This window comes from Triticum urartu, chromosome 6 (assembly GCF_003073215.2).
Source record: "Triticum urartu cultivar G1812 chromosome 6, Tu2.1, whole genome shotgun sequence".
Classification (NCBI taxonomy): Eukaryota; Viridiplantae; Streptophyta; class Magnoliopsida; order Poales; family Poaceae; genus Triticum; species Triticum urartu.
This window is the reverse complement of record NC_053027.1, coordinates 529,587,255-529,659,343: the sequence shown is the minus strand read 5'-3', so window position 1 is coordinate 529,659,343 and position 72,089 is coordinate 529,587,255. Positions and strand designations below refer to the sequence as shown.

General features: G+C 46.4%; 1 protein-coding gene across 1 annotated transcript; it reads right to left on the bottom strand.

The window, feature by feature from the left end:
* Positions 1 to 49,629: 49,629 nt before the first annotated feature.
* Positions 49,630 to 51,074, bottom strand: LOC125512681. The gene is made up of 2 exons (XM_048677772.1): positions 50,969 to 51,074; positions 49,630 to 50,861 (listed from the first exon to the last, which is right to left on the bottom strand). The coding sequence occupies exon 2, from the start codon at positions 50,575 to 50,577 to the stop codon at positions 49,693 to 49,695; it is 885 nt and encodes a 294-aa protein (XP_048533729.1). The 5' UTR covers positions 50,578 to 50,861; positions 50,969 to 51,074; the 3' UTR covers positions 49,630 to 49,692.
* Positions 51,075 to 72,089: the final 21,015 nt, after the last annotated feature.

Sequence of the window (72,089 nt, the reverse complement as noted above, 5' to 3'; positions counted from 1 at the left end):
ACCATGGGCTAATATTTACTGTAGTGACACTGGGCCTCCTACGGGCCATAGAAACTATGGGCCTTCTACGGGCCGTATAAACAGTGGGCCTTCTATGGGTCGTAGAAGCAGTGGGCCTTCTACGGGTCGTAGAAACAATGGGCCTTCTATGGGTCGTATCATCAATGGGCCTTCTACGGGCCGTATCATCAATGGGCCTTATACGGGCCGTATGATCTATTGGCCAAACATGGGCCAAACATACCGCATTCTGGCCGTAAACGGGCTAGAGTTGGAATCGTCTGTTCATGGGCCGACCATAACGGGCCATTGTTAATAGGCCGTATTTGATGACGCTATGAAAACGTCCCAACGTATTAACAGACCACAAACGGGCCGACTGTAACCACGGGCTGAATTTGGCCCACAAGCAGAAAATGATAGTAACGGGCCGTAAGTAAACGAATGCTGGAAATGAGCCCAAGAATAAATGGGCTCTGAGAAGGCCGAAAGACTACATGGGCTGGAGACGGCCCAACGGAATAACGGGCCGTTAATGGGTATAAAGTGATACACTGTTCATTACGGGCCAGTTTCACCACGGGCCGTTAATGGGTGTAAAGTGATACACTGTTCATTACGGGCCAGTTTCACCACGAGCCGTTAATAGGCCAAGAGTTACATAGGGCCTCATATGGGCCGAAAAACGTCACGGGCCATACATGGGCCAGAAGTGAAAACAGGCTGGAATCATATTGGATGGCCCAGATGACGCTACTAGGCCTAATTCGGATAGGGTGTAACGGGCCTTGGGTTAGCGGGCTGTAAATGGGCTATATGCGAACAGGCCGTTAACAGGCTTTCCATGGGCCGGCCCGCCACCTTTTGACCAAGTCAAACGGGCCGTCCTTTTCACAGGAATGGGCCTTTGTTGGGCCGTGCCACGTGTCGACGTATCATAGGCGCCTATCTGACCCACGTGACTCGGGTATTTGCTTGAAATATTAACTTCAACTCCTGGAACATCTCATATGCTCCATGACATTCAAAACGTCTTTGAAGTCCCGATTCTAAGCCATTAAGCATGGTGCACTAAACTATCAAGTAGTCATCATATTGAGCCAGCCAAACGTTCATAATGTCTGCATCTGCTCCAGCAATAGGTCCGTCACCTAGTGGTGCATCAAGGACATAATTCTTCTGTGCAGCAATGAGGATAAACCTCAGATCATGGATCCAATCCGCATCATTGCTACTAACATCTTTCAACACAATTTTCTCTAGGAACATATCAAAATAAACACAGGGAAGCAACAACGCGAGCTATTGATCTACAACATGATTTGAAAAATACTACCAGGACTAAGTTCATGATAAATTTAAGTTCAATTAATCATATTACTTAAGAACTCCCACTTAGATAGACATCCCTCTAATCCTCTAAGTGATCACGTGATCCAAATCAACTAAACCATGTCCGATCATCACGTGAGATGGAGCAGTTTCATTGGTGAACATCACTATGTTGATCATATCTACTATATGATTCACGCTCGACCTTTCGGTCTCCGTGTTCCGAGGCCATATCTGTATATGCTTGGCTCGTCAAGTATAACCTGAGTATTCCGCGTGTGCAATTGTTTTGCACCCGTTGTATTTGAACGTAGAGCCTATCACACCCGATCATCACGTGGTGTCTCAGCACGAAGAACTTTCGCAATGGTGCATACTCAGGGAGAACACTTCTTGATAATTAGTGAGAGATCATCTTAAAATGCTACCGTCAAACTAAGCAAAAATAAGATGTATAAAAGATAAACATCATATGCAATCAAAATATGTGACATGATATGGCCATCATCATCTTGCTTCTTTGATCTCCATCTCCAAAGTACTGTCATGATCTATATCGTCACCGGCATGACACCATGATCTCCATCATCTTGATCTATATCAATGTGTCATCACGTGGTCGTCTCGCCAACAATTGCTCTTGCAACTATTGCTATCGCATAGCGATAAAGTAAAGCAATTATTGGATGCTTGCATCTTATGCAATAGAGAGACAACCATAAGGGTTTTGCCAGTTGCTGATAACTTCAACAAAACATGATCATCTCATACAACAACTTATATCTCATCACGTCTTGACCATATCACATCACAACATGCCCTGCAAAAACAAGTTAGACATCCTCTACTTTGTTGTTGCAAGTTTTACGTGGCTGCTACGGGCTTAGCAAGAACCGTTCTTACCTACGCATCAAAAACCACAACGATAGTTTGTCAAGTTGGTGTTGTTTTAACCTTCGCAAGGACCGGGCATAGCCACACTCTGTTCAACTAAAGTTGGAGAAACTGACACCCGCCAGCCACCTGTGTGCAAAGCATGTCGGTAGAACCAGTCTCGCCTAAGCGTACGCGTAATGTCGGTCCGGGCCGCTTCATCCAACAATACCGCCGAACCAAAGTGTGACATGCTGTTAAGCAGTATGACTTATATCGCCCACAACTCACTTGTGTTCTACTCGTGCATATTACATCAACGCATAAAACCTAGGCTCGGATGCCACTGTTGGAGAACGTAGTAATTTCAAAAAATTTCCTACGCACACGCAAGATCATGGTGATGCATAGCAACGAGAGGGGAGAGTGTGATCTACGTACCCTTGTAGACCGATAGCGGAAGCGTTACCACAACGCGGTTGATGTAGTCGTACGTCTTCACGATCCGACCGATCCAAGCACCGTTACTCCGGCACCTCCGAGTTCTTGGCACACGTTCAGCTCGATGACGCTCCCCGGGCTCCGATCCAGCAAAGCTTCGGGGAGGAGTTCCGTCAGCACGACGGCGTGGTGACGATCTTGATATTCAACTGTCGCAGGGCTTCGCCTAAGCACCGCTACAATATGACCGAGGTGGAATATGGTGGAGGGGGGCACCGCACACGGCTAAGGAACGATCACGAAGATCAACTTATGTGTCTATGGGGTGCCCCTGCCCCCGTATATAAAGGAGTGGAGGAGGGGAGGGCCGGCCCTCTCTATGGCGCGCCCTAGGGGAGTCCTACTCCCACCGGGAGTAGGATTCCCCCTTTCCTAGTCCAACTAGGAGTCCTTCCATGTAGTAGGAGTAGGAGACAAGGAAGGGGAAGGGAGAAGGGAAGGAAGGAGGGGGCGCAGCCCCTCCCCCTAGTCCAATTCGGACTAGGCCTTGGGGGGGCACGTGGCCTGCCCTAGGAAGCCCCTCTCTCTTTCCCGTATGGCCCAATAAGGCCCAATACTTCTCCCCCCGTATTCCCGTAACTCTCCGGTACTCCAAAAAATACCCGAATCACTCGGAACCTTTCCGATGTCCGAATATAGTCGTCCAATATATCGATCTTTATGTCTCGACCATTTCGAGACTCCTCGTCATGTCCCCGATCCCATCCGGGACTCCGAACTCCTTCGGTACATCAAAACTCATAAACTCATAATATAACTGTCATCGAAACCTTAAGCGTGCGGACCCTACGGTTCGAGAACAATGTAGACATGACCGAGACACGTCTCCGGTCAATAACCAATAGCGGGACCTGGATGCCCATATTGGCTCTTACATATTCTACGAAGATCTTTATCGGTCAGACCGCATAACAACATACGTTGTTCCCTTTGTCATCGGTATGTTACTTGCCCGAGATTCGATCGTCGGTATCCAATACCTAGTTCAATCTCGTTACCGGCAAGTCTCTTTACTCGTTCCGTAATACATCATCCCGCAACTAACTCATTAGTTGAAATGCTTGCAAGGCTTAAGTGATGTGTATTACCGAGAGGGCCCAGAGATACCTCTCTGACAATCGGAGTGACAAATCCTAATCTCGAAATACGCCAACCCAACAAGTACCTTCGGAGACACCTGTAGAGCACCTTTATAATCACCCAGTTACATTGTGACGTTTGGTAGCACACAAACTGTTCCTCCGGTAAACGGGAGTTGCATAATCTCATAGTCATAGGAACATGTATAAGTCATGAAGAAAGCAATAGCAACAAACTAAATGATCAAGTGCTAAGCTAACGGAATGGGTCAAGTCAATCAGATCATTCATATAATGATGTGATCCCATTAATCAAATAACAACTCTTTGTCTATGGTTAGAAAACATAACCATCTTTGATTAATGAGCTAGTCAAGTAGAGGCATACTAGTGACACTCTGTTTGTCTATGTATTCACACATGTATTATGTTTCCGGTTAATACAATTCTAGCATGAATAATAAACATTTATCATGATATAAGGAAATAAATAATAACTTTATTATTGCCTCTAGGGCATATTTCCTTCATAACCATGGGCTAATATTTACTGTAGTGACACTGGGCCTCCTACGGGCCATAGAAACTGTGGGCCTTCTATGGGCCGTATAAACAGTGGGCCTTCTACGGGCCATAGAAGCAGTGGGCCTTCTACGGGCCGTAGAAACAATGGGCCTTCTATGGGTCGTATCATCAATGGGCCTTCTACGGGCCGTATCATTAATGGGCCTTATACGGGCCGTATGATCTATTGGCCAAACATGGGCCAAACATACCGCATTCTGGCCGTAAACGGGCTAGAGTTGGAATCGTCCGTTCATGGGCCGACCATAACGGGCCATCGTTAATAGGCCGTATTTGATGACGCTATGAAAATGGCCCAACGTATTAACGGACCACAAACGGGCCGACTGTAACCACGGGCTGAATTTGGCCCACAAGCAGAAAATGATAGTAACGGGCCGTAAGTAAACGAATGCTGGAAATGAGCCCAAGAATAAATGGGCTCTGAGAAGGCCGAAAGACTACATGGGCTGGAGACGGCCCAACGGAATAACGGGCCGTTAATGGGTATAAAGTGATACACTGTTCATTACGGGCCAGTTTCACCACGGGCCGTTAATGGGTGTAAAGTGATACACTGTTCATTACGGGCCAGTTTCACCACGAGCCATTAATAGGCCAAGAGTTACATAGGGCCTCATATGGGCCGAAAGACGTCACGGGCCATACATGGGCCAGAAGTGAAAACAGGCTGGAATCATATTGGATGGCCCAGATGACGCTACTGGGCCTAATTCGGATAGGGTGTAACGGGCCTTGGGTTAGCGGGCTGTAAATGGGCTATATGCGAACATGCCGTTAACAGGCTTTCCATGGGCCGGCCCACCACCTTTTGACCAAGTCAAACAGGCCGTCCTTTTCACAGGAATGGGCCTCTGTTGGGCCGTGCCACGTGTCGACGTATCATAGGCGCCTATCTGACCCACTGATGAGCTGACATGTGTTTCGTCCGGCCAATAAGAATTTTACACGTGGAAATTTCCCATTGGTCGTGGCTGTTAACGGGTTATCGGATCCAAAACCCGACCCGATAGCTTAATGGTGTTCCATTATAGTGGATGCCACGTGTCGGTCACCCTTGACGAAAGCACTTCTGTGACGCGCGATTTATCGTCATGGAAGTGGACACTTCCGTGATGATAATTTTGGTAATGTCATGGAACACTTCTACGACAGCACAGGTATGACTATCTTGATTCTGTCATAAATTTGTCATGGATGTACATGCATGACAAAAAACGTGACCTACTGTGACAAACACGTATCATCACGGAAGTGTATTTTTTTTGTAGTGTCAGGAGGTGTATAAGTTCTAATATTGCTTTTACGAACCACGGTTGAAGCTTTAGCATGATCCTTTATTCTAACAGGGAAAGGTGGTTTCTCAACATAAGAAGTAGGAACAATAGGATCATTATAAGTGACAGTCTTTTCTTCAACTTTTATTGGTGCAGCTACTTTTACTTCTATGGGAGGATGATATTTAAACCACTTCTCCTTAGGGAGATCAACATAAGTAGCAAAAGATTCACAGAAAGAAGCTACTATCTTAGAGTCAAGTCCATATTTAGTGCTAAACTTACGGAAAATATCGGTATCCATAAAAGATTTAACACAATAAAACTTAGGTGTCATACCTGACTCCTTACCTTCGTCGAGATCCCAATCTTCAGAGTTGCATTTAATTCTATCCAATAAATACCAATTAAATCCCATAGTCTTCATCATAAAAGAGCCAGCACAAGAAGTATCGAGCATGGTGCGATTATTTTCAGAAAGCCGAGCATAAATTTTTTGAATAATTGTTTATCTTGGGAGCTCATGATTGGGGCATGAATATAACATTGATTTAAGCCTCCCCCAAGCTTGAGCGATGCTTTTTCCTTCACGAGGCCAAAAATTATATATATAATTGCGATCATGATGAACAAGATGCATAGGGTAATACTTTTGATGAAATTCCAATTTCAATCTTCTATTGTTCCATGATCTCGTATCATCACATATCCTATACCATGTCAATGCGTCTCCCTTCAAAGATAAAGGGAAGTACTTCTTCTTAGCAACATCATCGGGTATACCTGCAAGCTTAAATAATCCACAAACTTCATCCACATATATTAAGTGCTCATCAGGATGCTTTGTTCCATCTCCTGTAAAAGGATTAGCTAACAGTTTTTCTACCATACCCGAAGGAAATTCAAAAGGAATTTCATTTTCAATAGGTTCAGTAGGTTGAGGAGCAACTCTTTGCTCTACTGGTCGGGGTGAAGATACCCTGAACAAGCCCCTCAGAGGATTACTTTCCATAGTAACAAGTGACACTAAATTTTAGCACACTATATAAATTTTTTCCTTACCAAATTCCACCTACCAAAGGCGCTTCACTCCCCGGCAACGGCGCCAGAAAAGAGTCTTGATGACCCACAAGTATAGGGGATCTATCATAGTCCTTTCGATAAGTAAGAGTGTCGAACCCAACGAGGAGCAGAAGGAAATGATAAGCGGTTTTCAGCAAAGTATTCTCTGCAAGTACTGAAATAAGTGGTAACAGATAGTTTTGTGATAAGATAATTTGTAACGAGCAACAAGTAACAAAAGTAAATAAAGTGCAGCAAGGTGGCCCAATCCTTTTTGTAGCAAAGGACAAGCCTGGACAAACTCTTATATAAGGAAAAGCGCTCCCGAGGACACATGGGAATATCGTCAAGCTAGTTTTCATCACGTTCATATGATTCGCGTTCGGTACTTTGATAATTTGATATGTGGGTGGACCGGTGCTTTGGTGTTGTTCTTACTTGAACAAGCATGCCACTATGATTAACCTCTATTGCAAGCATCCGCAACTACAACAAAAGTATTAAGGTAAACCTAACCATAGCATGAAACATGTGGATCCAAATCAGCCCCTTACGAAGCAACGCATAAACTAGGGTTTAAGCTTCTGTCACTCTAGCAACCCATCATCTACTTATTACTTCCCAATGCCTTCCTCTAGGCCCAAATAATGGTGAAGTGTTATGTAGTCGACGTTCACATAACACCACTAGAGGCTAGACAACATACATCTCATCAAAATATCGAACGAATACCAAATTCACATGACTACTAACAGCAAGACTTCTCCCTTGTCCTCAGGAACAAACGTAACTACTCACAAAGCATATTCATGTTCATAATCAGAGGGGTAATAATATGCATAAAGGATCTGAACATATGATCTTCCACCAAATAAACCAACTAGCATCAACTACAAGGAGTAATCAACACTACTAGCAACCTACTAGCACCAATCCTAGACTTGGAGACAAGAATTGGATACAAGAGATGAACTAGGGTTTTGAGATGAGATGGTGCTGGTGAAGATGTTGATGGAGATTGCCCTCTCCTGATGAGAGGAGCGTTGGTGATGACGATGACGATGATTTCCCCCTCCCGGAGGGAAGTGTCCCCGGCAGAACAGCTCTGCCGGAGCCCTAGATTGGTTCCGCCAAGGTTCCGCCTCGTGGCAGCGGAGTCTCGTCCCGAAAGGTTGCTTCTTATTTTTTTCTTGACGAAAGACTTCATATAGCAGAAGATGGGAATCGGAGAGCCACCAGGGGGCCCACGAGGTAGGGGGAGCGCCCTAGGGGGGGCGCCCCCCACCCTCGTGGACAGGGTGTGGGCTCCCTGGTCTTCATCTTTGGCGAGGACTTTTTATTATTTATTATAAGGTATTCCGTGGAGTTTCAGGACTTTTGGAGTTGTGCAGAATAGGTCTCTAATATTTGCTCCTTTTCCAGCCCAGAATTCCAGCTGTCGGCATTCTCCCTCCTTATATAAACCTTGTAAAATAAGAGAGAATAGCCATAAGTATTGTGACATAATGTAAAATAATAGCCCATAATGCAATAAATATCGATAAAAGTATGATGCAAAATGGACGTATCAAATTGTCCTAGGAAATTATTAACAAGACTGGTAGTCGTCATTGCAATTTCATATGAGGGAGAGGCATAAGCTAACATACTTTATCTACTTGGATCATATGCACTTATGATTGGAACTCTAGCAAGCATCCGCAACTACTAAAGATCATTAAGGTAAAACCCAACCATAGCATTAAAGCATCAAGTCCTCTTTATTCCCATACGCAACAACCCCCTTACTCGGGTTTGTGTTTCAGTCACTCACCAACCCACTATAAGCGAATCATGAACGTATTGCAACACCCTACAGCGGGAATCCCTCACGCTTGCGCGACACGGAGGGCACCATAGGACAGCACAAAAATAAAACATACAACTCGTACCAATCTAGATCATCAATCAACCCAAAGACAAAGGATATCTACTCAAAACATCATAGGATGGCAACACATCATTGGATCATAATATGTGGCATAAGGCACCATGTTCAAGTAGGGATTACAGCAGGGTGCGGGAAAGTGGACCGCGTAAAATAGATGAGGATGGTGATGATGATGGTGATGTTGATGAAGACGATCACCGCGACAATGATTCCCCTCCCGATGGCACTCCGGCGCCACCGAGAGAGAGGAGGAGAGGTTCCCCCCTTGTGATTCCTCCTCCATGGCCTCCCCCCTAGATGGGGAGAGGTTCTCCCTCTGGTCCTTGGCCTTCATGGCGATGATGGCCCCTCCGGGATCCTCCTCCATGGCCTCCAGTGATGATGGCCCCCTCCGGCAGGGTGCCAGAGAGGGCCTAGATTGATTTCTCGTGGCTACAGAGGCTTACGGCGGCGGAACTTTTGATCTAGGTTAATTTCCGGGGGTTTCTGTATTTATAGGAATTTTTGGCGTTGGTTTCACGTCAAGGGGGTCTCCGAGTCGTCCATGAGGCAGGGGCCCACGCCCAGGGGGGTGGGCGCGCCCCCCACCCTTGTGGACAGCCCGGGACTCTTCTGGCCCAACTCTTTTGCTCCAGGGGCTTCTTTTGGTCCACAAAAATCAACAAAAATTGGCACATCAATTGGACTCCGTTTGATATTCCTTATCTGTAAAACTCAAAAACAAGGAAAAACAGAAACTGGCACTGGGCTCTAGGTTAATAGGTTAGTCCCAAAAATCATATAAAATAGCATATAAATGCATATAAAACATCTAAGATGGATAATATAATAGAATGAATACTTCATAAATTAAGATACGTTGGAGACATATCATTTAGCAATAGTGATGATCAACTATACTATTCACTTATCATGAACAATTAATTCTCAAGATGCAGAAAGCTTGTTTACAATAGTTTGTGTTTTAAAATTTGTCATCTTGAAACATCACACTACCAAATGATAGGAAAGATCACAGGAAATAGGACTGCCATGATCAAGTATACATAAGCATAAAAAAGATCAAACAAGCTCATTGTGCATTTTCTTTTTCAATGTGATACACAATAAGCATAAGTAACCACTAGGAAATAACTTGCTATCTATAGGCCCTATTATCGGCAACAATAACATTGGGCAAGGAAGAATAGTATATTTCCAATGCAATCTGTTAGACAACATTATGTGGGGGTTGCATGAGTATTATGTGGGGGTTGCATGATCTGTCGTTTTAAAATGCTTCCTAAAAGTACAAGACTGGAAGAATGCAAAAGGTGCATCATCTATGGTATGTTTAGCGTTTCTATTTGAACTGGAATAGGATTACACAAGTGTATTCAATTCAACAAGTAGTCTGAACCGTTGCATAAAAGGAACTGCTGGTGCTGGCAAACCACACCTCATTCTAATAATGTTCACAAGTGTATAATAAGGTTGATAGCAACGGTCAGATTGAACAACGTACATCATTCAGGGTCTGGTTTGCAAGGTATTGTTTATACACTGCTGCCTCTTATGACCAGTGAGTTGACACATGGATGATGTTATGTAGCCCATGCCGAGCGGGCTGCGCACCTCCTGGATGAATACCTTGGCCTCTATCTTTGCTGCTGCTGCTGCACAAGAAGAAGATGAGACGTGTGCTAGGAAGGAAGGAATGGATCCAGAAAAAACAAAGGAGCAGCAGGTAGCTGACCTTTGTGCCCTTGACGCTGGAGCTCGATGGACCTGAGCTTGGTGGTGACCAATCAATAGCCGCTGCACAAGGAGAGAGAGAGAGAGAGAGAGAGAGGAAAACAGAGGTTAATCACGGGTACCTTGGCAAATGGGTAATATTACAATTTCTTTTAACATTAGTGTCGTTGCCATCATAAGTTCAGGTATGCATAAATTCTGAACATTACATATGGTACAATTCAGTAGAAATGTTCTCTGAACAGTCCATATCATATCTTGGCCACTGTAATATTCTCGAGAGACCAAAGGGTAATACTCGAAGGTATATCAGAATAAAGGTTGGACTGGTGTATTGATCTACAGAAGGCATGCACTTTAACTTGACTGAGAAAGGGAATCAAAGAAGAACAACCTGGTCGGAACCACGGTTGCAAAGGACCAAATCACAGTTACAAGTTCAAATTATACCAAGGGAATAATTATTATTACGAGAAGCTTCCATGACAGGATCTACATCATTTCCATGGGCATGAACACAAAGTTTAAGGTCGACTCCCACTTCTTCAACGCATAACCTTTCATTTACTTGTCACCTTTGATGAAGTTGTAGAGTTAGAATTTTATCTAGCGAAACAATAGAAGAGTATGACTCGTGAAAACTTTCGGGTTCATACGGTTTAGGGAAGGCATAGGTTCAACCCATCGGGGCATCTTAAGAACATATACCACAAGCTTCAAGGGCAAACAACACAAGCTCGAAAGCAGAGCATGGTTGGCCAAGTCAGAGAATACAATTTACCAAAGGTATTATGTATCAGGGGAAGAACACTCAAGGTGTTTGAATATGAAGGACACTATCAAATAATAATTCAACAAAGGATTTGGTGCTCCACAACGGAGCTAATGTGAGTATCGGTACTCAATCAGAAGAAGAAAGAATGGAAAGGCATCGGATTATAGAAACAGTTGAATAATCAACGCTTAAATACAAAGGAATTATGATTTCCAGCTTACTGTATCAGAATCAGATGTTCTGATCAAATATGTGTAAGTTGAATAGAGTTAGAGGAACAACCGATAAAAACTTGATTGGCTGAAAACTAGCTCATATTCGGAACGACCTCTCGGTCGTAAAGATAAATTCTAAGGGTCAACTAATGATTGCATGCATTTGCACACATTGAATCATTAGGCTTAAAATGGCAATGACAATTGATGTCAACGAAGACTACTAGACATCTGGAATTAACCATAATGCAAGCAGGCAAGAATTTCAAGAGCAATAGGCTGTACATGATTTTTGGAAGATCGAAAAGCATTATGAAAATTTTGTGAAACACATGAACAACTGGGGATGAACAAATCCTCGATAAGTGTGAGGAATTATTCGTAGGTGAATTCATGCGGAAAGGAGCTACAAGGTAGTTGGCACAAAGGGTTTTCAAAATATTGGAGAGTATCTCAGGGTCACTTCTGCGAAAGGTCTTATAGGTGACCTCAAATCACTGCAGGCAAGGCCAGGCACCCACCACAACTAATTTTGAAAGAAAGCAGCAACGGGTGACAAAGCGCACCCGCCAGTGCTACTAGTGTAGTAGTGGCGGGTGATCCCCCGCAATTGCCACAGATGGCCTCACAAAAAAAGATCCTGGTGAAACCTGGCACTGGCGGGCTTTGCCGGGCACTTGCCACTGGTATATCGTATTACAGTGGCGGTCATGGAATACGCCCGCCACCGACATAGTGGGATGATCCTCTTAAATTTAATATTTTCCATATCCAGATGCTTGCAGTGGTGGGCAACAGAGGTACTCGCCACTGCTGCAATGCAGTCGGCAGTGCAAATAACAAAAGGTTTGGAGCGGCGGGCACGGCGTAGTGCCCGCCATAGATGCTTATTGCCTTTTCTTGCCAAAAATTCAGTTAATGCCGCGAAAATAGCAAACCATCTCCAAAAGTTGTCAAATTTTAGCACGGGGCTTTTGATGGGGTATATTACACATCGCAAAAATATGTTTAAAAATTGAGTTTTGTGTGTCAAGTACCTCACACTTGGCGGGAGAGTGTCCTGTTTGCACACGATGTGCATCAGATTTTGGTCGTAACGATCTCTAATTTTTATGACACCCTAAAGGTGTTCAATGGAGACGACATGGAAGTTTCAAACATTTCCAACATCATTAGCATAGCAGCAAACCAACTCCAAAAGTTGTCAAATTGTAGCACAGGGCTTATGATGGCGTATATTACACAAAATTTCAAGTCTAAAATATGTTAGAAAATTAAGTTCTATGTGTCAGGTGGTCGTTTTGAAACCCTATACACCTGGCGGGAGAATGTCCTGTTTGCACACGATGTGCATCAGGTTTTGGTCGTAACAATCTCAAATTCTTATCACACCATATAGGTGTTCAAAGACGGCCTGGTAAGTTTCAAACGTTTAAAACATCATTAGCACGGTCAAAGTTTGTTTTGCATTTTTTACTTGCCAAAAATTCAGTTAATGCCGCGAAAATTGCAAACCAACTCCAAAAGTTGTCAAATTGTAGCACGGGGCTTATGATGGCGTATATTACACATGAAAAAATTTCAAGTCTAAAATATGTTTGAAAATTAAGTTCTATGTGTCATGTGGTCGTTTTGAAACCCTATACACCTAGCGGGAGAATGTCCTGTTTGCACACGATGTGCATCAGGTTTTGGTCATAACGATCTCAAATTCTTATCACACCCTATAGGTGTTCAAAGACGGCCTGGTAAGTTTCAAACGTTTAAAACATCGTTAGCACGGTCAAAGTTTGTTTTGCATTTTTTACTTGCCGAAAATTCAGTTAATGCCGCGAAAATTGCAAACCAACTTCAAAAGTTGTCAAACTGTAGCACGGGGCATATATTACACATGGAAAAAAATTCAAGTCTAAAAATGTCAAAGTGTGATGTCGTATTTGTACACAATGAATATTTGTAAAAGTAGATTTTACATACGTAGGCTTTTAGCTGGCAGGTGGCCCTAGCCGCCCGCCGTAGCTAATGTTAGCAGTGGCGGGTGCCTCGTACTTCCCACTGTGTGTTAACTGAAAACACGTGCCCCACCCGCGCATTCTATAGAAACTTACCTAATATGTTCCCCTTTTCTCCCCCTCTTGCGCGCTCATCCACCGCAACCGCCGCCGGACGCAGCACACCTCTCGCTACTCTCACGCGCTTCGGTCCGTCGTCGCGCGCTTCTCTCTACTGTCGCGTGGTCCGGTCCGCAGCCGTCGCCAGTGCTCGTACTCCGCCAGCACAATTGAAGGAAATATGCCCTAGAGGCAATAATAAAGTTATTATTTATTTCCTTATAATCATGATAAATGTTTATTATTCATGCTAGAATTGTATTAACCGGAAACATAATACATGTGTGAATACATAGACAAACAAAGTGTCACTAGTATGCCTCTACTTGACCAGCTCGTTAATCAAAGATGGTTATGTTTCCTAACCATGAACAATGAGTTGTTATTTGATTAACGGGATCACATCATTAAGAGAATGATCTGATTGACATGACCCATTCCATTAGCTTAGCACCCGATCGTTTAAGTATGTTGCTATTGCTTTCTTCATGACTTATACATGTTCCTATAACTATGAGATTATGCAACTCCCATTTACCGGAGGAACACTTTGGGTACTACCAAACGTCACAACGTAACTGGGTGATTATAAAGGAGTACTACAGGTGTCTCCAAAGGTACATGTTGGGTTGGCGTATTTCGAGATTAGGTTTTGTCACTCCGATTGTCGGAGAGGTATCTCTGGGCCCTCTCGGTAATGCACATCACTTAAGCCTTGCAAGCATTACAACTAAATGAGTTAGTTGTGGGATGATGTATCACAGAACGAGTAAAGAGACTTGCCAGTAACGAGATTGAACTAGGTATTGGAATACCGACGATCGAATCTCGGGCAAGTAACATACCGATGACAAAGGGAACAACGTATGTTGTTATGCGGTCTGACCGATAAAGATCTTCGTAGAATATGTAGGAGCCAATATGGGCATCCAGGTCCCGCTATTGGTTATTGACCGGAGACGTGTCTCGGTCATGTCTACATTGTTCTCGAACCCGTAGGGTCCGCACGCTTAAGGTTACGATGACAGTTATATTATGATTTTATGCATTTTGATATACCGAAGGTTGTTCGGAGTCTCGGATGTGATCACGGACATGACGAGGAGTCTCGAAATGGGCGAGACATAAAGATTGATATATTGGAAGCCTATGTTTGGATATCGGAAGTGTTCCGGGTGAAATCGGGATTTTACCGGAGTACCGGGAGGTTACCGGAACCCCCCGGGAGCTATATGGGCCTTAGTGGGCTTTAGTGGAAAGGAGAAAGGAGCAGCCCAAGGTGGCCGCGCGCCTCCCCCCTCCCCTAGTCCTATTAGGACTAGGAGAGGTGGCCGGCCCCCCTCTCTCTCTTTCCCCCCTCAAGGAGTCCTATTCCAACTAGGATTGGGGGGGGGAATCCTACTCCCAGAGGGAGTAGGACTCTCCTGGCGCGCCACCCTTGGCCGGCCAGCCTCCCCCCTCTAGTCCTTTATATACGGAGGCAGGGGCGCCCCAGAAACACACAAGTTGATCCACGTGATCTATTCCTTAGCCGTGTGCGGTGCCCCCAGCCACCATAGTCCTCAATAATACTATAGCGGAGTTTAGGCGAAGCCCTGCTGTTGTAGTACATCAAGATCGTCACCACGCTGTCATGCTGACGGAACTCTTCCCCAACACTTTGCTGGATCGGAGTCCGGGGATCTTCATCGAGATGAACGTGTGCTCGAACTCGGAGGTGCCGTAGTTTCGGTGCTTGATCGGTTGGATCGTGAAGATGTACGACTACTTCCTCTACGTCATGTCAACGCTTCCGCAGTCGGTCTGCGTGGGTACGTAGACAACACTCTCCCCTCTCGTTGCTATGCATCACATGATCTTGCGTGTGCGTAGGAATTTTTTTGAAATTACTACGAAACCCAACAGTGGCATCCGAGCCTAGGTTTTATATGTTGATGTTATATGCACGAGTAGAACACAAGTGAGTTGTGGGCGATATAAGTCATACTACCTACCAGCATGTCATACTTTGGTTCGGCGGCATTGTTGGACGAGACGACCCGGACCAACATTACGCGTACGCTTACGCGAGACCGGTTCCCCCGACGTGCTTTGCACATAGGTGGCTTGCGGGCGACTGTCTCTCCAACTTTAGTTGAACCAAGTATGGCTACGCCCGGTCCTTGCGAAGGTTAAAACGGAGTCTATTTGACAAACTATCGTTGTGGTTTTGATGCGTAGGTGAGATTGGTTCTTTCTTAAGCCCGTAGCAGCCACGTAAAACTTGCAACAACAAAGTAGAGGACGTCTAACTTGTTTTTGCAGGGCATGTTGTGATGAGATATGGTCAAGGCATGATGCTGAATTTTATTGTATGAGATGATCATGTTTTGTAACCGAGTTATCGGCAACCGGCAGGAGCCATATGGTTGTCGTTTTATTGTATGCAATGCAATCGCGATGTAATGCTTTACTTTTATCACTAAGCGGTAGCGATAGTCATAGAAGCACAAGCTTGGCGAGACGACAACGATGCTACAATGGAGATCAAGGTGTCACGCCGGTGACGATGGTGATCACGACGGTGCTTCGGAGATGGAGATCACAAGCACAAGATGATGATGGCCATATCATATCACTTATATTGATTGCATGTGATGTTTATCCTTTTATGCATCTTATCTTGCTTTGATTGACGGTAGCATTATAAGATGATCTCTCACTAAATTATCAAGAAGTGTTCTCCCTGAGTATGCACCGTTGCGAAAGTTCTTCGTGCTGAGACACCACGTGATGATCGGGTGTGATAGGTTCTACGTTCAAATACAACGGGTGCAAAACAGTTGCACACGCGGAATACTCAGGTTATACTTGACGAGCCAAGCATATACAGATATGGCCTCGGAACACGGAGACCGAAAGGTCGAGCGTGAATCATATAGTAGATATGATCAACATAATGATGTTCACCATTGAAAACTACTCCATCTCACGTGATGATCGGTTATGGTTTAGTTGATTTGCGTAATCACTTAGAGGATTAGAGGGATGTCTATCTAAGTGGGAGTTCTTTAATTAATTTGATTAACTGAACTTAAATTTATCATGAAACTTAGTACCTGATTAGTATCTTGCTTGTTTATGTTTGATTGTAGATAGATGGCTCGTGCTGTTGTTCCGTTGAATTTTAATGCGTTCCTTGAGAAAGCAAAGTTGAAAGATGATGGTAGCAATTACACGGACTGGGTCCGTAACTTGAGGATTATCCTCATTGCTGCACAGAAGAATTACGTCCTGGAAGCACCGCTGGGTGCCAGGCCTGCTGCAGGAGCAACGCCGGATGTTATGAACGTCTGGCAGAGCAAAGCTGATGACTACTCGATAGTTCAGTGTGCCATGCTTTACGGCTTAGAATCGGGACTTCAACGACGTTTTGAACGTCATGGAGCATATGAGATGTTCCAGGAGTTGAAGTTAATATTTGAAGCAAATGTCCGGATTGAGAGATATGAAGTCTCCAATAAGTTCTATAGCTGCAAGATGGAGGAGAACAGTTCTGTCAGTGAGCATATACTTAAAATGTCTGGGTATAATAATCACTTGATTCAATTGGGAGTTAATCTTCCAGATGATTGCGTCATTGACAGAATTCTTCAATCACTGCCACCAAGCTACAAGAGCTTCGTGATGAACTATAATATGCAAGGGATGAACAAGACTATTCCCGAGCTCTTCGCGATGCTGAAAGCTGCGGAGGTAGAAATCAAGAAGGAGCATCAAGTGTTGATGGTCAACAAGACCACTAGTTTCAAGAAAAAGGGCAAAGGGAAGAAGAAGGGGAACTTCAAAAAAGAACGGCAAGCAAGTTGCTACTCAAGAGAAGAAACCCAAACCTGGACCTAAGCCTGAAACTGAGTGCTTCTATTGCAAGCAGACTGGTCACTGGAAGCGGAACTGCCCCAAGTATTTGGCGGATAAGAAGGATGGCAAGGTGAACAAAGGTATATGTGATATACATGTTATTGATGTGTACCTTACTAATGCTCGCAGTAGCACCTGGGTATTTGATACTGGTTCTGTTGCTAATATTTGCAACTCGAAACAGGGACTACTGATCAAGCGAAGATTGGTTAAGGACGAGGTGACGATGCACGTGGGAAACGGTTCCAAAGTCGATGTGATCGCAGTCGGCACGCTACCTCTACATCTACCTTCGGGATTAGTATTAGACCTAAATAATTGTTATTTGGTGCCAGCGTTAAGCATGAACATTATATCTGGATCTTGTTTGATGCGAGACGGTTATTCATTTAAATCAGAGAATAATGGTTGTTCTATTTATATGAGTAATATCTTTTATGGTCATGCACCCTTGAAGAGTGGTCTATTCTTGTTGAATCTCGATAGTAGTAACACACATATTCATAATGTTGAAGCCAAAAGATGCAGAGTTGATAATGAGAGTGCAACTTATTTGTGGCACTGCCGTTTAGGTCATATCGGTGTAAAGCGCATGAAGAAACTCCATTCTGATGGACTTCTGGAACCACTTGATTATGAATCACTTGGTACTTGCGAACCGTGCCTCATGGACAAGATGACCAAAACGCCGTTCTCCGGTACTATGGAGAGAGCAACAGATTTGTTGGAAATCATACATACAGATGTATATGGTCCGATGAATATTGAGGCTCGTGGCGGATATCGTTATTTTCTCACCTTCACAGATGACTTAAGAAGATATGGGTATATCTACTTGATGAAACACAAGTCTGAAACATTTGAAAAGTTCAAAGAATTTCAGAGTGAAGTTGAAAATCATCGTAACAAGAAAATAAAGTTTCTACGATCTGATCATGGAGGAGAATATTTGAGTTACGAGTTTGGTGTACATTTGAAAAATTGTGGAATAGTTTCGCAACTCACGCCACCCGGAACACCACAGCGTAATGGTGTGTCCGAACGTCGTAATCGTACTTTACTAGATATGGTGCGATCTATGATGTCTCTTACTGATTTATCGCTATCGTTTTGGGGATACGCTCTAGAGACGGCCGCATTCACGTTAAATAGGGCACCATCAAAATCCGTTGAGACGACGCCTTATGAACTATGGTTTGGCAAGAAACCAAAGTTGTCGTTTCTGAAAGTTTGGGGCTGCGATGCTTATGTGAAAAAGCTTCAACCTGATAAGCTCGAACCCAAATCGGAGAAATGTGTCTTCATAGGATATCCAAAGGAAACTATTGGATACACCTTCTATCACAGATCCGAAGGCAAGACTTTTGTTGCTAAATTCAGAAACTTTCTGGAGAAGGAGTTTCTCTCGAAAGAAGTGAGTGAGAGGAAAGTAGAACTTGACGAGGTAACTATACCTGCTCCCTTACTGGAAAGTAGTACATCACAGAAAACTGTTTCAGTGACACCTATACCAGTTAGTGAGGAAGCTAATGATAATGATCATGAAACTTCAGATCAAGATACTACTAAACCTCGTAGATCAACCAGAGTAAGATCCGCGCCAGAGTGGTACGGTAATCCCGTTCTGGAAGTCATGATGCTAGATCATGATGAACCTACGAACTATGAAGAAGCAATGGTGAGCCCAGATTCCGCAAAGTGGCTTGAAGCCATGAAATCTGAGATGGGATCCATGTATGAGAACAAAGTATGGACTTTGGTTGACTTGCCCGATGATCGGCAAGCAATTGAGAATAAATGGATCTTCAAGAAGAAGACTGACGCCGACGGTAATATTACTGTCTACAAAGCTCGACTTGTCGCATAAGGGTTTCGGCAAGTTTAAGGGATTGACTACGATGAGACCTTCTCACCCGTAGCGATGCTTAATTCTGTCCGAATCATGTTAGAAATTGCCGCATTTTATGATTATGAAATTTGGCAGATGGATGTCAAAACTGCATTCCTGAATGGATTTCTGGAAGAAGAATTGTATATGATGCAACCAGAAGGTTTTGTCGATCCAAAGGGAGCTAACAAAGTGTGCAAGCTCCAGCGATCCATTTATGGACTGGTGCAAGCCTCTCGGAGTTGGAATAAATGTTTTGATAGTGTGATCAAAGCATTTGGTTTTATACAGACTTTTGGAGAAGCCTGTATTTACAAGAAAGTGAGTGGGAGCTCTGTAGCATTTCTGATATTATATGTGGATGACATATTATTAATTGGAAATGATATAGAATTTCTGGATAGCATAAAGGGATATTTGAATAAGAGTTTTTCAATGAAAGACCTCGGTGAAGCTGCTTACATATTAGGCATAAAGATCTATAGAGATAGATCAAGACGCTTAATTGGACTTTCACAAACAACATACCTTGACAAAGTTTTGAAGAAGTTCAAAATGGATCAAGCAAAGAAAGGATTCTTGCCTGTGTTACAAGGTGTGAAATTGAGTAAGACTCAATGCCCGACCACTGCAGAAGATAGACAGAATATGAAAGATGTTCCCTATGCATCAGCGATAGGATCTATCATGTATGCAATGCTGTGTACCAGACCTGATGTGTGCCTTGCTATAAGTCTAGCAGGGAGGTACCAAAGTAATCCAGGAGTGGATCACTGGACAGCGGTCAAGAACATCCTGAAATACCTGAAAAGGACTAAGGATATGTTTCTCGTATATGGAGGTGACAAAGAGCTCATCGTAAAAGGTTACGTTGATGCAAGCTTTGACACTGATCTGGACGATTCTAAATCGCAAACCGGATACGTGTTTACATTAAATGGTGGAGCTGTCAGTTGGTGCAGTTCTAAACAAAGCGTCGTAGCGGGATCCACATGTGAAGCAGAGTACATAGCTGCTTCGGAAGCAGCGAACGAAGGAGTCTGGATGAAGGAGTTCATATCCGATCTAGGTGTCATACCTAGTGCATCGGGTCCAATGAAAATCTTTTGTGACAATACTGGTGCAATTGCCTTGGCAAAGGAATCCAGATTTCACAAGAGAACCAAGCACATCAAGGGACGCTTCAATTCCATCCGGGATCTAGTCCAGGTGGGAGACATAGAGATTTGCAAAATACATACGGATTTGAATGTTGCAGACCCGTTGACTAAGCCTCTTCCACGAGCAAAACATGATCAGCACCAAGGCTCCATGGGTGTTAGAATCATTACGGTGTAATCTAGATTATTGACTCTAGTGCAAGTGGGAGACTGAAGGAAATATGCCCTAGAGGCAATAATAAAGTTATTATTTATTTCCTTATAATCATGATAAATGTTTATTATTCATGCTAGAATTGTATTAACCGGAAACATAATACATGTGTGAATACATAGACAAACAAAGTGTCACTAGTATGCCTCTACTTGACTAGCTCATTAATCAAAGATGGTTATGTTTCCTAACCATGAACAATGAGTTGTTATTTGATTAACGGGATCACATCATTAAGAGAATGATCTGATTGACATGACCCATTCCATTAGCTTAGCACCCGATCGTTTAGTATGTTGCTATTGCTTTCTTCATGACTTATACATGTTCCTATAACTATGAGATTATGCAACTCCCGTTTACCGGAGGAACACTTTGGGTACTACCAAACGTCACAACGTAACTGGGTGATTATAAAGGAGTTACTACAGGTGTCTCCAAAGGTACATGTTGGGTTGGCGTATTTCGAGATTAGGTTTTGTCACTCCGATTGTCGGAGAGGTATCTCTGGGCCCTCTCGGTAATGCACATCACTTAAGCCTTGCAAGCATTACAACTAAATGAGTTAGTTGCGGGATGATGTATTACAGAACGAGTAAAGAGACTTGCCGGTAACGAGATTGAACTAGGTATTGGAATACCGACGATCGAATCTCGGGCAAGTAACATACCGATGACAAAGGGAACAACGTATGTTGTTATGCGGTCTGACCGATAAAGATCTTCGTAGAATATGTAGGAGCCAATATGGGCATCCAGGTCCGCTATTGGTTATTGACCGGAGACGTGTCTCGGTCATGTCTACATTGTTCTCGAACCCGTAGGGTCCGCACGCTTAAGGTTACGATGACAGTTATATTATGAGTTTATGCATTTTGATATACCGAAGGTTGTTCGGAGTCCCGGATGTGATCACGGACATGACGAGGAGTCTCGAAATGGTCGAGACATAAAGATTGATATATTGGAAGCCTATGTTTGGATATCGGAAGTGTTCCGGGTGAAATCGGGATTTTACCGGAGTACCGGGAGGTTACCGGAACCCCCCGGGAGCTATATGGGCCTTAGTGGGCTTTAGTGGAAAGGAGAAAGGAGCAGCCCAAGGTGGCCGCGCGCCTCCCCCCTCCCCTAGTCCTATTAGGACTAGGAGAGGTGGCCGGCCCCCCTCTCTCTCTTTCCCCCCTCAAGGAGTCCTATTCCAACTAGGATTGGGGGGGGGGAATCCTACTCCCAGAGGGAGTAGGACTCTCCTGGCGCGCCACCCTTGGCCGGCCAGCCTCCCCCCTCTAGTCCTTTATATACGGAGGCAGGGGCGCCCCAGAAACACACAAGTTGATCCACGTGATCTATTCCTTAGCCGTGTGCGGTGCCCCCAGCCACCATAGTCCTCGATAATACTGTAGCGGAGTTTAGGCGAAGCCCTGCTGCTGTAGTACATCAAGATCGTCACCACGCCGTCGTGCTGACGGAACTCTTCCCCGACACTTTGCTGGATCGGAGTCCGGGGATCGTCATCGAGCTGAACGTGTGCTCGAACTCGGAGGTGCCGTAGTTTCGGTGCTTGATCGGTTGGATCGTGAAGATGTACGACTACTTCCTCTACGTCGTGTCAACGCTTCCGCAGTCGGTCTGCGTGGGTACGTAGACAACACTCTCCCCTCTCGTTGCTATGCATCACATGATCTTGCGTGTGCGTAGGAAATTTTTTGAAATTACTACGAAACCCAACATACAACAACTATAGTTTTTTTCCCCGTTGGATCCCGTGGGCCGGCACCTTGACAACCTCGCGGTTGTCGCAACGAACCCGACCGTCTCGTCAACACAGTCATCGGCGTCGCAAAAAATTCTGATTCACGTATGTGTCAAGGTATAATTTCACTACATTTCACATATATATATATATATATATATATATATTCTCCTATTATAGATGATTGTAACGTGTTTGATGAAATGCCACACAAAGGATTTAGATCATAGATGTTCTTAGATGTACATGTACAAACACGTGGATGGGGTGGTGTCATTCGATGTAGAATCAGATGGCTGTGTTTGATTTCTAGGACTTAATATAAGTGCCAGTGTTTAGATGAAACGTTGATTCGTTTCCGTTTCGTCAAATTTCTGGTACTCAATATGCCCTACTTTTAGCAAAGGTTATGCCGAATTTTTCAATTGCCATTTTTTTCTATGTTCAATCATAACTTTTTTTACTATATTGCAGTTGGACAAATGGATCCCAACGCTAGAACATCATCTCAGAAGGAACCTCGGTAGACCAATCCTGATGTCGAGATGAGCGCCCAGACGTGGATGATTCGGACATCCCTGACGTTGAGATGGGCAGCTACAAACAGGTAGAACCGACCATCGAGGTAGGGGACACGAGCCACACTGATGGAACTTCATCCAGCAAGGCCGCACAAAGGAGAGCAACCGAAAGGCAAGGGATCCAAACAAGCTTCACCAAGGTAAAATTGCAATGACCATAGTTGGCCCGAGTGGCGAGCCTGTCACCCCAGAGGATGCAGCAAAAAGGTATAGCAAAATGCTAGGTTGCATCTTGCGAAAAAACGTCCTGATTAGTAGCAAGGATGGTAACATCCAAAAATTTCCAAATTTTGGAATGTTAATAATAAGATATTATTGAGTGAATTGGCTATGATTTTCATGGGAAATTAAAACCTTTGATTCTTGTTTCAAATATTTCACCCAATTGCTTTCTTTTTGGACACCTACGAAATATTTTGAACCGCAAATAAAAATGGAGTGAGAATAAAATGAATTTCTCAATGTGGTGGATAAACATTCATTTGAAGTTCCTTGAATTTTGGGGTTCCATTAGAAATTGGATCTCATTTGAATTTTAATGCCATTTAAATATTTCCAACAAATTTAATGAGAGGAGATAATGTGACTTTCCAAATATGTTGGAAAATATTTAGTACTGCAATTATCATTTCGTGAATTTGCAGAACTCTAAACTGAATTTTTGATTTTATTTCATTATGTCCATAAGTGTGAAGGGTAAGTTGTGAACAAACTTCATTTTATTAAATTCGGAGACTAATTTTTCTTGACTCTAAATAATATCGGCACTAATGTAACATTTTTATTATTTGTTTTTAAGTAACTTTTTGTGCACGTACTTATGTACGTAATTATATTCAATCCTAATTCTAAAGTATCTAGCTTGACCCAATATATTTCTCTGTTCAAAATCTCAGACAGGCGCGAAGACAGCAGCACAGTACAGCCCAACCTTGTTTGTATTTTTTTTTCTTTCCTTGTCTTTTTCCTTTGGCCAATTCTTCCACGAAGGCCCATGTCTTTTCAGCCCAACCGATCTTCCTCCTCCCATCGTTCCTTACAGGAACATGACAGCGGCTGCAACCATGGACGCCTCCACCTCTTCCTCTCCTCATCTTCCCTTCCCCCGCACCCAGTAACCAGAATCGGTTCCCTCTCCTCCTCGACCCCTCCATCCCTTAGTGTGCCATCAATCGAAGTGTAGTGGTCATTAGAGAACTGAACCGCACCATTATGACCCTTCATCTGCCTCGAATTCGACATCCCCGAGCCCTATAAAAAGCACCCCGCGAAGCCCCTCTCCAGCCTCGTCCGAGCCCTTCTTCTTTTGGGAAGCTATCTCCCTCCCCATCCCGATCAATTGCTCGTCGGAGTTCAGCAGCTCCGGCGGCCGCCCCCACGCCGCCACGGGAATAGACCGGAGCCGGGACATTGCCCACGGAACTATACGTCGTCGACATCTTTGCCGTCCTCCTTCTACTTGACGTCAGGGAGTTTCTTCCACAACTCCGGCGACCTTCTCCCCAACTCCGGCGACCACTCCGGTGAGCTCCTCTCTAAATCGTAATTCTTTCTTTTCAGAAAAATATCAAACTTCGGAAATTCCATATCTCCCAAACCGTATGTCCGATTTTGACAAATAAGGATATCCCGGATTCATTGAAACCTCTAATTTTTTATGAAATTAATAAAAATCCTACTTTTGGGCAAATTAAAATTTAGTTTTGATTTAAATGTTAAGATGAGTATTTTACTATATCTTTTTTATTTTGTAATTCATATAAAAATGTTTTTTATATAATGGAAGTTGGACCTTACGACCTGACCTTTCTGTTAGAACTCATTGCATGAATTTTCAGCAATGTTTAGTTGAAGTTTTAAATCAACATCTTAGTTTGACCTTCTTTGATGAATCGTTTAATACTTTGTTAAATTAGAATTTGGACTATAGGGTTAAATCTCTTAGATGATTCCCTAGAAACCCTCTCTGGTCATTTGAAACATCACAAAATTTGGAGTTACAAGATTAAGAATTTAATTTCTCTTATCCTTGGAACTTATGCCATACCATTTCCATTTTAACACAAGTCAAATATTTCGATCCGAACCCATTATAGACTTTGTTGTCGTAGAACCCGGTCTCACAACCTTCAAACCAAATCCCTCACTTAGTATCAATATTAACCAATCCTAGAATATGACTGTCATATTTTCTTCATAGACTACATCTGATCCTATATCAACCCTAACCATGCCCTAGAAAATTATGATAGTGGCAACCGAATAATTTGTGTTGTTATTTGTATCTTCATTTGGATTTTTATTGTATGTTGAATGCTTGCTTGATCCATTGTTATGTGAATGTGGATATGCCGAGTGGCTTACTTGAGTTATTTATCGCGTTAGATTACGACGAGTGCGAAGGTGAATTCTACGAGGAGGTAGAACCTACTGCAAAACCGAAGGCAAGTTGCAAATTGATCATGCTCTGGCCTATGTTTTCATATTATGCATAATCCTTTGTATTTTAATGCTATGCATGTTTTATAAAAATTTTACAAAGTATTATTACTAGCTAGAGCCATAGGTTCAAGACTTGCAACCATGCTTGCACAAAATGGGTGGGATGAAAACTAAAATTGTTTTGAACCTCTAAACTTGCCTCCTTTGGGGCATGTTTTGTGAAAACTTTTGGAAAACAAAACTATATACTATTTTACTTCTACTCCCTGGGCGGAATGGTATTGACGGGAGCGTCTACAAGTGATTGCGCCCATCAGGGTCTTGCAGTGATTGCGCCCATCAGGGTCTTGCAGTGAATGCGCCCGACTGGGGTCTTGCACACAGGTTTTTGGTGGGGATTGCCGTCCAGGGGACTGAGATCTTCCTTCCAAGTACAGTTTGATGTAGCTTCCAGTACAGCCGCATGCTACTATGGGCTCTGGCTTAGCTTAGTACTAATGGGAAACCCTACCCCAGGACCGCCATCGGAGAGAGGCCTTCGTGCCGAAGTTGCGGGCGGTTTGGTGGTATAGGGGGCTGTTACGGAAAGGCTTCGTCACAACCTCCTCCTAGTCGTACACCCAAGTGTGTAACGATAAACGGGGTTGGTTGTGTCCTGTGGGGAACATGTACGACCTCTGCAGAGGGTTAAACTTAATCGATTAGCCGTGCCCCCGGTTACGGGCAAATTTGAGCAACTGAAGACTTGGACTGAAGAAGAATCTCCCCTCTCTTTTCTAAAAAGCTGTTTTAAGGGTTAAAGTTGAGGAATGAGCACAGTAAATGTGTTTCTCTTCAACCTTATGTATGTTTTAAAACTATTTTGGAGAATGAGCACTGGTGCGTATATCCAAGTGTCTCACGCCTATCTTTTATACTAAAAAAATATTTCTACTTCAAACAAAGTTTACAAAATTTAGTATAGTAGAAAATTGGCTTTATGCAAAGGAACCATCCACAAATACTTACCCTGCATATATAATCTGTTATACTCTTCTTTGCAACTTGCGAGTACATTCCACGTACTCATCTACACATGTCATGTGTAGATCTCGACAGATTAAGAGACGATAGGGTTATGGTCTACACTCAACGAGGCCAGTGGCGTTGATGGAGCCTAACTTAGCGACTACGTATAATTCCGTTGTATTATCTGCCAGCTTGAGTTGTGGCTAAGGTATGATTTATATATATATATATATATATATATATATATCTGGATCTACCGTTGTAGTAGAATGATGTATGTCTTACTAATATTCATTTTTGTTATTGTGTCTGCTAGCTATGATCTAGGGATAGCACAGTAAGCACAGAGACTTGAATTTTACCAAATCCGAGTCGTTACAAAATGGTATCAGAGCATACATTGACTTTAGGACGTGACCCTAGAAATGGCTTAGAAATAGGAAGAACTTGATAGGAACAACTTATATTTTCAGTAGTAATAATAGCATTCTCGTATCCTCTTGTTTTCTTACTAAGTTCTCGCCTTCTTTCAAAAACTTAGATGGCAACCTCAGACTCCAATGACCTTGAAACTGAAGTTTACATCATGAAAAGGTTATTTCATGGAAATGATGGTAAAACAAAGGTGTCTCCAATACTGGTTTACATCCAAGAAGCTAAAGAAGGACTGAAGACACTCAAGACCAAGATGGTTGTGAAGATTACCACCATAAAGGAATATCCTACTTGAATCCAAGCCCACCATGAGATTTGTAAAATAAACGAAAGAGTGCGATTAGTGTGCCCGACCATGCCAACTCATGTGGATGAAGGTACCATAGGAATTGTTTGTTTGAAATCTATGAGTGAATTTGGAGTTTTATTGGAGTTCTTCGCCATTGATTTGATGTTGTTGTCATTTGAGTTGTATGATTTAAAATCTTGCGTTATTAGGATACGAATTCCGTAGGTATGTACTATTTAATTCAACCTTGAGAGGTGCAAGTTACGGATGATTAGTAGGATACCTTCAAACGGGTGAAGCATCACACACTGAAGACTTCCAAGAACTGAAGGATTGAAGACTTCAGGACGAAACCGTAGTAAACGAGCCTGTTATAAACGCTAAGAACATTGAGATATGAGTTGGTTGTTGATTGTGGCGTGTGTGTGTCCATCTCTTTTCCTTCCTAAGCTCTATCTCACCTAGACCAAAACCTTAAACCATAGACGAACCAACCACTAAATGTTTCCTTGTGGAAACAACCACATTTCTTCGAAGGAGATACATACCTTGTTGTTTTGAACTCTACCTTTCCTTTCACCTGCAGATGGCAACCCTTTACGAGTCATTCCACAAGGTCCCAGAAATGATCATGACTTTGACTAGTGACCATGATTTTTCAAAGATCTTGAAGGATATGATGGGACATATTCACCTTGAAGGAGATGTTGTCTACAAGGGTTATCCTTTCATTGAAAATGGAGTGGAACTTTGGTACGTGGAAGTACACCTCTTCCGTGAAAAAGGAGTTTGTCCAAAGACTACTGGGCAATACTTTTTCATTTCCCGAGTACCTCGAACCACCTTCTTCGACTCTGTTCGTGAAGCTGCCATGGAAGCCATACGTCAAATTGGGGAAATCCTTGAAGCCAGACTCCGTCATGCCCAAGAGTATTTGTGGGAAGTATATGCTGAGCTGATGGACATGAAGTTCATGGCTGCCGTTAAGGAGCATAGGATTAAAGAGTTCAAGGACTACATCGCACGTTTTCAGCTGGACTAAACTTCTTACGAAGGAATAAGGAATAATGTTGGATTTACACGCTTGACCATACCAATCCATGTGGATGGCAACACTTGTAATAATCTATTTTGAACTCGAAGTTGTACGAGAGGTTAAAGGATGTAATAAGGAATCTATTATAAAGAGAATGCAACTTTGGCACACAAAAGTTCTGCTATTTCTCGGATGTAAGTTATAACACGACTGTATAGTCAACATCACCCAAAAGTGTTTTACTAGGTTTGCAGGTGAAGACCTCTTTAAGAGGAGTGAGGAAGACCGAGTATTAGAACACGCGGTTCACCTATCTACATATGAAGTAATGATTTGAGTACGGGATGGATTAACCCCCATATCGGAGACTCTTATTATATACTTTCCTATGTGATTGGTAAACCGGAGAGACTTGAACCCTAAGAAGAGTGTCGTTGCGCAAGCCTAAAACCATAGAATGGTAAGACGTATTACCCTTATAGATAGGCTCTCATGCCTAACGTAGATGGTATGGTAAGGAAGGAACATGAAGGAGTTCTATCAGAAGCTTTCGACCACCATGAGAGTCTCGGTAGTAGTTTTGGTGTCTATGGATTATGAGAAAGACTTTTCTTTTGAGGAAAGCCCAGTTCTAAACCACAGAAACTCGAGGAAGAACCATCATGGAATTAAGAAATTATGGAACCCCCACAAGTTTGTTTTTAAGGGTGGTAGTTTCCGAACACCCTGGAATGATAATTGGGTCATACGACAAATCGGTGAGGACTCAAGAATGGTGCCAAGAGTCTCAGACACAGGAATGCTAACTAGAAGGCAAGACTTATATATAACAGAAGATGTTCCCTCAGGACAAGTAGCGAAAAGGATAAACCACAAACATGCAGCTGCTATGACCAAACCCCGGGGAAGTAACCCAAGGAACCCAAACCCTAACCTATTTCTTGCTAGCCCCTGCAAATCTCGAGGACGAGATTTCTTTTAAGGGTGGTAGTTTGTAACATCCCAAAATTTTCCAAATTTTGGAATGTTAATAATAAGATATTATTGAGTGAATTGCTATGATTTTCATGGGAAATTAAAACCTTTTGATTCTTGTTTCAAATATTTCACCCAATTGCTTTTCTTTTGGACACCTATGAAATATTTTGAAACCGCAAATAAAAATGGAGTGAGAATAAAATGACTTTCTCAAATGTGGTGGATAAAAAAATCATTTGAAGTTCCTTGAATTTTGGAGTTCCATTAGAAATTGGATCTCATTTGAAATTTTAATGCCATTTAAATATTTCCAACAAATTTAGTGAGAGGATATAATGTGACTTCTAAAAAATATATTTGGAAATATTTAGTACTGCATAATTATCATTTCGTGAATTTGCAGAACTCTAAACTGAATTTTTGATTATTTCAATTATGTCCATAAAGTGTGAAGGGTAGTTTGTGAACAAACTTAATTTTATTAAATTCAGAGACTAATTTTCTTGGACTCTAAATAATATTGGCACTAATGTAAATTTTTTTATTATTTGTTTTAAGTAACTTTTTGTGCACGTACTTATGTACGTAATTATATTTCAATTCTAATTCCTAAAGTATCTAGCTTGACCCAATATATTTCTCTGTCAAAATCTCGGACAGGCGCGAGACAGCAGCACAGTACAGCCCACCTTGTTTTTGTATTTTTTTTCTTTCCTTGCCTTTTTCCTTTGGGCCAATTTCTTCCACGAAGGCCCATGTCTTTTCAGCCCAACTGATCTTCCTCCTCCCGTCGTTCCTTACAGGAACATGAACAGCTAGCTGCAACCATGGACGCCTCCACCTCTTCCTCTCCTCATCTCCCTTCCCCCGCACCCAGTAACCCCCAGAATTGGTTCCCCTCTCCTCCCTCGACCCCTCCCATCCCTTAGTGTGCCATCAATCGAGGTGTAGTGGTCATTACAGAGAAACTGAACCGCCACCATTATGACCCTTCATCTGCTCGAATTCGGACATCCCCGAGCCCTATAAAAAGCACCCCGCGAGCCCCTCTCAGCCCTCGTCCGAAGCCCTCTTCTTTCGGGAGCTAACTCCCTCCCCATCCCGATCAATTGCTCGTCGGAGTTCAGCAGCTCCGGCGGCCGCCCCACGCCGCCATGAGACTAGACCGAGCCCGGGACATTGCCCAACGGACTTCCCTCGTCGACATCTTCGCCGTCCTCCTTCTACTTGACGTCAGGGAGTTTCTTCCACAACTCCGGCGAACTTCTTCTCCAACTCCGGCGACCAACTCCGGTGAGCTCTCTCTAAATCCCATAATTCTTTCTTTTCAGAAAAATATCAAACTTCGGAAATTCATATCTCCGATTTTGACAAATAAGATATCCCCGGATTCGTTGAAACCTGTACATTTTTATGAAATTATAAAATCTCACTTTTGGGCAAATTAAAATTTAGTTTTGGTTTAAATGTTTAGATGAGTATTTTTACTATATATTTTATTCTGTAATTCATATAAAAATGTTTTATATATGAAAGTTGGACCTTAGGACCTGACCTTTCTGTTAGAACTCATTGCATGAATTTTGAGCAATGTTTAGTTGAAGTTTTAACATCAACATCTTAGTTTGACCTTCTTTGATGATCGTTTAATAACTTTGTTAAATTAGAATTTGACTATAGGTTAAATCTCTTAGATGGATCCCTAGAAACCCTCTCTGGTCATTTGAAACCATCACAAAATTTAGAGTTACAAGATTAAGAATTTAATTCTCTTATCTTGAACTTATGCCATACCCATTTCCATTTAACACAAGTCAAAATATTTCGATCGAACCCATTATAGACTTTGTTGTCGTAGAACCCGGTCTCACAACCCTTCAAACCAAATCCTCACTTAGTATCAATATTAACCAATCCTAGAATATGACTGTCATATTTTCTTCATAGACTACATCTGATCCTATATCAACCCTAACCATGCCCTAGAAAATTATGATAGTGGCAACCGAATAATTTGTTTTGTTATTTGGATCTTCATTTGGATTTTTATTGTATGTTGAATGCTTGCTTGATCCATTCTTATGTGAATGTGGATATGCCGAGTGGCTTACTTGAGTTATTTATCGCGTTAGATTACGACGAGTGCGAAGGTGAATTCTACGAGGAGGTAGAACCTACTGCAAAACCGAAGGCAAGTTGCAAATTGATCATGCTCTGACCTATGTTTCCATATTATGCATAATCCTTTGTATTTTAATGCTATGCATGTTTTATAAAAGTTTTACAAAGTATTATTACTAGCTAGAGCCATAGGTTCAAGACTTGCAACCATGCTTGCACAAAATGGGTGGGATGAAAACTAAAATTGTTTTGAACCTCTAAACTTGCCTCTTTTGGGGTAACGTTTTGTGAAAACTTTTGGAAAACAAAACTATATACTATTTTACTTCTACTCCCTGGGCGGAATGGTATTGACGGGAGCGTCTACAAGTGATTGCGCCCATCTGGGTCTTGAAATGAATGCGCCCGACTGGGGTCTTGCACACAGGTTTTTAGTGGGGATTGCCGTCCACGGGACTGAGATCTTCCAAGTATAGTTTGATGTAGCTTCCAGTACAGCCGCATGCTGCTATGGGCTCTGGCTTAGCTTAGTACTAACGGGAAATCCTACCCCAGGACTGTCATCGGAGAGAGGCCTTCGTGCCGAAGTTGCGGGCGTCTTGGTATATAGGGGGCTGTTACGGAAAGGCTTCGTCACAACCTCCTCCTAGTCGTACACCCAAGTGTGTAACGATAAACGGGGTTGGTTGTGTCATGTGGGGAACATGTACGACCTCTGTAGAGGGTTAAACCTAATCGATTAGCCGTGCCCTCGGTTACGGGCAAATTTGAGCAACTGAAGACTTGGACCGAAGAAGAATCTCCCCTCTCTTTTCTAAAATGCTGTTTTAAGGGTTAAAGTTGAGGAATGAGCACAGTGAATGTGTTTCACTTTATGTTTTAAAACTATTTTGGAGAATGAGCACTGGTGCGTATATCCAAGTGTCTCACTCCTATCTTTTATACTAAAAAAATATTTTTATTTCAAACAAAGTTTACAAAATTTAGTATAGTAGAAAATTGGCTTTATGCAAAGGAACCCTCCACCAATACTTACCCTGCATATATAATCTGTTATACTCTTTTTTGCAACTTGCGAGTACATTCCACGTACTCATCTGCACCTGTCATGTGCAGATCTCGACAGATTAAGAGACGATAGGGTTATGGTCTACACTCAACGAGCCCAGTGGCGTTGATGGAGCCTAACTTACGACTACGTATAATTCCTCTGTATTATCTGCCAGCTTGAGTTGTGCCTAAGGTATGATACACACACACACACACACACACACATGGATCTACCGTTGTAGTAGAATGATGTATGTCTTACTGATATTCATTTTTGTTACTGTGTGTGCTAGCTATGATCCAGGGATAGCACAGTAAGCACAGAGACTTGGATTTTACCAAATCCGGATCGTTACAAAGGATTTGGCCGGACACCAGGAGAATCTACTATTGGCGTTAAACCGTAGTTATGAATTTCCACTTGATGTCAAGAAGCCAAAAAATATGCTATGTAAAAATGGCCAAGGGTGTTAAGGGACTGGAGGAGCAGTGCCCATTGCAATCTAGTTGGTAAGGACTTGAGACTGTTAAGCGGCTCAATCCAACTATGGATCACGAAGATTGGACGAAGTTTTGTGAATCCTCTTGTAGTGAGTCAAACAAGGATATAAGCAATCATTTTCGTAAATTGCGGAATAATCTACCTGGTAACCACCATTTGGGCCCTGGTGGTTACAAAGCTGCAGAACCCAAGTGGGAGAAGGATGTTGCGGAGTGTATAGCCATGGGTAAACAGCCTCCGTCCTGGGAACATCGAGATCGTGCTCGGGACTTCCGTTTTCTCAGGGGTTGTGCAGTGCAAGACCCAGACAGTAAGGAGTTGGTCCTCCCGACGCATGAACTTCGCTCGACAGAGGAGATCTTGGCAATGTCGATCAACACTAATAATTTAGTCCCCACAACTTATTTATCACGTACCATACTAATATATGTATAGAGACAAATAAAGCAGGAATTTGGACCGGGTCCTCATGAATCTCCCCACGGCTATAGATATGATGACCCTCTTACCCATGCAATGAACGCGAGTTTTGGGGTTAACAGGAAGCCCAAGATTGGGCGTGCGTTGGAAGGTGGTAAGATGTTGTGGGACGATGCCTACACCAAAACCAAAGAACTACAAAAATATAGAAGGAAGTACATAAGCAAAACCAAGGTAGATATAGTAGTTGATGCAGCAGCCGAGAAAAGGTTAGCAGAACTATTTCCGCACGGCGCGCCAACTCCTACCCAGCAGCGTACACCTATCATCACCCATCAGCCATGTGCATCCCATTTTATTCCATGCTAGCTGCAAGCCAAAGTGGACAGGGTGAAGACAAGGGTTGCCAAGGGTCAAATCATCCAGTTTATCGATGGTAGCAGAATGATACACGGGGTCATCCTGCCACTTGGCATGATGAGGGTGTAGGTGCAGGAGGTAGTGACGGGTTTCGAATCTTGGTCGTTGCCTCACCCCACTGAAGACGGCGTCACTGTGTTATGGCAAGTGGCCTAGAGCCACCTGCTTAAGTGGCCAATGAATGATATAGAGAAGATTCCCAAAGGATATCTCGGCACCGGAGACGTACTGCCAGATAATCCACATTCAGGGGAGAAGAATGCACGTGACAGTTGTGGACCATCCGCGGACATACCACCAATGCATGTTGGCATCCCCGAATGGCGGAAAATGGATACACGCACATGTGGTAGATCAATCAAAAAAAGGTCAACATGGATACACGGCCAAGGTGACAGAAGGTTATAATTTTTTCCAGGAGTCTCCGGCAGACAGAATTGGTCTAGCCTTTAATGAGGTCATCCATGCAAATATCTTTGCTGTCAGAGCAGTCTCCCCAGAGTTAATGATGCTCTGGGTACTTCATCGAGCTACAGATCACCTACTCCCGCATGGTAAAGTTTCCTTACCTGATCCTTTTTACAAGCACTGCCACAACCTGGAAACCACAGAAGGCCAGGAGGTCATCTCGGACTACCTGTTCCTGTTCTTTATTGTCAATCATCCACATGCGGACACCTTTCTACTGCCATACTGCGACAAGTTGTTAACGTTCACTAATTTATTTTGAAACTTATAAATAGCCTTGTGGTTTGATCTCATAAATGCTAATTTCTTCATTGTTTTGCGTAGAGACCGACATTGTATCGTAATCACGGGATGCAGGGCCTTGAGGAGGCATGGGGCCTAGGCGGCGAACGCGAGCAACGACTCGGTTGGATCAAAGCGGAGGAGGCAGCGGGATGCAGTGGAACTTGGCGCGATGATGCGATGCAGAGGACGCGGTGGACGAGGGTCGGCGTCTTGGCGACTCCATCGAGGGAAAGAGGCATGGGACGGACATGGAAGATGGATTGGTCCTTTTCCATCCGGATTGGGTGCAAAACAACACCGAAGAAGCTCCTTCAGGCGGCCATAGCGGGCTCCTGGTTCCCTGAGGAAGACAACAACATGAGAGCAAGGTGAGAGAGGTCCCTAGGAGGAGGGGGGAGATGAGGTAGGACGTCGACCTGGCGGCGTGCTCTGGCAAGGATGCTCATTGGCGATGAGCCGAGGAGGTACAGCGAGGTTGCAGTGAAGGCAGCAGAGCTCGTGATCGAGCTCTTCTCGATCTAGATCGAGGAGGGAGCGGGAGACGCTCGGGTGTGGGGCTCGGGCGCTAGGCGCGTGGAGCTCGGGGCTCGTTGGATCTTGCTATCCGAGGGTGGAGAAGGCAACTGAGGCTGGATTGCATCTGGCTGGTGGTTGGCGCGGATGGGAATCGAGAGGTGGCGGCTATAGTTGGTGGAGGGAGCTGCGAGATCGACTGGATGGATGGATTGGGCATGATCCCGAGGAAGGGGGAGACCAGGTGGTTGTGTGGCGGCGGGATGGAATGGATGGATGGAACAGACTAGGCTAGGGTTACCCGGCTATATATAGCAAGTGGACTGGGTTCAAGGCTAACTGGACCTGCGATTTAGATCGAATGATCGAGATAAAAGGGTAGGGGAGTCTGATGAAGAAATGGAAGATGTATAGGGATGTTCGGGGTTGACCCAGACCCACCGGTCACGACTGCCCAGTTTGGATCCAGGGGAAATATTCGAGCTAGGGCTAGGTTGCGGGTGGGGCTGTGAGAGGCTTAGTTTTAAGATGAGAGGGAAATATGCGACTCGACAACAAGTTTTATTTACGGAAACATCTGATGTTTTAACCGGCTATAGTGCCGCTATGGTTTATCTGTTGGGGTATCAAACGAACTCTGAATGTGATGAAATTAAAACCGGCTATAGTGCCACTATAATTTATCCGTTGGGGTATCAAACAAACCAAAGAGCGGAGGGAACATGAAAAAGATTGAAGGGGGCTCGGACGAAACCGAGTTGGCACCCTCCGCATAACATTTGCACCGCTAAAAAGCAAACATTTGATATATTTGCGCAGACTAATCTTGTCTTTTGCACGATCATCTCCATGAGGAACTGCCCTCCTTGCCCGGAGGCTCGGAGGCTACACCCAGTGGGAGCGCGGAAGCGCGCCCACTGGAAGCAAGCCACGCCAGCTGCAGCCCGTAGTCGGCCGCCATCATCAACCATCTGCTTCAGCAACGACAAAAACCCTCCGCCCGACTCTTTGAGTCGCCTGAAGGATACACCCAGCGGGTGCGCTGGCGCGCCCCCACTGGAAGCAAGCCGCGCCGGATGCAGCCCGCAGACGGCTGTCATCGACAACATTAGTCGGCCGACTCCGTGTCTGCGCCAGACAGCTTCAGTCGGCGGACCCCGCGTCCGCGCTCGACAGCTTCAGTCGGCGGACCCTGCGTCCGCGCCCGACAGCTTCACCCGGCGGACACCGCGTCTGCGCCCAACATCATCAATCGGCGGACCCCGCGTCCGCGCCCGACAGCATCAGCAGGCGAACTCCGCGTCCGCGCCCGACAGCATCAGCCGGCGGACTCCGTGTCCGCGCCCGGCACCCTCGACGTCGCCGTCACCATCGGCTTCATCATCAACAATAAGACCATCCGCCCAACTTTTCCAACTTGCCCGAAAGCTCGGAGACTACACCCAGCGGGTGCGCTTGCGCGCCCCCACTCGGAACATGCTGTGTCGGTTGGACGCCCGCCGCCGGCTGCAACCGGCACCCTTGACGCCATCGTCTGCACCAACAATCGCGAAACCCTCCATCCAACTTTTCCAAAGTTGCCCGGAGGCTCGGAGGCTTACACACAGCGGATGCGCTCGCGCTCCCCTGCCGGAAGCAAGCCGAAGACGGCGAATCAACACTTCGAGACATCGGGGCGGCCAACACCCCTCAGTCCGACTGCTCCGGCCGCTCCAGACGCCCCCCTGTCCGACTGCCCCGGCCGGCTAGCCACCCGGCTGCCCGGCTGGCTCCCCGTCCGGCTGCTCCAGTCGGCCTACTACACGAGTCAACCGCTGAATCGACCCGACACCAACAAAACGGCCGTACTGCGGACACTATTGCTGATAAAGCAAACACTGTAGCCAATAGTCAAGCACTGTTAACTAATAGTAGCACACTGTAGCGTGTCACATCAATGTCTTCCGAATAGTGTAGTTAGGCCACGCGGGCCGCCTCTTGTCCCCTGGGCACTTTCTATATAAAGTGACCCAGGGAGCTCTCTCACGCTGATGCTCTTAGGCACACACACATCCATCCATCCAGGAGGATGAACTCGCACGGCCACAAGCCATTCGGCCACAAGAGCATGCATGCTCATCTCCCCACCCGTATATACAAAGTTAGATGTCTATGGCACTGATCTCAGATGCAGCTCCAGGAGCAACTATGTACTGCATCATGTACACCACATATATACAGACATGCAGGAGTAGAGGTATTATCTCTCCGGAGAGCTCCAAACCTGGGTAAACCTCCGCGTGCTATTCGCATACTCGTTCTGGATATTCCATGGCAGTCTTGCCCTCACCTCAAGCCACCCCATGACATCTGTCATCTCGCAAACCCCGTGAGAATACCACGACAAGAGTTTCCCCGAGTGGTCCTTGTTATAAGCTAAACTCTTTGAATTGACTAGAACAATGCCCGTGCGTTGCAAGGAGATATAAATATAAATATTTCAGTACGTTAGTTTCTGATTTACCTATCAATAATAATGCGATTGTTTAAATAAATGTTCATCAAATTCTGACCATGAATTATCTTATATATTTTGATTAAAAGTTTGGTAAGTAAATTAAAGTGAAATTGGTTCAGAAGGTAAGTAAATTAAGATGATTAATTACCATATACATGGAATGTTGGATGAAGAGATGGTGGGAAGAAAGGTGAAATGGGAACCTTACGTTCTTTTTAAGTAGTAGAGATTTTTTCTAAACTAAGGGAATCGCTGAAGGCTGGAGGAAACCTTTCAATCACACAACTGTCAGTCGGTAACTTTCAGATGATGCAGATGACAAACTGATGAAGGAAATGTGTTGAAAGTAGCACTACCAAATAAACGAAGGTAACACATATACTTTAAGTTGCCCATGCTCTCAGGTAGCTGTTGTACTTTTAGATGATGCAGATGACAAACTGATGAAGGAAATGTGTTGAAAGTAGCACTACCATATAAACGAAGGTAACACAGATACTTTAAGTTGCCCATGCTCTCAGGTAGCTGTTGTACTATGCAAAGTTTAAAACTCGACACACGGATTTTCAATAGTTCCTTGAACCAACAGTTTATCATGATCTCAAAATCTCTTGCACTGCGATATGAATCACCACATACCAGGGACCGCAATTTTTTCTTATTGCATATGCTTTTCAATTCATAACACTGAACATCTCCGTTTGTAAATATTCACAGATGATGAATGTTTGAAGGAACTTTATCCAAGTCACTAGCATGCCTTATAATGAAGCACTCATCCTTTGAGACTAGTTGTGCCGTATCATGCATCAGATCATGAATTACATGCCATCACTCTTTGGTGATGCTTTCTGAAAGAATGAACGATTTGCAAGGGCGTCAAAACAGAGTGATGCTTCTTGAGGTCCCACTACATATCCTTGTGCAATCCAAATATCAGCTAGAAATTCCCTCCTAAATTTGTGATCCATGGGAAACATTGCACAGTTTGAGAGGCATCTCTTCAATTTCTGTGGTGGGCACATGTAGCTCAGTCAAAGGGCTGGCAGAATGCCAAACTTGTTTTGTTCTATTTGCCAGAGTTCACTTTCCATTATATTTTCCCAGTGTATTGTACTTAGCTCCACTCCCAACAAGCGTCGAATAGTCCTGGCAGCCAACAAAGAGAATCCTTCAACTTTGGAACAATTTTTTCACCAATGCACTCCAATGACTCCCGGTTGTTGCAAGAACTCGTGGAACCAAATGTACAATATTTGAAGAAATGCCAGAATACCTCATCTTGTGAGCCCTTTAATTCATAATTATTCATAGGGCCAACTAGCTTAGAAACCTCGGGAGATCTAGTGGTGACCAAAATCCTACTTCCTTCAGCATCATTTTCTAAAGGTGCACAAAAGCTATTCCATTTGACCCCATCATCCTTCAAGATATCATCCCACATGTCATCAAGGACAAGTCAGAACTTGTCCTTGACAGCCTTTTAGTTTATCCATAAGAACATCCAGATTACTAGAAGACGCATCTCCTCAGGAGCTCTATAATCTCTTCTTGTTAACCTTATTATGTCAAAATCATCAAACATATGTCCAAATTATGGGGCCAAAGTGCTTCTTCACATCTGTATCTTCGCAGATTTTTTGAGCCATTGTTGTCTTACCGGCACCACCCATGCCAACAATTGAAAACACAGGCAACTATGTCATTCTTGTTTTGCTTTCAGTCCTTTCTTTCTTCCGTGCACAAACTCCTAGTGATTCCACCAACTTCTTCATTTCTTTTTCATGACCAACCATTTTTTTTCATCATGGTTAAAGTGGGAAGTTGTTTCTGGCCTAACTGATTTATCGAATTTCAGTGGTGCTTGGTGCAAGCACATATGCATGGTCTGTTTATGGACGATCTAGATTTTATTTTTATTTTGTATTCTTTTGACTTTACTGATGTAATAATCATTCGATCTGACACTGTCCTAGAATTCCAGAAAGGTGTCATACAATTGATTTGGCCCTGAATTATTTTCTGCACTCAGCCTTCAACTTGGGTGCATCATAATGAAGCTCATCAAGCAGGTCCTCTGCTTCAAAGACTCTTTAATATCCGGGAGGAAATCAGACACTTGTTTCTTATGACTTCGATACTCGACTTGATCAATGAGGTCAAACATCTTGGGCATTGTTGTCCTTAATGAAAATGCAGAGAAGCACCTATTTTCTGCATGATTACACTCTCTGTTAATCTATAACTTAAATACAATATTAAGCTCACATAGAACAGATTCTTAGAAAATCAACATTTATTGTTGATTTCATTTTGCATGAAATGCATGGCCCCGGGTAGAAAATCCATTTAAACTTCCGCACCCGGAGTATCATAATAGCGTGTTTGTGAATCAAGTTTCTGCCATCCAGTAGATCTGCGGAATGTTATTTTCGTATGGGGTGGTGGCAGCTCTGTGTACTATGCCTTTTAACTCAGATGGTTGTGTGGCGTGATATGTATCTTCTCATTTCATCTGTTGTGCTCTTTTTCAGGCGTATTTTCTACACTCATTAGTTCGTGATGTTTGTCGGATACTTGCCCATATCAAAACAAGATTTGATTTATGTGGCCACAACTATTCTATCCAGCTCAGCCGCCTCCTCAACAAGATGTTTCCTTATCTGGTTCTATTTTTTAAGGACGGCAGATATTATAAACAGATGAGATGTAAAAACGATTGGATTGTGTTGTGCAGTGTTTATTCGTTTATCTTGAAGTTGTTTGCTCGTTGTGGATTTTATAGTGATTTATTATCGTGTTAAAATAAAAATAATCATCTATGTAAGATCTATGAATCATGATAACCGGCATCTTCTTGAATCTAACCCAAATAAATGCCACACCTAACGTCAGTATATGCTTCCTTGTTTCTGCATTACCTTATGCTGCCTTCTTTCTGCATTCTGAGTATATTTGTTTGCCTATGCTGAGAGGGAATTCAAAGGGAAGCACAAGCCAAGTAAAGACGTGTACCTTGGCAGAGCAGGGCACCCTCCAGATGGTGTGCCGATCACCTGTCATGTGTAGAGATTGGTTTACCTCAGGTAACCTGCACTGTCAATGCGGAGAGACTGGTTTATATGAGTGCGGGCATGACAACCATCAGTCTTGCCAAATGCGAATTTGCTCGCATGAAGGATGTTTCTTACCTAATCATCATGGAGAAAGTTATTTTGTAAATATTTTCATATTTCTTTGCAGGGTTATATGTGCAACACAAAAAATAGCAGGCTCCATTAAAAACTAAAAATAAGCATCCAGAATTGTTGAACATGATAGTAAAATGTTGTCTTTACATAGTGTTGAATATATGGTTTGTACATGACTATTGTATAGCCCGGCCCACCTCCCAGTCTTTGTATAGTTGAGGTTGTGGCCCACTTTGTACTCCATATATACGTGCGCTTTGCACCGATCAATACATCGTGAAGCATTGCCAAAACAATCGTTTCCAACATAGTATCATACCTACGATCCTAACCCGTGCCGCCGCCGCCGCCACCCGCCGCCGCCGCCACCTCGTGCCGCTGCCGCCGCCGCGCCGCCGCCCTGGTCTGCCGCCGCCGCCCGCGCTTCCGCCAGCCACCCGCCGCGCCGCCCACAGGCCGCGCCGCCTTCCCTGCCGCGCCGTCCCTCCCGCGCCGCCGCACCACCCCCTTTAGCCATGGCCTCCCCCGGTTCCACCGGTACCTCCCGCAGCCGCCGCACCAACCCGTTCGAAGGTCCCGATCCCGTCGTCATCCGCGATCTAAACATCCTCGCCCGGGTTCCCGTCGTCCTCGACCACCTCTCCTCCACGTACTATGCCTGGAAGACGTACTTCTCCCTCGTGTTCCGTGAGTACAATCTCCGGGATCACATCGATGGCTCCGTGGACTCCCGCTTCATGGAGGACGATGAGGAGTGGACGGCGATCGACGCCACCCTCATCCACTGGTTCTACACCACCATCTCGAAGGACCTCTTCCACACGGTGGTCTCCGCCGACGATAACGCTCACGCCGTTTGGACCAAACTCAACGGCCTCTTCACCGACAACGCGCTCCAACGCAAGGTTTTCTTGCATGGTGAGTTTTTTGGGTGCCAACAGCTTGAGTCGTCCGTTGACGATTATTGCATGCGCCTCAAGAAGCTCGTCGACGAGCTCCGTGACCTCGGCGAGAAGGTCTCCGATGAGCTCCTCCTCAGCACCCTCATCGCCGGCCTGAACGATGACTTCGGGAACGCCGCCTCCAACATCCCCCTCATCACCAACCCGACCTTCCCCAAGATCGTCGCGTACCTGAAGCTGGAGGAGCGGCGGATGCGGATGTCACGCACCCGCGCCACCCACACCGCCCTCACCGCCGGCACCCGTGGCGGTGCGCCGCCCACCGCCCCGACTCCATCACCGCGGCCCGCCCCGGGCCCCTTCCAGGCGCCGCCGCCGCCAGGGTTTCCCTACCCGGCGCTGCCTCAGGCCCCTCCGCCCCCCGCCGAGCAGCAACAGCGCCGGGGCGGGAGTCGCGGTCGCGGAGGCCGCATGCAGCAGCAGCCGCAGCAGCCCGCTGCCCCCGGTGGGGCGCCCCGCCAGCCGCAGCACCCGCTGCCGCCGGCGCCCTGGCAGGCCGGCCAGAATCCTTGGACGGGGGTTGTGCACGCGTACCCCATGCCTATACCGCGTGCCCCCGTCCCCGGTTCCTTCGGCGCCCGTCCGGCTCCCCATCAGGCCCTGTATGCGGCCCCCCAGGCGTACCAGCCCGCGCCGCTCTATGGCCCCTCGGGCTATGGGCATGTGGCGCCACCGCCTCAGCCGGCGCCGTCTGCCCCGGCCCTCCCGCCGGCGCCTTGGGATCCTGCGCTTCTAGCGGCTCTCCACACCGCCCCCACGCCGCAGCAGTACACTGGCGGTGGAGATTGGTATATGGACACTGGAGCCATGGCTCACATGGCCGCCAACCCCGGTAACCTTCTTGCCGCTCACCCCGTCCACACCGCTGCTCGCATTACCGTGGGTGACGGTTCTTCCATGCCCATTACTCATGTCGGCCATGTTGCTTTTCCTTCTAACTCCATGCCATTATCTCTTTCTAATGTGCTTGTTTCTCCTGACATTATTAAAAATCTTGTTTCCGTTCGTTCTTTTACACGTGAAAACCCTGTCACCGTTGAATTTGACATGTTTGGCTTTTCTGTTAAGGATGCCCGTACCCGGATGGTGCTCCACCGATGTGATAGCCCCGACGAGCTCTACCCGGTCCACTCACCTTCCTCATCCGCTGCTGCACCCATGGCGCTTTCCGCCGGAGTGGACCTTTGGCACGCTCGTCTCGGTCATCCCAACACCGCCACCCTTCGCCATATTCTTCAGAGTTTTTCATTCATGTGTAATAAGATCGACGATCACACTTGTCATGCTTGTCGCCTTGGCAAACATGTTCGTCTTCCTTTTAGCAATTCCTCGCATGTCGCATCATACCCGTTTGAGTTAATTCATAGTGATGTTTGGACCTCTCCTGTTGCAAGTAACACGGGCTATCTTTATTATCTTGTCATACTTGATGATTTTTCGCACTATGTGTGGACCTTCCCGTTGCGGCGAAAGTCGGACTCTGTTGCCACTCTCACCGCCTTCTACTCTTATGTCTCCATGCAGTTTGGACGTCCCATTCTTGCGTTGCAAACAGACAACGGGAAGGAGTTCGATAACCTTGCGATCCGCAACCTTCTTGCCACACACGGCACGATCTTTCGTCTCACTTGCCCGTACACTTCGCAACAAAACGGCCGCGCAGAGCGCGTGCTACGCACTCTCAATGACTGCGTACGCACCCTCCTCTTTCACGCCAACGTGCCACCACACTTTTGGCCCGACGCGCTTGCCACCGCATCACTCCTCATTAACATTCCTCCCTGTCGCACTCGCGGGAATTTCACCCCTCATCACCTCTTGTTTGGCATGCCACCCTCCTATGCTGAGCTCCGCATCTTCGGTTGCCTGTGCTACCCCAGCATCGCTTCCACCTCTCCTCATAAGCTCGCACCTCGGTCTGTGGCCTGCATCTTTCTTGGCTATCCTCCTAACACCAAAGGCTACCGCTGCTATGATCCTATCTCTCATCGGGTGATCACTTCACGACACGTTTACTTTGATGAGATGGTTTTTCCGTTCCAGCAGGTACCTTCGGATGATGTGGCCTCGCCCACTCCTGGTGATGGCCGCCCCCGTGCCTCTCTTGGGCCGCCTCCCGGCTTTGAGGGTGCCCCCCGCGCCACGGGTCGAGTCTCTCCCCGTCTGGCTGCCTTAGGGGCTGCACCTCCCTCGACGCCCGCGATGCCCCCGGCATCCCCGGCCTCGACCCTGCCAGCGGCCTCGTCCGCTGCCACGCTGGCGGCCCCATCTGTCGCCACGCAGGAGGCCTCGCCCGCCGCCTCGCCGGCGGCCTCGCCTGCCGCTTCACCGGCGGCCTCGCTCGCCGCCTCGCCGGCGGCCTCGTCCGCAGGGGCCCCGCCCGTGGCGGTCACATCGGAGGCGGGCTCGTCTTCATTCTCGCCCGCCTCCCCTCCGGCTCCGCTGCCCCGCCCAATGACTCGCTCTCGGGCTGGCACCCTTCGACCGAGCACGTGGTGCCCCAGCGATGAGTATCTTCTCGCTGCTTCCGCCTCTGAGCCGTCTCCTCTCCCATCGTCAGCTCGAGCCGCCCTTCGGGATCCTCATTGGCTCGCTGCGATGCAGGAAGAGTTCGATGCGCTCCAGCGGAACCGTACCTGGCAGCTCGTCCCTCGGCCGCCCCGTGCCAACATTATCACGGGCAAGTGGGTCTTTCGGCACAAGACTCGTCCGGATGGCACTCTCGAGTGCTATAAAGCTCGCTGGGTGGTTCGGGGTTTCCGGCAACGCGCGGGCGTGGACTTCACCGACACATTTGCCCCAGTTGTTAAACCGGGCACGATCCGCACCGTGCTTCAGCTCGCCGTGTCCCGAGCATGGCCCGTGCATCAGCTGGACGTGTCCAATGCCTTCTTGCATGGCCACCTGGCTGAGCAGGTGTTCTGTGAGCAGCCCACTGGCTTCGTCGACGCCACGCATCCTGATCATGTGTGCTTGCTCTCCCGTTCTCTCTACGGGCTGAAGCAGGCACCTCGCGCATGGTACCAGCGCATCGCTGCCTTCCTGCAGACGCTCGGATTTACATCGACTCGCTCCGATGCGTCCCTCTTCGTGTATCATCACAGAGTTAACACGGCCTACTTGCTGCTATACGTCGACGACATCATCCTGACGGCATCCACTGTCGCACTCCTCCAGCGGCTTACAGCTCGTCTTCGCGATGAGTTTGCCCTGAAGGATTTGGGTCCTCTGCATTATTTCCTTGGCATTGAGGTGGTTCGACGACCAGATGGGTTCTTCCTGCATCAGCAGCGCTACGCCCATGAGCTTCTCGACCGAGCCGGCATGCTTAACTGCAAGCCTGCTCCCACGCCAGTCGACACCAAGGCCAAGGTCTCCGCTTTGGAGGGTTCGCCTGCATTTGATGCGGCCTTCTACCGCTCCATTGTGGGCGCCCTACAGTACCTGACCCTGACGCGCCCCGACTTACAGTATGCTGTTCAGCAGGTCTGTCTCCACATGCATGCTCCACGCGACTCTCACTGGACTCTGGTGAAGCGTATCCTCCGATACATACGCGGCACTCAGTCCTTGGGACTTATGCTGACGGCATTCGCCTCCACCGACCTCGTCACCTATTCTGATGCGGACTGGGCTGGCTGCCCCGACACACGGCGCTCCACCTCGGGGTACTGTGTCTACCTTGGGCCGTCCTTGATCTCTTGGTCCTCCAAGCGACAGCCCACCGTCTCCCGCTCGAGTGCCGAGGCTGAGTATCGCGCAGTGGCTAACGCGGTTGCCGAATGCTCTTGGCTCCGTCAGCTGCTCCAGGAGTTGCTTTGTGATGTTCACAAGGCCACGCTCGTCTACTGCGACAACGTCTCCGCCATTTACCTCTCCGCCAACCCGGTCCATCATCGTCGAACGAAGCATATTGAGCTCGATATACACTTCGTTCGTGAGCAGGTGGCTCTTGGGCGCGTCCGGGTCCTCCATGTCCCGACGGCGCAGCAGTTCGCCGATGTCATGACGAAAGGACTGCCTACTTCTGTTTTCGAGGAGTTCAGGTCCAGTCTTTGCGTCTCCGGCGACGCTTCGACTGCGGGGGGGGGGGTGTTGAATATATGGTTTGTACATGACTATTGTATAGCCCGGCCCACCTCCTAGTCTTTCTATAGTTGAGGTTGTGGCCCACTTTGTACTTCATATATACGTGCGCTTTGCACCGATCAATACATCGTGAAGCATTGCCAAAACAATCGTTTCCAACATGGTATCCTATCTCTCATCGGGTGATCACTTCACGACACGTTTACTTTGATGAGATGGTTTTTCCGTTCCAGCAGGTACCTTCGGATGATGTGGCCTTGCCCGCTCCTGGTGATGGCCGCCCCCGTGCCTCTTTTGGGCCGCCTCCCGGCTTTGAGGGTGCCCCCCGCGCCACGGGTCGAGTCTCTCCCCGTCTGGCTGCCTTAGGGGCTGCACCTCCCTCGACGCCCCCGGTGTCCCCGGCCTCGACCCTGCCAGCGGCCTCGTCCGCCGCCACGCCGGCGGCCCCGTCTGTCGCCACGCAGGCGGCCTCGCCCGCCGCCTCGCCGGCGGCCTCGCCTGCCGCTTCACCGGCGGCCTCGTCCGCAGGGGCCCCGCCCGCGGCGGTCACATCGGAGGCGGGCTCGTCTTCATCCTCGCCCGCCTCCCCTCCGGCTCCGCTGCCCCGCCCGATGACTCGCTCTCGGGCTGGCACCCTTCGACCGAGCACGTGGTACCCCAGCGATGAGTATCTTCTCGCTGCTTCCGCCTCTGAGCCGTCTCCTCTTCCATCGCCAGCTCGAGCCGCCCTTTGGGATCCTCATTGGCTCGCTGCGATGCAGGAAGAGTTCGATGCGCTCCAGCGGAACCGTACCTGGCAGCTCGTCCCTCGGCCGCCCCGTGCCAACATTATCACGGGCAAGTGGGTCTTTCGGCACAAGACTCGTCCGGATGGCACTCTCGAGCGCTATAAAGCTCGCTGGGTGGTTCGGGGTTTCCAGCAGGCGCGGGCGTGGACTTCACCGACACATTTGCCCCGGTTGTTAAACCGGGCACGATCCGCACCGTGCTTCAGCTCGCCGTGTCCCGAGCATGGCCCGTGCATCAGCTGGACGTGTCCAATGCCTTCTTGCATGGCCACCTGGCTGAGCAGGTGTTCTGTGAGCAGCCCACTGGCTTCGTCGACGCCATGCATCCTGATCATGTGTGCTTGCTCTCCCGTTCTCTCTACGGGCTGAAGCAGGCACCTCGCGCATGGTACCAGCGCATCGCTGCCTTCCTGCAGACGCTCGGATTTACATCGACTCGCTCCGATGCGTCCCTCTTCGTGTATCATCACGGAGTTGACACGGCCTACTTGCTGATGTACGTCGACGACATCATCCTGACAGCATCCACTGTCGCACTCCTCCAGCGGCTTACAGCTCGTCTTCGCGATGAGTTTGCCCTGAAGGATTTGGGTCCTCTGCATTATTTCCTTGGCATTGAGGTGGTTCGATGACCAGATGGGTTCTTCCTGCATTAGCAGCGCTACGCCCATGAGCTTCTCGACCGAGCCGGCATGCTTAACTGCAAGCCTGCTCCCACGCCAGTCGACACCAAGGCCAAGGTCTCCGCTTTGGAGGGTTCGCCTGCATTTGATGCGGCCTTCTACCGCTCCATTGTGGGCGCCTTGCAGTACCTGACCCTGACGCGCCCCGACTTACAGTATGCTGTTCATCAGGTCTGTCTCCACATGCATGCTCCGCGCGACTCTCACTGGACTCTGGTGAAGCGTATCCTCCGATACATACGCGGCACTCAGTCCTTTGGACTTACGCTGACGGCATCCGCCTCCACCGACCTCGTCGCCTATTCTGATGCGGACTGGGCTGGCTGCCCCGACACACGGCGCTCCACCTCGGGGTACTGTGTCTACCTTGGGCCGTCCTTGAATCTCTTGGTCCTCCAAGCGACAGCCCACCGTCTCCCGCTCGAGTGCCGAGGCTGAGTATCGCACAGTGGCTAACGCCGTTGCCGAATGCTCTTGGCTCCGTCAGCTGCTCCAGGAGTTGCTTTGTGATGTTCACAAGGCCACGCTCGTCTACTGCGACAACATCTCCGCCGTTTACCTCTCCACCAACCCGGTCCATCATCGTCGAACGAAGCATATTGAGCTCGATATACACTTCGTTCGTGAGCAGGTGGCTCTTGGGCGCGTCCGGGTCCTCCATGTCCCGACGGCGCAGCAGTTCGCCGATGTCATGACGAAAGGACTGCCTACTTCTGTTTTCGAGGAGTTCAGGTCCAGTCTTTGCGTCTCCGGCGACGCTTTGACTGCGGGGGGGGGGGGGGGGGGGGGGGTGTTGAATATATGGTTTGTACATGACTATTGTATAGCCCGGCCCACCTCCTAGTCTTTGTATAGTTGAGGTTGTGGCCCACTTTGTACTCCATATATACGTGCGCTTTGCACCGATCAATACATCGTGAAGCATTGCCAAAACAATCGTTTCCAACACATAGAAGAGTAAAGATACAAGAACGAGGGAGAATCCCTCCAAGCACACAAATCCTTAATGATGCAAAAAGACCTAAAAGGAAGGAAATAGCTGGCTGCATGACAAATGACAGATAAAAGGTGAAGGGTCTAGGTCAACACCCCCATTTTTTTATTAATAATAAATAATAATGCTGTAATTCTGAAACTAGTAATGATAAGTTGGAAATTTGGAAAATAGGAAGAACGCCATTATCAGTCCAGGGCTGGTCGCTGTTACAAACCACGTCCATACTTGTACGCTGTTGTTAGCAGCGTCCAATGTTTGGTTCAACGTCCAACCTAAGGGAAACTTATTCGTTCTTTATTTGTTTGATGGGTCAGGCGAACATGTTTTTGTCCGTCAGTCCAAAGATGCGAGCAACACGGACACACGCATTTCACATTTGCGTTGGATTTTGATTTTTTTTTTTATAAAACAGCCTACAAAGGTCCAGTTTATTTTAATTAAAACTAAAAATTATTAAATGAAAACATTAGAAAATTAGTTAGGGGCGGGCGGTAGATCTAGGCGTCATCGTTGTCCTCGTCCACCTTGGTCAGGTCGACATAGATCGGCTTCTCCATCCATGGGAACGTCTGCTGGAAGGCTCTCAGCTGCTGCTTCGCTTATCACTCGGCCAACATCGCGCGCTCCGCCGCCTACCGCTAGGCCTTCTCGTCAATCGCGCTCCGCCGCCTGCCGCTAGGCCTTTTTGTCGACCACGTCCCAGTTCGGTGAATGCATCGTGTAAGCTGGGTCGCGACGGAGGTCGGCCGGGAGTAGAGCACGATGGTGGTGGATCTCCGTCAGTTGCGCGCAGCCTGAGTCTGGTATGGCTGGCACCGGAACCCTATCGAGGTTGAGGTATGATCCGTGCGGCAGGTTCACTTCGGGATATGGCACCGGCACATCATGTTTCCAAAAGTACCGGCAACGGTGCACCAACACTTAGAGGCGAAAGCGTGACCCCGCCGACTCAAGACCGACTTATCTGTTCTCATAAACTAGCCAATTACCAATTGTATTATCAAAGAGTAACAACCCAGTCGTCTATACAATATACACTCGCAACCGTAGAATAAATTGTAAAGAAGACCAAACCAAGAAAATTCAACCAGGCCGTGGAACAACTCACATGCGCCAACCATAGGTTCAGTGGGTTATCCTAATGACGAGGAAATGATTCTAATGACAAGTCGCCAGCCAGATGATGTTGCTCCTGCATCCAATAATGTTTGGTGATGTCCCTGCTAGAGTTTGCTTACCACCCAGCAAGGTAAGAAGCGACGACTGCCGGCGTACTAAGGTTTATAGGTCATGAAATATCTATCTATCAGAGGAAAACAACACGATCAAGCCTAATGAGATACTAATCAAACGGCATGACTGGACGCCGTCTATACTAGCGTCCAGACCTAGACGCAGTTGGCAATAGAGTCCAACTTGGACGCTGTTATTCTTGACGTCCTTCCTATTTTTATAATTTTTACTGGCCTGTTACTAGTTTCAGAATTACAGAATTATCATTTACCATTAATAAAAAAATCGGGTCAACACCGATGTAAAATTATCCATTCAGAGCACCCACTCAAAATCCTCATCCATGAAGACAAAACGTGCACACTTGTGCTTGACCATCTGAAGGGCCTGTCGGTCACCACCGTCGCCAGGGATCATCTCTATGCCGGTGAGCAGAGAAAAGTACCCACCTAACTCTCCTGCTGCAAAGGTCTTAGCAATGAGAAACTTGCCGCCACCCAGGGGGAGAAGCTCGAGCTGTTTTGGAAGCCACGCCTCTCCCTCAGGCAGGTTCAGATCTTCCCATATTTTGGGCGCAGTGGGCTGCTGTCCATTGTACATGGCAGAGAGGTCCGTAGCACACAGGTGGTTGGGGTTTAAGTCTGAGAAGCCAAACCACAGATTGAACTCAGGGACGTACTGAGCTCTACCACGAAAGGGCAGCATCCATTCCCCGACGTGACTCCATCCTCGAGGCTCACTATACTGGTGGCGCGGTGTCTCGAAGCTGTAGGTGCCGATGCCGCCATCGCCTGATATGTAGATTGTGGAGACACCGTCGCCATCGACCATGGTGGTGAAGGAGGTAATAAAGGATGGTTGGTACCCAGGTTGGTGGACAAAGGGAGGCGGGGATAGAAGTCGCCAATGCCATTGCGGCAACAAGCTGATCCTCCATTTTCTGGGCGTGCGCTCAAGGACCTCAAAGCATTGTTGGGCGCCCTTCCTGGGGTTCGAATCCAGGACATACATTCTGTCTTCTTCGTCGGCGTCAGGGTGCGCCACGGATAGGCACATGGGTCTGTGTCCCTTGGGCTTGTTGAGGCGGCCTAGGCAGGTGTGGATACGATTGTCGGCGTCATACAGCCCCGCATCGCCCATCGTATTGGCATACACCATTCTGCCTTCGCTGGTGGCGCGGGGGGTGAAGAGCCCGAACATATCGAGGGTGTATCAAGGAACATCTATTGCAGCGATGTTGATGCTTGGGGTCGGCAGCTCCTGGATCTGCATCGCTGGAAACGACTCGAAGTTGATGCTTGGGGTCGGCAGCTCCTGCATCTGCGTCGCTGGGAAAGATTCCTTCTTCTTGGCTACTTCAACGGCTGCTGCTTCTGCTGAACCGTAGAAGAAATTACGGTAAGGATCGATGCGGCGCACAGAATACAAGCCTTCCGTCCAGTTCCGCGTCACAAGATTTACAAACTGCCTCTTCATCTTCGTCTCTGCAACACCACAACAAAATCGGACCTTCTTAGCATTCTCTGATAAAAGGAAAAAATAAAGAGATTGCGAAGAACGTAAAGGTGGAGACTTTTGACGAATATAATACCTGAATTTGGTGATCAACAAGCCTTTCCGCTAGATCTATATGAGGTTGGGACAAACCGGCGGCGGGGTGGTGGAGAGGGGAGGGGGGCTATGCGGCGGGGGCTGCTGAGAAGGTAGCTAGGTTTTGCCGACTTGCTCTCTCTCCGGTTCCATAAGGAGATTCCCACAGACTTGGGCCACGGGCCGAACAACAGTTTACACGAAAAGCCCATCCATTTAGGTGTCGCTGACCAGCAAATAAATAATTTTGTCTAAAAAAAGCATATACATATACCTTTTTTTTAATCTATGTCCGATCCGCAGACAGAGATCTTGGGCCAGATCCGTATACATTCAGCACCCTTGTTACAGCATTTGCTAAGCATGAAAAGCGATTGGAGCTATGCTTATGTGCATGAAAATTAAACTCATTAAGCATTGTGTGAAGGGCGGCCAACCAGCTATGACACGTGGCACTAGCTGGTTGGCCGTGGTGAAAAAACTTTTAAGATATTATTTTTAGATGAATGCGATGAATATTTTTAAAGGTTATTTTCTTTTTAGATGGAGGTGATGACCCCATATCTTTTTTTAAATGAAGGGCTATACAAAGTGGCGCTCGCTGGTAGGTTGTGTTGATAATTTTTCTTTTCTTTTCTTTTTTATTTCTTTTTCTAGATGAAGGTGAGGATTTTTTTAAATGTTTTTTTAGATGGAGGCGAGGACCCCATCTATTTTTTTTAATGAAAACATGCACACAATTTTCTCTGAAGCGGCACCATAGGGTAGCGCCCTAACCACTAGTATAGGAGAAATGATGGCATCCAGAGACGAGGAAGAGCGTAGCAAGCGACGAAATGCTTCAGGGAGTTGAAAGCTCCGAAAAATACAGGAGCGGACGGAGCGTCACTTTGACAACTCCATAAATATACGCAGCGGGCCGCTTCGCTTTGGCCGCTCCAGGAAGTGAGTTGTGGAGCAGAGAGCTGCCGAACATGACATATATATATACTAGTACTAACGCCCGTGCGTTGCAACGGGCGAAAAAAATATAAACATGCTTCATATGGCATTATGCAACACTTCTTATATCTAATTTTGACTAACGTCAGAGATAAGGTTACACTGAGCATAGCATTTTGGACGTGAAGAAGCCACCCCAAGGACACCTAATTCAACCCCACACTTTCATCCAATGAAATAGTAGTTGTACATGGAATAGTCTTTGAATCGATTTTTTTAGTAAAACACAAATTATTTTTATGAAAGGTGTTTTTTGTAATTTTTAGAACATATTAAAAATGAGTCATTTTTCTGATGATCAACATTTTTCTTGGAAAAGTATATTTCATTTGTATTTATTTTTGCACTGTTTCTGGGCTTGGCCCAAGCCGAAGGACTTAATACACAGAGACAAAGTAAACTCATACCGACTTCCCCTCTAGTTAGGGTTTTTTCTCCTCCCGGCGGCGCCTGGCACCGACGTGGAGATTGCGATCCCCTGCATCTCCCAGACCGCCGATCGCCGGCGGCTTTGGACGACTGGCTAGTGTGCGCGCTGGGGGATCTGGCTAGGGCTCTCCCGCCCGCGAAAACCGTCTTATCGGGCAAGAGATTTGATGGAAGGCTCAACGTCGGCGTCTGCCGCTGCGATGAGCGAGATGGAAGCTATGATGAAGGAACTGGGTCTGAAAGAAGACGATCTGGAGGATGTCATGGTTCATGATGGTGATATACCAGAGGAAGCGACACGGTGGATGGCGATCGCGCGGGTTCATATGGATAAGCAGTACAGCCAGTACTGGTTCTTCCGCAACATGCGGGTTGCATGGGATCTAGCGCAAGAAGTTAAGTTTCGCCCTCTGGAAGACAATATCTATACTCTGCAATTTTCCTGCCTGGGTGATTGGGAGAGAGTTATGGAGGACGGCCCTTGGACCTACAAAGGAAAAGCGCTCGTGATTGAGCCCTATGATGGTTTCACTAGGCCATCGACTATTGTTCTAAACAAGATTGAGATGTGGATTCAGATACATGATCTCCCTGAACTGTTCTTCCACTTGATTAAATCGCTAGCAGCTACTGTTGGTGACTTCATATTTGCTGAGCCTAAATCCCAGGATTTTGAGGGTAACTTTTTTAGGGTTCGGGTGAAAGTGGATGTCACAAAGCAACTCAAGAACGCTGTCTCGCTAGTGATCTAGAAGAGGAGAGAGATCTTCAGGGTGAAATACGAGAGGCTACCAGATTGGTGTGCTGTCTGCGGTATGCTAGGTCATCAATTCAAAGAGCGTGGCGATGGGGTTCATCCTCCATCTGCGCTAGTGTTCAAAAACCTGAAAGCTGACTGGTTCAGGGGCCCAGGACGCGGACCAGGTGCTGCAAGGGGCGTTGAAGGTGGAGAGGAAGAGGCAATGCTCGTGCAGGACGTGGCTCGGGATGAACACAACAAGATAAATTTGATCCCACTGTTGACCCGGATACGGATATGGAGGAAGGAGAAGGGAATCGTAAGAGAGGTGCCCATGCAAATACACTCCTGCTTACTGCTCCAGGAACTAGTCCATCATCTTCGATGGAACCCCAAACCCTTGCTACAGCTACTGTTCCACAGAGCCCCTCGTCAAAGCAAGATCTCAAAAGAACAAAGACCAGCCCTCCTCGGCTGGAAAAGAACCCAGGGAAGAACAAGTCCTCAAACACCCAAACACAATGCGCAATTGGCGGGCCCTATCAACGGGGCGCGCCCAGCGCAATGAGTTGCCTAGTCTGGAACTATCGTGGGGCTGGCAGACCTGTGACAGTTCGAGAGCTTCGAGATCTATCGAAGCAACTTGCCCCCTCTATTGTATGCATTCTCGAAACTCAGATAGAGGGCTCACGTGTTGAGAATCTTGTAGGAACTTTAGGTTACAATAAAAGCTTTACTATAAGCAGCTCCGGTAGGAGCGGTGGACTAGGCATTTTTTGGAATGAGGAAAAAAAGCTCGAAGTTATTGGTTATTCTGAGTACCACATAGATGTTTTTGTTGAGCAGATGAAAGATATTAAAACCAGAATCACCTTTGTGTACGGTGAGGCCCAAACAAGTGAGAGGTACAAAACTTGGGACACGTTGCGCGGAATTGCAGGAACGAGCAACGATCCATGGGTGGTGATTGGAGACTTCAACGAAGCCCTTCATCCCATGAGCACGATGGGGTCGACCAACAGAGCCAAGCGTAGATGGACGCCTTTTGAGATGCTATTGATACGTGTGGTTTATCGGACATTAGTTATCAGGGACAGAGTTGGACTTTTGAGAAGAAGGTGGTGGGGGGCACGTACACCAGGGTGCGGCTGGACCGGAGCGTGGCTAACCCTGCATGGGCTTTGGCCTTCCCAGATGCATCTCTTGAGTACCTCAGTGCCGCTACGTCCGACCACGTCCCGTTGTTGCTTCGGCTCCAAGCAGTGCATGCATGCAGACGGGGACCACGGCCGTTTAAATATGAGATCTGCTGGGAGCGCGACCCAACGTTGGACTCAGGCGCCTGGGGATTCGGTGGACCAGGTGAAGACAAAACTTCAATCGCTGTCGGGCGACCTGGCAACTACACTTTGGCAGCGTCCGCAGAGAGATCGCCAAATTAAAAAAGGAGCTACAGGTGATGCGCGAACTCCCATGAAGATCCGGTCCCTCACGACAGGAGACAAAAATCTGCGACCGCCTGGTCGAGTTGTTTCACCGCGAAGAGATTCTATGGAGGCAACGAGCTAGGATTGATTGGCTCATGCATGGCGACAAAAACACCTACTTCTTCCACATGAGAGCGAGTAGGCGTCGACGGAAGAACCAGCTCAAGTCATTGCAGCGTGCTAGTGGTCAGGTTACAGAGAACATGCTGGAGATGGAAGATATGATGACCTATTTCTATAAAGACTTGTATAGGACAGAAGGGGTGGGTGACATGGAACATGTTTTAGAAACAGTACCATGCAAGGTTACGCAGGCAATGAACACTTCGTTGAATGCCCCGTACAGCGCAGAAGAAGTTAAGACCGCCCTTTTTCCAATGTTGCCCACAAAGGCACCGGGACCGGACGGCTTTCCTGCTCACTTCTTTTAGCGGCACTAGGAGACATGTGGAGATGAAATCACCTAAGTCGTGCTTAAAATTGTTGAGGGTACAGAATCAGCGGCATGCATAATGAGACAGTTTTGGTATTGATACCTAAGGTAAAAAACCCAACCCTACTGAGCCAGTTCCGTCCCATCAGTTTATGTAATGTTCTTTACAAAATTGCGTCCAAAGTGATCTCTAACCGGCTGAAGGTGATACTACCTGACATTATATCTGAGGAACAATCTACCTTTGTTCCTGGTAGACTTATCACTGAGAACATCATCACTGCCTACGAGTGCCTACACTTTATGAAGAGAAATAAAGCTAAAAGGCACTAGTCATTTGCTCTGAAGCTAGACATGATGAAGGCCTATGATAGGGTGGAGTGGCCATATTTGAGAGCAATCATGGTAAAGCTGGGGTTCACTGAGAGATGGGTGGACATTGTTATGGGACTTGTCACCACTGTTAATTTTTCTGTCATGTTTAATGGGAAGAGATTGGAGGAATTCGAACCATCAAGAGGAATCAGACAAGGGGACCCAATATCTCCGTACTTGTTCTTGCTAGCAGCAGAGGGCCTGTCGTGCCTGTTAAATCAAAAAGTGAGTCATCCAATCTGGTTGGTGTACAAGTGGCTCCTACGGCGCCGCCAGTTAGTCATCTACTATTCGCTGATGACAACATGTTGTTCTGTAAGGCAAATAGTGTGGGAGCTAATGAGGTGAACCTAGTACTGAATACATACTGCCAAGCATCAGGTCAGCGAGTGAACTTTGCAAAAGCATCAATCTTCTTTAGCAAGGGAGTGCTGGAAACTACCAGGATAGAAATAAAAGGTTCACTCAACATCCCCAATGAAACTTTAAATGAGAAGTATTTAGGGATGCCATCTGATATTGGGAGTTCGAAGAATGGTGCCTTTAAATACCTGAAAGATCATTTATGGAGTAATGTGCAGGGCTGGGTGGAAAACACCATGTCATCGGCAGGTAAGGAGGTTCTAGTCAAATCAGTTGCCCAGTCCATACCGGTATTCTCCATGTCATGCTTTAAACTCCCAAGGGGATTATGTGAACATCTCAATATGCTTATCGGGAAGTTTTGGTGGGGAAGCAAAGATGGAAAAAGGAAACCTCATTGGGTATCTTGGAAAAGTATGACACAACCGAAGGGAATGGGAGGTCTAGGATTCAAAGATTTTGAACTATTCAGTATGGCGATGTTGGCACGACAGGCTTGGAGATTACTCCAAACACCAGAGTCCCTTAGTGCTCGCTTATTGAAGAGCATATATTTCCTTGACTCCACTATTTTGGAGGCGACTTTGGGCAACCATCCCAGTCAGATATGGCGAGCCATTATCGAAGGTAGAGATACACTCAAACAGGGACTAATTCATAGAATTGACAACGGTCAGTCTACTCGAATCTGGGAGGACCCGTGGTTGCCAAGAGACGAGATGTTACGGCCATATGGGTGTATTCACCCTAATCCGCCAACCCTGGTATCGGAACTGATCGACCACACTAGTGCTTCATGGAACAGCCAGCTAATCAACCAAGTGTTTATGCCCATGGATGCCTGCACCATTATGGGAATTCCGTTGTGCACTCGTAATCTCCAGGACTTCTGGAGATGGAATTTTGAAACAAGCGGAAACTTCACTGTCAAATCTGCTTATCGCATGCTTGTAGCGACAAGATAGCGTCGGGAGGCATGGCTTGAGGGCACGGCTGGAACATCAAATATTGCGTCCGAGGAGGGAGCATGGAAAACTTTGTGGAAGACCCAGGTTCCCGCAAAGGTTAGGATGTTCCTTTGGCGTTTATCAAAGCATTCTCTCCCTACAGAGGACATCAGGGCTCACCGACACATGGCAGATAACGCTCACTGCGGCTTATGTGGCTCTCCTAATTCATGGGAACATTCTCTGGTTAATTGCACTAGCTCGAAATGTGTGTGGGAATTAGTTGATGAGGAGCTAGCACAAAATCTGGTCTCAAACACGGAACCCAATGCCAAACAGTGGCTCTTCATCTTCATGCAATCGCTATCACATGACCAGTTTGTATTGCTTGCAGTTACACTCTGGGCGATCTGGACAGCGCGTCGCAAGGCTATTCATGAAGGAATTTTCCAATTGCCTCAAGAAACTAATTCCTTTATCCGGCTGAAAGTGTGTTATATTGACTAGAGGGGGGGTGAATAGGCGATTTTTATGAAAGTCTTCAAAACATGGAAGTTTCGAAGACAAATGATAGAATTGAACCTATTTCCATGCAGCGGAAGATAGACTACACTAGACAGACAATAGTCAAGCATTCAATGAAGTGAAACCACACTGACTAATAGTAGCTAGGCAGTAAGGATCAGGTACACAGTGAAGACAAATAGATAAAGCAAATAGGCACTGACTTTACAAGAGCCAACAGTAAATAAAGAGATGAGAAGGATAGAACCAGTGTGCGTGACGAAGACAAAGGTTTGGTAGACCAGTTCCAACTGCTGTGACAGTTGTACGTCTGGTTAGGGCGGATAGGTATTTAAACCTGAGGACACTCAGTCCCTGACACTTAGTCCTGAGCACACAGCTCAGAACACTTAGTCCTCTCCGTATTCCCCTTGAGCTAATATCACACAGACCTTGCCCAATCACTATGGTAAGTCTTCAAGGTAAACTTCCAAACCTCCACAGACTTCGTTCACTGGCGATCCACAATGACTCTTGGATGCTCAGAACGCGACGCCTAACCGGCTGGAGGATTCACAGTCCTCAAGTGTAATAAGTCTTCAGATCACACAAACAAGAAGACTTAAGTGATGCCTAATACTCTTTAGCTCTGGGTGGTTAGGGCTTTATCCTCTCAAGGAATTCTCTCTCAAAGGCTTTGAGGTGGGTTGCTCTCAAACGACAAAAGCCGTACTTTAACTCTGAGCAGCCAACCATTTATGGTTGTAGGGGGTGGGCTATTTATAGCCACTAGGCAACCCGACCTGATTTGTCCGAAATGACCCTGGGTCACTAAGGAACTGACACGTGTTCCAACGGTCAGATTTCAAACACACACGGCAACTTTACTTGGGCTACAAGCAAAGCTGACTTGTCCAACTCTGAACAAGATTCGCTCTCATAGTCTTCACTCGAAGACATAGGATTTTGGTTAAGCATCACTATAGTCATTCTGACTGGTTTTCTTGGACCCCACTTAACAGTACGGTGGTTCCTATGACTCAACAAAGAAGAAAAAGAACTACGAAAGATCTAAGTCTTCGCGCTCCATAGTCTTCATGCGATGTCTTCTCTTGTCATAGTCTTCAAGGTGAATGTCTTCACTTACCACCTTTGACTTCAATGTCTTCATACATTTTTAGGGGTCATCTCTGGTAGGAAAAACGAATCAATGGGGGACTTCTACCTGTGTTATCCTGCAATTCTCACAAATACATTAGTCCCTCAACTAGGTTTGTCGTCAATACTCCAAAACCAACTAGGGGTGGCACTAGATGCAGTTACAATCTCCCCCTTTTTGGTGATTGATGACAAACTAGTTGAAGTTTTCAACGGGGAATATAATATGTGAAATTGTAAAGGATAAGGAATTGTCTTCATAAGTTGCAAGGGCTCCCCCTGAAGATGTGCATATAAGTAATTTTCTTTTGGAATGCAAATGCACATGGCAGGTTGTACTTGTGGAGATCCTCTTCAACTTATGATGAAAATTCATCATGCATGAAGGGTATGTGAAGATAATGACATGCATAATGAAAAATGGACGTCTGCAAAATGATCTAAGTGCGGAATTTATCGTCGCACATGCAGGATTTATCATCGCATCACAAAATAGCAAATAAGTAGCAGACGACCATCGAGTTTAAGTGTTACAACTCAAAGAACCAAATGTATCAAAGCGAGAGTTGTAAACACTAGGCAAAACATAAAGTAACCGCCCATATGGACCCGCTTGAAGACTATCAAACTCATATGCTTCTCCCACTTTTGTTAGTGAGGACCAAAAAGGTTTGAAGACATAGAGCAGCTACTCGTTCCCATGAAGAGTAGGTGAAGCAGTCGTCGGTGGTGTTCGGCGGTGCAGAAGAACTTGGGGCAGTGTCGAGGCGTGCAGAAGTAGGGGGCGGTGAAGTGGCATCATCTTCGTCCTCGATCACTCTAGCATTCACAGTTGCCGCAGAAGAAGAGAATTTAGAGTCTTCAAAAGATGGAGTTCGTCGCAGCACAGTCCTTCGGGGAGGTGTGGAGTCAAACTTGAAACGTTCAGAGAAGCCATCCTCTTGAAGATCATCCTCAGATCACATATGCGTCAACCCTTTCCATGTACGCCGACAGGTTTCATGGGCAACAAAGGCATTCTTGGTGGCAAGATTGCGAATGCGGTTGACATCCACCAAGAGGCTGTGCATTTGGCGCTTCAGCCAGTCATGATGCCTATCCTGTTTCTGATGAAGAGCAACTAGAAGCTCTCGATCATTGAGAACATGAGATCGCTTCTTGGGTCGGTGGGCAATAGTGCTTTCAGTGGCTTCAGTAAGGGCACGATGAGGTGCACGTGTAGTACCAGCCAGAGGATAAACACGAGTGACTGCTTCAACTCCTTCAATGTTCTGAGTGAAACTTTGATGCTCCGCATTCTGAAGACTAAGAGGTTCCTTGGCAGGCTCTGGATAAATGGCTTCAATGGACATATCCACATCAGGCAGAAAGATCCGATGATTGCGAGCAGATGGCTGATATGAGATAGCTGAGTGGAGTTTAATCAGCCGCATTATCCATGGAGCGTAGAACTTCAAGCCAAAAAGATCAGATCCTGATGTAGCAAGTTGGCGAATGAAGAAGTCTTGTGCATTGAAGCATTTTCCATGGAGAATATAGAAGACCAAAGTCTTCATTGCACCTTCCAGTTTTGCATGTGGAGAATGTCCTTTGATGGGCCAGAGAGTTCGCCGTAGAATGTGATAGATAGTCCTTGGCAGATACTCTAGGTCTTCAACAAAGAACTCCTTAGGATATGCAGCATCTTGTGGCAGAGGCTTCATCATACTGAGCATCTGACTCATGTTCGGTTCAGGCTTGTGAAAGATGCTCTCCATAGCTTCACTGTGAAGCTGACAGCCAGGTTCATAGAGATCTCCAGGAGTGGGTAGACCAGTGAGCTTAATGATATCAAAGGCTTTGGCTTCTTGATGAACATTTCCTGTCATCCACTCAAGGACCCAAGTCTTCGGATCTCTGTTGTAACCACGTATGTGAAGTGTGGCATAAAATTGGAGCAGCAACTCTTCGTTCCAGTGCTCTTGGTCAGTGATGAAGGGCAGCAATCCAACCTCTTTGAAGCAATTCAGAGCTTCTTCCAAACAGGGCAGACCAACTATTGCTTCGGTGTCAAGATGCATATGTGGGAAGATGCGACCTTGATTGTACATAATGCATGAGTAATAGCTTCGCTGTGGATAGCTCCAGAACCGATCAGAAGATATTCGTTCCCTTGAGTAGGGGTTCTTAGAGCTATTAAAGAAGGTGTTGTCTGCTTTGAAGCCGTTGACATTGAAGGATCCAGGTGCTGATGCAGGACCTGGAAACCTGGGCAACCTTGGCACGGGCTTCTGTACCTGAGGCCTATGCTCAATATGATAGTCAAACTGAGGACCAGCAGCAGGCGCAGGAACAGAAGCAGTAGCATCATTGGCTTCGCTGACTTCTGGTTCTTGGGTTGGTGTAGGCTCCACATTTGCTTCAGCCATGACAGCGTCAGTGGCTTCATTGGTGTTGGTGGTGGCAGCCTCAAGATTTTCTACCTCCACTTGATGAGCTGGAGGGTCGGGCACAGACACGTTCTCCTCGAGAACAGCTTCTTCAGTAGTTGGGGGAGTAGGGACACGTTCTTCTTCTTGAGTGTCATCGGCTGATGCAGCCGGAATGTCTTCAGCAGTTTTAGCCTCAGACTCGGAGACTTGAGACCTTGGTCCTTTGCGAAGCCTGCGTAACGCTGGCGACACCTTTGGAGATGGAGTTGGCTGGGCCTCAAAGTCATCATCTTCTTCTTGCCGGGGTGGTGTGACTTGTTGTTGTGGGTGATCAGCCCATGATGCATCCTGAGCAATTGGCGTCAGAGGACGACCAATGCTGATGAGTTCGCTGTGCGTAAGCACAGGCGATGATACCTGTTGGTGCTCGATCTGAGGAAGAACTACATCATCTTCAACGTGGTCATGGTGACCAATGTCTTCAGTAGCGGTGGGATCAGCTGCTGGTATGTCTTCAGCTTCATGAGCCTCTGTGAAAGCAGGCTCATGGACAGTCAGTTGGTGCTCTTGATGTTCAGCGGCAGGGCGAACCATGGAGATAGGTTCAACAATTAAGGGCTCTGTGGGAGCAGCCCGTTCCTTCTTGGTCTTCCGCTTCTTCTTGGAGGGAGCAGCAGCAGTGGCTTCAGGATGTTTCCTCTTTCTTGCTTCAGCCTCAGCAGTCCTCGTCTTCTTCAGTTCTGAAGCGGTAGACCTGGCTTTTGGCTTCGAGCCAGTCATGCTGGTTGGGAAGACAATGGGATGTGCTTCCTGCCTTGGTGCGTTGGGTTCGGCCATAGCGGGCTTCTTCTTCTTCTGCTTTGCAGCCATCCTGGGGTCAATGCCAAGGCGCCCAAGGGCCTTGCGTTTCTCAGCCTCATTGTAGGCTTGCACACACTTGTCAGCCAGGTTCTTCATGCGCTCACGAGAACCTTGAGCTTCTTCACGCTTCTTGAGAAAGGCTTCTTTGAGCTCGTGTAGCATGATCTTGAAGTTCTTGACCTCTTGCACGCTGAGCTTGGCCATATGCTTCTTGAACTGAGCTTTCTCAAAGTCAATCTTCTGCTTCAGTTCAATGATGCGCTGGGCTATAGCTAACTCTGAAGTAATGGCGCCATGGAAAGTGACACTGAGGCCAATGGAAACTTGCAGATCTTCAAAGCTGAGGTTGGGCGTGTCAAACCACTCATCGATGAAGTCGTGGATGATTGCCACGTCAAAGAGAGGCAAATTGTTGAAGATTTCTGCTTCTTCTTTGCTCTTGATCAGCTGCTCAAGAGCGTCATCTGCAAGATCTTCATCACTGGACAGATAAATGGCATCGTTGCGCAGAATGGCAGCAGCAGTCAGTTCTTGGCTGGTGTGTGGCAGAGGCATCTTGACTCTCGGGGGCTTGGAGATACGTGACAGATCTTCAGACTGCACACTATCTTCAGGAGGTGCAGTAGCCAGTGGCTTCGCCTGTGAGATTTTTGGTGCTGAGGCAGGCTTTGAAGCTTTAGGCGGCTTTGGCTTCTGCGGCTTTGGAGTAGGAGCTGGGGCTTCATCAGTGTCAGCATCATCATCAGAATGATCCACTTTGGCACCTTGAACAGAGATGTGAGTGATGAGGCCATCCAGGTTGTAGAATGGACCGACGACATTGGGTTCGGCATCACGGGTGCCATCTGCACGGGGAGCAGAGGGACTAGGGTTGAAGTCTAGTCCCAATGACTTCTTGTTCCGCTTCGCTGAATTCTGGGCAAACTGGAAGTTGCGCTTGAACAGATTGTCGTCACAACACCAAAGCAGTGACGATGGGTCAGCATCCGCAGGCTGTGGTCCACAGACCATGCAGGGATAGAAGCCTTGTTCAATGGCTTCATCTCTGGATCTGGGTTGAAGATTTTTGTATAGGATGTCTCCCCATGGTCGCTTGATGGCATTCTTCTCAGCATATTCCTTTGTTACAAACCTATACTTGAACCACTGTTCTGCCTAATATCGTCGAATCCATTGGATTCGTGTCTTGCGCTGATTGTAATCCTCTTCTGGATCTGTCTTGTACAGTTCTGAGAGGTCATCGGGCAGATCTCTTGATGTTTCACCTCAACGCTTTCTGCCACCCTTTCTTGCTGATTTCTCTACAGCCATGAACTCTAAACTGAATGGCTTCAATACGTTCAAAGGCTTCAAGGGCTTTCGCTTGCTGGACAAATAGGAACTGGCTTCGGGAGAATTTATGTGATGTTGTAAGAATTCTGCAAATGAATGCAGACTATGAGAACCAAGGGATTCTCCCACGGACATGTACCTGTGACAGCATTAAGGTGTGAGGGAAGGGGAAGAGGTCATATGCATTCTCGAAGATTTTGAAGATAAATCAGTTTAGAAGACATTGACCTCATCGTGCGAAGACATTCACTCATAGATAAGGAGTTGGTTCCAGATTTGTACGAATCCACAGATCAGTACAAGTGAGGAATCTAACTACTTTGTGAAGCATAAGTGAACATACTAGGCATAATATGAGATGCAGTATGAAGTGAATCCAATTTGTGTGAACAGAAACTGCTTGTGGTAGAAAGTGACGAATCTATAGGATCAAAGAGGCCGTAAAAAGGAAGTTTTATTTACCACACAAGGAACTACTAGACGGAGTGGAAGAGGAGGCCGAGCAGTTCGATCGTCCGTGCCCTAACTTGGCGACGGAGGACACCTACGGCGACGGCGGAGAAGACGATGTCCGCGGCCGGCGTGAAGACGGCGTCGGAGAGGTCACGGCAGCTAAGCGCTTCGTCGCCGGCGTCGTCGAGGGCTAGCGGTGGCGCTAGGGTTCGTGCGAGAGTGGAAGAAAGGATAATGACTGTGGTAAGGCGTGTATTTATAGGGACAGGGACGGCACAACGTTATTACATAGGTGCCCCTGGCGATTCACATCTGAAGAACACGTGGCCATCATGCAACATATCGGAGGTTGTTCCACGTTCCCACGCACGCCTGGATTGTCGGGTGGTCGTTCCCACTTCTCCGGGTTTCAGGTGAAGGAATTAGCATTGAAAACAGACTTAATGTTTGTCTCTGTATCTTCTGCCGACAAGGACGCAGAGAAGATATTCGACAGTTTCAATAGAATGCATATGATTTGGAGAGATAGAGTTTGAGATAGAAAGCATAGAGAGGTTAGGTTCCGATCACATTCACTTAGTTCAAAAGATTCAACAAGAAGACATAGCTATAAGTGAATGCTGTAGAGGAAGAACACTAGTATATATATATATATATATATGATCAACATAATGAAGATAATCATGAAGACATGTTGAGATTGAAGCCAAATCAAATGTGAAGACACAGCAAATGTAACACCATGGGTAAAACACTTCAAACAGATGAATTTTGTGGTGGTGTTACCCACCGTATAGGAAGTATTAGACCCAGACACAGCGCACAATTATCGTGGCGCTCCGAAATCAAATTCCACATTAATGTATTCACACTTAGAATGTATGTCTTCATTGATTGAAGATATACTTTACTTCGTGTGTTGCACATCTAAGTCATCAATATGCATAAGTGTTAGGATGTGTGCCTGATCACAGGACATTTGAGGATTCCAAGATATTTAGCTCACACCGTAACTTGCAAAATCTCTTCTTATCCAAGGGCTTGGTGAAGATATCTGCAAATTGCTCTTCAGTGTTGACGTGTATGATATCAATATCTTCCTTCACAACATGATCTCTGAGAAAGTGATGACGAATTTCAATATGCTTTGTCTTTGAGTGTTGAACTGGGTTGTTGGCAATCTTGATGGCGCTTTCGTTGTCGCAGTAGAGTGGCACTTGCTTCAGATGAATGCCATAGTCTTTGAGGGTTTGCTTCATCCACAGAAGCTGAGCGCAGCAAGATCCAGCAGCAATGTATTCAGATTCAGCAGTGGAGAGAGATACACAGTTCTGCTTCTTTGAAGACCAATATACAAGTGATCGTCCCAGAAAATGACATGTGCCTGATGTAGACTTGCGATCCACCTTGTCACCAGCATAATCAGCATCCGAGAATCCAACCATATCAAACTTTGAGCCCTTTGGATACCATAATCCTAGAGTTGGGGTGTAAGCCAAGTATCGAAGAATTCGCTTCACAGCTAAGTGATGCGATTCCTTTGGTGCCGCTTGGAATCGAGCACACATGCAAACACTAAGCATAATATCTGGCCTAGATGCACATAGATAAAGTAAAGAACCAATCATGGAGCGGTATACCTTTTGATCGAACTCTTTACCATTGTCGTCGGGACCCAGATGATGTTTGGCTGGCATTGGCGTCGTGAAGCCTTTGCAGTCTTGCATACCAAACTTCTTCAGGCAATCTTTGAGATACTTCTCTTGAGATATAAAGATGCCGTTGCGTTGCTGGCGTATTTGAAGACCAAGGAAGAACTTCAGCTCACCCATCATGGACATCTGATATTGCTCTTGCATCATATATCCAAACTCTTCACTGTATTTCTGATTGGTGCAGCCAAAGATAATGTCATCCACATATATTTGGCACATAAACAGTTCACCATCATATGTCTTCATGAAGAGAGTGGGGTCAAGGGAACCAGATTTGAAGCCCTTTCTCTTTAGGAAGTCTTTGAGTGTGTCATACCAAGCCCGAGGGGCTTGTTTGAGGACATACAGTGCCTTGTTGAGCTTGTATACCATGTCAGGATGTTTTGGATCTTCAAAGCCAGGTGGTTGTGCGACATACACTTCTTCTTCAATCTTGCCATTGAGAAAAGCGCTCTTCACATCCATTTGATATAGAAGTATGTTATGATGATTTGCATAGGCCAGCAGTATGCGTATGGCTTCAAGTCTAGCCACAGGAGCAAATGTTTCATCGAAGTCAATCCCTTCAACTTGAGTGTATCCTTGAGCAACGAGACGAGCTTTGTTTCTGACAACTTGACCATGCTCATCTTGCTTGTTGCGATATATCCATTTGGTGCCTATTATATTGTGCTTGTGAGGATCAGGACGCTTAACCAGTTCCCATACATTATTCAGCTCAAACTGTTGAAGCTCTTCTTGCATAGCTTGAATCCATTCAGGTTCCATGAAGGCTTCTTCAACTTTCTTGGGTTCAGATATTGAGACGAATGCGAAGTGCCCACAGAAATTTGCTAGCTGTGTTGCCCTTGAACGAGTGAGTGGACCTGGTGCATTGATGCTATCAATTATTCTCTCAATTTGTACTTCATTTGCAACACGAGGATGTACAGGACGAAGATTTTGCTCTTGCTGATCATTATCATTGTTAGAGGGATTGTCTTCAGGCTGAGCATTGTATTCAGGCTGATCAGGTGCGGAAATGATAAGTTCTTCTTCAGGTTGAGCTTCAGAAGGTATGATTTCTCCAGTTCCCATAAGTTTGATTGATTCACTGGATGGAACTTCATCTAGCACATTTGGCAGTTGCTCTCTTTGTGAGCCATTAGTTTCATCGAACCGCACATCCACTGTTTCAATCACTTTGTAATGAAAGAGATTGAAGACTCTGTAGGAGTGCGAATCCTTTCCATATCCAAGCATAAAACCCTCATGTGCTTTTGGTGCAAATTTTGAAGTGTGATGTGGATCCTTGATCCAGCACTTGGCGCCAAATACTCTGAAGTAACTGACATTTGGCTTCTTGCCAGTAAGGAGTTCATAGGATGTCTTGTTCAGAAGCTTGTGAAGATAAACACGGTTGATGATATGGCATGCAGTGTCAATGGCTTCAGGCCAGAATTTTCTTGGATTCTTGTATTCATCAAGCATCGTCCGAGCCATCTCAATAAGTGTTCTGTTCTTGCGTTCGACGATGCCATTCTGCTGTGGCGTGTACGGAGCTGAGAATTCATGTGTGATGCCCAAAGTATCAAGATATGTATCAAGGCCAGTGTTCTTGAATTCAGTGCCATTGTCACTTCTGATGTGCTTTATCTTGGCGCCATAGTTGTTCATTGCTCGATTAGCGAAGCGTCTGAAGACATCCTGCACTTCAGTCTTGTAAAGGATTATATGCACCCAAGTATATCTTGAATAATCATCAACAATGACAAAGCCATAGATACAAGCAGTAGTAGTAAGAGTTGAGTAATGAGTGGGACCGAAATGATCCATGTGCAGCAGTTCGAAGGGTTGAGTCGTTGTCATGATTGTCTTCGAGGGATGCTTGGCCCTCGTCATCTTTCCTGCTTCACAGGCACCACATAAGTGATCCTTCTTGAACTTGACGCCCTCGATGCCTATGACATGCTTTTTCCTTGCAAGGGTGTGGAGGTTCCTCATGCCAGCATGCCCTAGCCTTCGATGCCAGAGCCAGCATTCAGAAGCTTTTGCTAGAAGACATACTGCAAGTTGTGGTCCTGCTGAGAAATCTAGAACATACAAATCATATTTTCGATACCCTTCAAACACTAGAGACTTGTCAGATTCCATTAGTACAAGGCAACGATATTTTCCAAACATCACAATCATGTTTAAATCACAAAGCATTGAGACAGACATTAAGTTGAAACCAAGGGATTCAATAAGCATGACTTTATCCATGTGTTGATCCTTTGAGATTGCAACTCTACCTAGACCCAATACCTTGCTTTTACCAGTTTCAGCAAATGTGATGTGACTTTTGTCTGATGGACGTAAAGTTGAGTCCATGAGAAGGCTTCGCATGCCAGTCATGTGATTTGTACACCCACTATCAATAATCCATTCTGAAGCAGCTGGTGTTGTACCGTATAGAGCAGTTAGGGGGATAGGCTTCACGAAGAGAATTGTGAAGCAAAAACATTTGACGAACCAGTGGATTATTAAAGCTTAGATCAAGATTAGGACTGATAGGGCAGGTTGCAAGCGATTCAGAAACAAAGTACATAGTAAGACCATTTGGGCATTTGATCTTGCGCCCTACAAGATGTTTAAGGTCCCCAGCAATAGTGTCAGACGATTTTGGTTTTCGGCTGGAGACCTTTTCCTGCAAAAGAGAGTTAAGCTTTCTTAGCCACCCACATCTTCAGGGGTGGCTTCGAAGCAATAAGTCTAAGTGCAGCATCTGAGAACTTTGGCTTTGGAGCCCTAGCAAAAAGTCTTGCAGGTGGACAATAGTATTCATAAGAGTAAGCAGAATAGTTCTTGGTCTTATGAACATGGCGGTTTGATAAACCGCGCTCATATTCATAGGCCTGAGTATGGCTTCCCTGCAAAACATTTGCGTTAGTGTGACTCAGGTGAGTCCTCTGTCTGTATGAAGCCTTTGGACCGTATGAGGCCTGTGGTCTGGGGTTTGTCTTCTTCACCTGTGGTGTCATGATGACATTCACAGGAAGATTCTCCAAACACCTTTTCGGCACCCAGATCTTCTTCATAGGCGGTCCATTCCTGCAGTTAGTACCAATATACCTGGCAAACACTTCACCATTCTGATTCTTAAACAGTTTTTAGTTTGCATCAAAGGATTCATCAATAACAATGGGGTTAGCACAAGTGAAGCCAGATAGAGTGGATGGATCTGCTGAAGGTTCCTTTGTAGCAACCCATGTGGTTTTAGGGTACTGCTCAGGTTTCCAGTAAGAGCCATCAGCATTCATTTTCCTTATGAACCCAACACCCTCTTTCCTAGGGTTTCGGTCCAGGATCTGCCTTTTGAGGACATCACATAGTGTCTGATGCCCTTTGAGACTTTTGTACATCCCTGTTTCAAGCAGTGTCTTCAACCTAGCATTCTCATCAGCAATAGCAGTGGTGTCCTCAGCAGAGGGGTTAGTTTCCACATCAATAGTTGAAGATATTGCAACAGTAGCGGCAGTAGAACATTCAGCAACAGGAGTAGCGTTATCACGCTCAATGCATTTAAGACATGGTGGTTCAAATCCTTCCTGAGCTGAACTGATCTGTTCGGCACGAAGTGACTCGTTTTCCTTTTGAAGATCTTCATTAGCCGCTCTCAATTTCTCGAGTTCTTCATGAGTTGTTGAGAGCGTTTCATGACGACTTTCAAGCTCCTCATACTTAATATGAAGATTTTTATGTCTTCAATTAAGGACTGAGATCGAGTCATTTCAGCGTCCAACAGGTCATCGCTTTTGTCTAACAGTTTTTGAATATGTTCCATAGCTTTCTGTTGTTTAGTGACAAGGGAAGCAAGTTTTGCATAGCTAGGTCCAAATTCATCACCAGATTCATCATCACTGGATTCAGATAGATAGCATTCAATTACCTTAGCATCATTTGCCATAAGGCATGATGCAGAAGATGATGATTCTGGTTCGAAAGTCATCACTTTGAGTGACTCCTTAAAGTCCTCGAACCGAGGATCATGACGAGTTCGACGACCCTCATAGACCTCCGAGAGACGGTCCCAGATGAGCTTTGCATGATCGAGATGCATAACGCCTAAACTGATTTTGAGATAGACAGGAGCAGATGACGTCCTTCACCGTGAGGTTGAGAAGAGTGTACTTGCGAATGTCATCAGCTTCCGCCATTTTGCACAGATCGGTTAGGCCAATCTCAGTGACGGTCCATAGCTCGCTGTTCGTTGCCATGAGGCGCTTCTTCATCATGGCCTTCCACTTGGGATACTCGTGACCGTCAAAGATGTGGCATGACAGTCTTCATACCTGTGGTCGACATAACTGAAACTCCAGGCGGTTAAACCAAAATCACACAGAATAAGGGAGTACCTCGCTCTGATACTAATTGAAAGTGTGTTATATTGACTAGAGGGGGGTGAATAGGCAATTTTTATGAAAGTCTTCAAAACATGGAAGTTTCGAAGACAAATGATAGAATTGAACCTATTTCCATGCAGCGGAAGATAGACTACACTAGACAGACAATAGTCAAGCATTCAATGAAGTGAAACCACACTAACTAATAGTAGCTAGGCAGTAAGGATCAGGTACACAGTGAAGACAAATAGATAAAGCAAATAGGCACTGACTTTACAAGAGCCAACTGTAAATAAAGAGATGAGAAGGATAGAACCAGTGTGCGTGATGAAGACAAAGGTTTGGTAGACCAGTTCCAACTGCTGTGACAGTTGTATGCCTGGTTAGGGCGGATAGGTATTTAAACCTGAGGACACTCAGTCCCAGACACTTAGTCCTGAGCACACAGCTCAGAACACTTAGTCCTCTCCGTATTCCCCTTGAGCTAAGGTCACACAGACCTTGCCCAATCACTCTGGTAAGTCTTCAAGGTAAACTTCCAAACCTTCACAGACTTTGTTCACTAGCGATCCACAATGACTCTTGGATGCTCAGAACGCGACGCCTAACCGGCTGGAGGATTCACAGTCCTCAAGTGTAATAAGTCTTTAGATCACACAGACAAGAAGACTTAAGTGATGCCTAACACTCTTTGGCTCTGGGTGGTTAGGGCTTTATCCTCTCAAGGAATTCTCTCTCAAAGGCTTCGAGGTGGGTTGCTCTCAAACGACAAAAGCCGTACTTTAACTCTGATCAGCCAACCGTTTATGGTTGTAGGGGGTGGGCTATTTATAGCTGTCGGTGTCAAAACCGGCGGATCTCGGGTAGGGGGTCCCGAACTGTGCGTCTAGGCCGGATGGTAACAGGAGACAGGGGACACTTTGTTTTACCCAGGTTCGGGCCCTCTCGATGGAGGTAAAACCCTACTCCTGCTTGATTAATATTGATGATATGGGTAGTACAAGAGTAGATCTACCACGAGATCAAGGAGGCTAAACCCTAGAAGCTAGCCTATGGTATGATTGTTGTGTATGGAGTTTATTCTGTCCTACGGACTACAACCCTCCGGTTTATATAGACACCGGATAGGGTTAGGGTTACACAGGTCGGTTACAATGGTAGGAGATCTTGAATATCGCATCGCCAAGCTTGCCCTCCACGCCAAGGAAAGTCCCATCCGAACACGGGACGAAGTCTTCAATCTTGTATCTTCATAGTCCAGGAGTCCGGCTGAAGGTATAGTCCGGCTATCCGAACACCCCCTAATCCAGGACTCCCTCAGTAGCCCCTGAACCAGGCTTCAATGACGACGAGTCCGGCGTGCAAAATTGTCTTCGGCATTGCAAGGCAGGTTCCTCCTCCAAGTCCTTCATAGAAGATTGTAATCACCAAGAGTAGTGTCCGGCTCTGCAAAATAAGCTTCCACATATTGCCATAGAGAGAGTAATATCAACACAAATCAAATCTGCTGACGTATTCCGTAGTGCGTCAACACACTACAGCCAAGTCCTTCGAATCGTTTTTACCTTTTCACCTCAGCATGTTTTGCGAGGCGGTTTCCTTGGCACGTCTTGTCAAAGCAGAGATCGTGTACCCCCCTTTTTACGGGATTCTCATCAATACGGACATGGGTAACCCAACCGCGCCACTTATCACGGCGCTTGGGAGGCAAGCGAGTTTTACTAGGCAGGTGGGGACGCACAAACGCGTCCTCCTATATAACGGGACAAGGATCCACCTCTTTACCTACGCCTTCTTCCTCCTCTGCCTACCCATATCCTGTGCACCCGAGCTCCAGCGCCCCAGCCCGCACTTCCCACCTCAACCTTCTCCAGCAATGTCCGGAGCGGGAGGCAAGTGGATGGTCTCCTCCGTCACGGAGGGTAAAGTAAAAAAGCTAAGGAAGGCTGGATACCTGTCCAAGGACATCGCGCACCGGCTTCCCGAAGAGGGGCAGCTTATCCCCACCCCAAGGCCCCATGAGAGGGTCGTGTTTCTCCCCCACTTCCTCTGCGGACTGGGCTTTCCACTCCACCCATTTGTCCGGGGGCTCATGTTCTACTACGGCCTGGATTTCCACGATTTGGCTCCGAACTTCATCCTCAACATCTCGGTGTTTATCGTCGTGTGCGAGGCTTTTCTCCGCGTCCGCCCCCATTTCGGCCTCTGGCTCAAGACCTTCAACGTCAAGCCCAAGGTGGTGCGCGGCAGCCTGGCGGAGTGCGGAGGCGCTATGGCGGGCAAGATGGCCAACGTCCTATGGTTCGAGGGCTCTTTCGTGGAGACCCTAAAGGGATGGCAAGCCGGGTGGTTTTACATCACCGAGCCACATGATCCGGAATGGACCGCAGCCCCCGAGTTCCGATCCGGACCCCCCACGCGGCTTATGTCCTGGAAAGAGACGGGCCTGTCATGGGGTGACGAAAAAGAGGTGACCGGATTGCAAACATGCATCCAGTCCCTGGTGAACAAGCCAGTCCGGCTTGTTAATATAATCCAGGTTATGCTCA

What these genes read in the sequence shown, in the direction of transcription:
- LOC125512681 (XM_048677772.1), bottom strand. Translation starts at nt 50,577, where the DNA reads ATGTTCGGGCTCTTCACCCCCCGCGCCACCAGCGAAGGCAGAATGGTG.